At 39.4% G+C, this 72089-nt stretch overlaps 2 protein-coding genes and 2 long non-coding RNA genes across 13 annotated transcripts; 2 read left to right on the forward strand and 2 right to left on the reverse strand.

Annotated features, from left to right (window-relative positions):
- Positions 1–9383: 9383 nt before the first annotated feature.
- Positions 9384–15105, forward strand: LOC139630752 (uncharacterized). Its single transcript, XR_011693215.1, has 3 exons — positions 9384–12025; positions 12159–12406; positions 12507–15105. It is a non-coding gene; the product is annotated as an uncharacterized lncRNA (long non-coding RNA).
- A 3527-nt stretch (positions 15106–18632) lies between these two features.
- Positions 18633–27188, reverse strand: LOC139630579 (uncharacterized). The gene is made up of 3 exons (XR_011693181.1): positions 26771–27188; positions 25181–25282; positions 18633–24566 (listed from the first exon to the last, which is right to left on the reverse strand). It is a non-coding gene; the product is annotated as an uncharacterized lncRNA (long non-coding RNA).
- On the forward strand, positions 25445–43267 carry LOC139630577 (histone-lysine N-methyltransferase set-1-like). Of its 8 annotated transcripts, none has more exons than XM_071494159.1 (20): positions 25477–26369; positions 27376–27482; positions 28039–28166; positions 28455–28862; positions 28951–29036; positions 31052–31214; positions 31477–31669; positions 31975–32043; positions 32146–32184; positions 32358–32408; positions 32825–32893; positions 33008–33069; positions 33216–33266; positions 33537–33611; positions 33785–33859; positions 36927–37032; positions 37430–37494; positions 37577–39534; positions 39743–39823; positions 42566–43101. In XM_071494159.1, exons 2-6 carry the CDS (start codon positions 27443–27445, stop codon positions 31101–31103), a joined length of 714 nt encoding a protein of 237 aa, XP_071350260.1. In that variant the 5' UTR covers positions 25477–26369; positions 27376–27442; the 3' UTR covers positions 31104–31214; positions 31477–31669; positions 31975–32043; positions 32146–32184; positions 32358–32408; positions 32825–32893; positions 33008–33069; positions 33216–33266; positions 33537–33611; positions 33785–33859; positions 36927–37032; positions 37430–37494; positions 37577–39534; positions 39743–39823; positions 42566–43101. The 8 variants fall into 8 exon arrangements, 7 of the variants coding, with proteins under 7 accessions (XP_071350258.1, XP_071350259.1, XP_071350260.1 ...); XM_071494160.1 differs by lacking the exon at positions 25477–26369 and adding an exon at positions 27207–27257 and having other exon boundaries at positions 42566–43243; XM_071494157.1 differs by lacking the exon at positions 27376–27482 and having other exon boundaries at positions 25445–26369; positions 42566–43210.
- Positions 43268–44697: 1430 nt separating this feature from the next.
- LOC139630578 (uncharacterized) lies at positions 44698–48445 on the reverse strand. Of its 3 annotated transcripts, none has more exons than XM_071494166.1 (8): positions 48270–48445; positions 47374–47498; positions 46883–47248; positions 46444–46693; positions 46125–46348; positions 45871–45927; positions 45549–45658; positions 44698–45416 (listed from the first exon to the last, which is right to left on the reverse strand). In XM_071494166.1, exons 1-5 carry the CDS (start codon positions 48307–48309, stop codon positions 46215–46217), a joined length of 915 nt encoding a protein of 304 aa, XP_071350267.1. In that variant the 5' UTR covers positions 48310–48445; the 3' UTR covers positions 44698–45416; positions 45549–45658; positions 45871–45927; positions 46125–46214. The 3 variants fall into 3 exon arrangements, with proteins under 3 accessions (XP_071350267.1, XP_071350265.1, XP_071350266.1); XM_071494164.1 differs by having other exon boundaries at positions 45838–45927; XM_071494165.1 differs by having other exon boundaries at positions 45780–45927.
- Positions 48446–72089: the final 23644 nt, after the last annotated feature.

The raw sequence follows: 72089 nt of genomic DNA on the forward strand, positions 1-72089 counted from the left end.
TCTAGTCATGTTGAAGGAGTCAGTTTGGTCTTGCTGAACGATATTTGGTGACCTCTTCACGGTGCGAGACTCAATAATGCAGGAGACTGTAGAGCTCATGGACCAACCACTAAGACTGTGTGAAGGAGCAGCGTTGACAGATCGACACAAGGAGACTGTTTCATAAAACACCTCATGTCAGGATGCGAGTGCAACATTAGCAGCTCACAGATAACATAATTGGCGGTTTGGGCGGGGGGGGGGGGTTTACAGGGATTTCACCTGGCAGAGGCTGTGGAGTTGCTCACAACACCCTGATGTTTATCTGTGCACAGGTTCTAGGTAGTGATTTGGAGGCTTCTGATCTTCACACGCAGCAGCTGCTGCCTGCGCTGCTGCAGCTGCAGCGCTCCTAACAGCGACTGATAATGACAATGATGCACAAGGAGAAGAAGAAGAGGAGGAGGAGGGGGATAAGAAATCTGAGGGGAGGCAAAATAAAGGTGCTTCTGCTGTGACATCTAATTCACAAGTGAGTTGTTGTTATGCACTGGTGTGATTGAGAAGCGCCTTAGCTGCTGCCTGATTGTTTTTGCGAGGCTCATGTGCGGCAGTGAAAAGCCCTCTTCTCTGCAGCAGGGAGCGTAATGAGATATTGAGAGGAGATAGAGCACAGTATGTATGAGCCCCAGTCTTATTTCAGGCTCTGGTGAGGATGCTTGTCTGGATTCAGGAGCGGGGGTGGAAGACTGGGGGCATATGGGATGTTACAATCCTGTTGAAGATGTCAGTACCTACAAGGGCTGCGAACGGTGCCAAACGACGGCGCCCTGCTGCCAACTGGCACGACCGGCGCTGCATATTGAGTGTCTCTCCTGCAGCACCCACAAAGCATCGTGGGCCCCTCAGAGTCAGCGAGCCAGTGAATCATTTATGTTCTCGCTCCAACTTGCCAACGCTTGTATGACACACTTTTTGCGATGTACTGTAAGGAGATTTAGAGGTAAGACAAATATATCTGCGGAATGGAAATGTTGTAGCTCAGCTTTGTTTGCAGCAGTCATGAATTGCAGGTTGGTTCACATCAGCAGCCAAACAGCCGCCCTCTCCCTTTCCCGTCTCAGCCTCTGTCAGACTGATGTTTTCACAGTCTGATTGAGATGCAGGGGTTTTGTAAGCGAGAAAACAAACAAACAAAAAACGCCATCGTCCCACTCTCTCCACATTACCTCGCTACACCTCACCACACCACACCACGCCAACCAGCCAAGACAGGATGAAGTGAAGGAGGTGTCTGTTGGCTTAAAGATAGAAATTGCCTCTGCCCCTCTCATATATTTCATCAGCATTTGAACTCACCTCCATTCTTGGGAATTAATGGCAAGGATTTCTATGAATGTGAAAGCAGGCTGCTGTGCTGTTATGCACCTCTGCTGCTTCGTGCTGCCTTGGAAACAGGGAGGCAGTGAGCTACAGCAGATAGGCCTGTAACCAACAATCATTAACACACTGCTGCCGTCTTAGTGAGTTTAGTCAGTCTACACTCACTGTGTAATGCTTTGTGTTTTTACATTTACTGTTGCTTTAGTTTGATGTAATATCTCTCTAATATTCAGTCTCTCTAATATTTCAGTCTAAGATTCTGTTAAACAAACCAGTGGTTTATTGTATTAGACACTTCAGTCAGTTCTACTGTCAGTGGGTCCATGGGTTGGTTTTTACCCCTTTCCTCTGTATTTTCTTTGTACTGGTGTCATTTTCATTATGGAAAAACACTTGTTTACTTTTTTGCTGTTGAGTTGGCCAATCCCACTCTGGGGTCAGCAAACAGTTAGCTTAGCTTAGCATACCCAGCTGCCACTGTGACAAAGACGTTGGATTCTTACAACTCTAATGGAAAATTTTGGTTAGAAATGAAAATCACTTTGATGCCCCAACCTCTGGGGCTGAGAAATGAACTAAAAAGAAAAAACGCAGATCCTTAAATGGCCACTTGAGGCTGGCTCCAAAAGCATGTCAATCCCCAAAAACTCCCAAGTTACAATACCCAACTTCACAACAGAAATAAACATGTTTACAACCTGGTACAAAAACAGTTTCTAGAGCTAATTTCCTCCTTCATGACAACTGTGCAAGGGCTGAATTTTTATATGACTCACCTGTTCAAATTTTAATACTTAATACTTTGGGTTTTGCTCATGACTACAATTATGTTATTTAATGTCAAGGTGGTGTTGTTATTAGACATTTGGAAGATACTGGATTTTGGTTATCTAACAACATAGCTTAAACTCAACAAAATATCAGTGTCAGCTGTCGTCACTGACGTTGGCATTAGATATTGTCCTAACTTTGAATTTTGGTCACCTGCTGTCACAACGTACATTCAACCAAATATCAACATCTGACGACACTGGTGGCCAACTGTGTGCCTGCAGGGGGAAGACTGGAAGAGGACGGAAACAGCTAACCAACAATGAAGCATTTTAAAATAAAAAGGCTCCAACACCTCCAAAGCTCACTGATTAACAAGATATATCTCATTTGTTTTATTCCTTTACAAACAGAAACAGAAATCTCTGTGGAGGTTGCTAGGTAACCAGCACAGACTCCAGGCAGACACAGCATCAGGCCAAGAGATATTTCAAGCACGTAACTTGTAGTTTTTACATTTTAGCTTTTGTATAGCTCAAACAGTCACAATATAAAGTGTTACTTAGTGAGGCTTAGAGCTTTAGAAGCTGGTATGTGGAGTCAGGCAGTCTGTTTTTATGCTAAGGTAAATTAACCACCTCTTGGTTCAGACAGATGTCGATCTTCTCATCCAGCTCTTAGCAAGAGAGCAAATGAGCATATTCACCAAAATGTCAAACTATTCACACTTGGGCTGTTGAGGTTATAAACAGCCAGTGAAACACCAGGTGTCAGACACTGAAGCCTGAACCAGCCCTCTGCTGTGGTGGGCATGCATCACCTGTCCAGCCTTACAGTAATGAAATAATTTTAATATAGCATAATACAAATATAATAATAATAATAACAACAACAACAACAATAATAATAGCTTTATTTGTATATCACCTTTAAAAACAGGGTTTACAAAATGCCTTGACAGACAATTAAAAGGCAATGGTAGTCAAAAGCAACAGACACACACAAACACAGAAAAAACAAGTAAGGACGGAGATAGATAAAATAAAATAATAAAAAAATAAAAATGATTTAAAAAGAAATCAAACTATATAATATATAATAAAATGAATAAAATTATACTGAACTACATTATTATAGATTCATTGTAGAATTACAACAGGTAGATATTTAATTAGAATTAAATACTGATTAAATGTGTAATTCACACGTCACTCTCCATCAGTGTGTTTCATGAGTATTTGTTACTCTTCTTTGTTTGACCCTGCATTCAAATGTACCCAGGGGGATTATCCATACATGCATTATTTCACTGATTACTAGGGTCAGGTTAAGAGGGTCTGCTGGGATATATATATAGTCCCTTGAGTCATTCTGCTCCAGGGTCTCCTCCCACCAGCGGCTTTTGCCTGTAGTACCTTCAAAGGAAGCAGCCTCGGGCATATCCTCACCAGGCACCACGGGGGTGTCAGCTGGACACAGAAGTCCTTGTATATCTCTGAGCATCATTACCTTGTTCTGTCTCGTTCTTTCAAACAGTAGCCTGTGCTTGTGAACATTAAGTATGCCAATGTTGAAAGCAGGTCAAAGGTAAATCAAAAGCTTTGCTTAATGGCTTTTCTTGATCCATTAGGGCCTGGAACAAAGCCAGTATTAGTGGAGTCACTGCACCTAACAATTGCTTTTACCATTACATGTTAATAAGACTCTAATTGATACCCTTTAGCCAGCTGCTCCCCTCGTACCTGGATGGAACAGGTGCTTTAATATCAAGGCTTACAGAGGGGACAAGGAAAACTCTTGTCACATTTCAATACCTTAAATATACTTAATTTAAATGTCAGAAAAACCAACACAGCTCGAACATGAAGAGGACAGAGACTGAATGGTTTGCAGCAACAGCTCCTGTGATTCCGAAATTTATATTATCTGAGTGGCTGAAACTGTGTAATTTCTGACTGTGAGGCTAAAACACTAGTCTCCATCATGGAGGTTTTCAGGGAGGCTGCGCTGTTTGACCCTGGAGCAACCTGATTAAAGAAAAGACAATCCCTGAAAACGCATGTCTGCCCTCTGCTCTTGGCCCATTATTGTTGAGGAAACAAAGAGACGTAATGAATTTGTTTTGTGTTTATGTTTTTATCAACCTAAAAGCAGAAATTTGGCAAATTAATTTCTAGACATTGGGCTGTGTGTGTCTTTGTGTCTGTGTTTTGGTTTTTGGCGATTATTAAACAGATAAACGTATGCATACCAGGACAGAATACCTGGCAGATGTCCTTGAATGTGACTTTGTTGGCAGATCCAAGAAGGAGGCTGACAAATACAGGAGAAGCTCAATCAGTCAAATACCGTGTATCTGTTTCACTGCCAACCAGTGGAAATCCAGGCTCCTTCTCGCCTGCACAGCAGGAGAGCTAGAAACACGCTCTCTTGGGCTCGGTCTGCAGACAGAGCCAGATTGTCCAAGCACTCCCAGTAACAAAGCGAGCCAGAATAAACTGAATATTTTACAGGCAAAACTTTCTAAATAAAACCCCTTATAGATGAGCATCTTTGGAAACATATTTTAATAAAGTAATTAACTGTAACAATTTAATGAAGCTGCAGGACTCCCACAGGGTCAGACAAAAACAGATCCACAGAGTACAACTGAACCAGGAGAATAACGTTGTCCTGATAGTCATCAGTGTGTGTCTGTGTATGTGTGTTTGCACTGTTATAGTCTCCAACAGTGTGAACTGAGTATGTAATATTTCTATTGCCCTGCACTGTCCTATCATCAGCCAGCCATCCTGAACCATGTCACTGATGTCAGGTGAAAATCTTGGATCTGTGACTTATCAGGACCTAAAACTAGAATCAGTGGCTAGAAAATTGTGTTAGTCAATGTAAAAACTTTACATTGACTAACACAATTTACTCTTTAATCACATCACACAACAGATTCTCTGCAGATAGAGGCTGTGTCCCAATTCAGTGGCTGCGTTTAAGGGCTGATTGTGTTACAGCAGCACAACCAGGCTCCTTCAAATGCGACAGGAAAATGCATCCTTCTTGATCCTCCATGGCCCAACCTATCCCAAGATTCAAGATTCAAGATTTAACATTTTCCTGAGTACTTTAAAGACATGTCGTCCATGCTGTCTTAAAATCTGAGATCGAAAGTTCATTCATTTATGTTTCCATGGTAAATGGAAGTTTTTAAATGTGCACTTTTAAAGAAAGCCACATGTTTCACACAGTGTACACTTTAGGTCAAAATGCATTTCAATTCCATTAGACGAAGGGGCCAGCAGTCATCTAACCACTGTGAATTGAAACAAGACACCATGTTATGTTTCTCTATAAAAACAGAGAAAGCTGTGGGTCTTCAGTCATGATATTAAAGTCTACAGGTTTGACACCCAGCATTTTTTAAAAACTAAGATCACTTTTCCAGAGATATTGTAAAACATCTTGACCACCCTATAATAAAGAAGAGTAAACATTATATGAAGTTAAATAAAACAAAGGCAGAAAAAAACAGCCATGAGGAAAAGAGTGAGGAGCCTCTGCGTGTTTATGGTCCTACTCTGCCATCTTGTGGGTAAAGTATTAATTAAAAAAACAGAGTTTCTCCTAAACTCCAGGCCTACTTCTGAGCTGTAAACCATCCCTACTCCCAGCATAAATCAGTGGTGCAGCCTGGCTACTCCCTCAGTGCTGGAACCTGTTGTGACAGTGGCCCTGGTCCCAGGCAATTAGGCCATTGATTGAGTTGTCAGGGGTGGATGGGAGCAATGATATGATGTGATCAGTGGTGACACCCAGTGGTAATGTGTCGCTCCTGGTGCTTGCTGCTCCATCCAGATCATTTGGCCCATGCGTCCCCCTCCACTTAATCAGATATGACAAGCTCCCCGGGCCACCACTTACAAAACAATCACAGGCAACTGGCTGAGTTGCACCCGGGCCCAGCGTCCTGTTGAACGTTGGCCATTAAGAGGGATGATATAGATGTCTTTGCTCATTTGTGCTCTCCTCTTAATTGTAAACACATTACTCTCAAGACAGCCTTGGAAACGCAGCAGATGTCTAATTGGCGTGTTAATTATCATTATGTGCCACTTATGAGTCAGTTGACAGCACTCTGGCTCTAAACTGGAGCTGCTGTCAGTCAGATGGTGTGTGTGTTTTTTTTTTTTTAGCACCCTTTTTGTGGCCCCCCAAACTCACTGATTAGATCCAGGCCTCTTCATCAAACTGTAATATTAGACAGGCTGCAAATGTTTGAGCATCTCCAGAAAAAAATGACACTGTGAGAGAGTTGTCCATTAGAAAATATGATCCCTTAAGACTGTTTTGAGTTATTAGAGGTCATCTTTGAAGTGCCTGTGCAGGGCAGAATTTTGCCTGCAGACTGTGTCGAGCATCAGGAAGTGCAGGCTTCTGTCTGTGGGAGACTCCTGTCATGTCTTTCCTTTTCTCACCAGTAGAGGAAGTGCCATTTCACCTTCTGTCTGTCCGCTACTGCTGCTGGAAATACCACAGCTACAGCTGACCGCACATGAACAAGCTGAAGAATAGAAAATAAGCTTAGAGGGGTGCTGCAAAACATAATAGATTATCAGAAAATATGACGTTGGTATAATCTATTTATTGTAAATCTGTCCTACTTAATTTTGCATATTCTCTTACAATTTACAGATTTACACACTAAACAAAGGAGAAATCAACATTTTGTGTTTTAATTGGCCACCAGGACAGCTTAAAAGGGCTAATTGTAAGTTTTCTCTGCCACCGTGGTTTCTTGATGGGTGGCTGTTGCTTGACAACAGCTTCGGCCATCGTTGCATTTACAAGACAAGGGGTTATAATACACCATCTGAGCTGTGTTACGTCTTCAGGGCAGATTGGATGCTGCAGTGAGTCGCTATCAGAAAGTGACAGGCCGTGGCTAGCTAGGTTCAATCAGCATTCACACTAATGACTAATGACTTAGCATTAATGTAAACACAAAACCTGGGTAAACCTTCTCATTTCCTGCTGTAACTTCTCTCAGAGCACACAGACACAGGCCTGTCACCTGTCCAGCACGGTGATGTTACACAAGAAACTCTGTATCTACACTGTTCTGTAATGACGGAACTGTTCAAATCCACTCACTATCAACAATCAAGCTATATTTGACTTTTCCTTTAGCGTCACTACGCTAAATAACATGTAGCTCAAAGCACCTGCCTAATTATCCTCACAGAGCTGCTAGAATACTGGCTTGGTTGGTTCAATACCGCGTGCTTTCATTAACTCTTTTCAATACACTAAGAACACTCCGTTAACACCCCTCTGCTCTCCTAAAATAACCTTTTTAAGCCTTTCTTTTCGTAACTTAAATGTACTGAATGTTAAATGGGGGCTCTCAAAAGGCCATATGTCATGCAAGAGATTTAATACTGTAATATTTTCTTTTGCTTTAACAGGAAATAGTGGATCTAAGTTTAGTGCACAGTGCACTCTCCGGCCCCTCAGATGGGTATCTCCTCCTTTTAAAGGACTGATATTTATAGGAGAGCCATCTAAATAATTGATCTGGAAGTCAAAGAAGCTGGCCGCTGCGTCACCAGGGCACAAAGACAAGCCTGATAGCTGTGCCGCATGGAGTTACTGGAGCAGAAGTTTCTGACAAAGATGGAGGAGTGAGTGCAGCACTCGGCTCGGCTCTTCGCTGCTGAGCTGACAGCTATTTGGAGCTTGTGGTTTGCTCCTTTCTTTCTTCATTATTCTCCCGTGTGTGTGCTAAAGATCACAGTTGCCGTTCTGCAGTGTAATTTCATTTAACCACATTATTACAAGTATTTGAACTCTGGCACGTTGGTATAAATTTGCACACATTTGCACATATTAAATTGCTGTAGGAGGGGTTTCTCAATGAGTCATTTTACACTGGAGAAAATGCAAACATGCAGCTATGGAGAGGGTATAGTACTGTTTCTGTTTCTGAGTGAGCTGACTTCCTTTATGTTTTATCACCGCACAATACAACCATGTTACATCAGCGCAGCATGGGTGGCCCCTTTCATTTTGCTCTAATAAGACCCATTCATTGTTAATGAACATAAGCACCAAGGTCGTATAATTGGTGAACACAGGACCACGGTCGCGTGCAGCAAGAAAGTGAAAAGTCATAAAAATGTCACATGAATATTCAGACGGCTCCACACTGCCTGAGACGGACAACAACAGCTGTGCCCTTACATCTTCATCTTCATCGTTCCTCATCATCCTAATTATGGGGATATGTTAATTGGGCATCTGTTGCCTGGAGTCAAATTCATCATTTTCTCTGCCTCTCTCTCTCTCTCTCTCTCTCTCTCTCTCCCTCTGCTCGTCCCTGCTTTCTGCCTCTCTGACTGGCTGAGAAGGAAAATCGACTCTCTGTCCAAGCCTGCACCACCACAGGCACTAAAATGTGCACGCACACACACACACACACACACACACACACACACACACACACAGAAACTATAAGCAGCAGCCACATATGTGCTCATCTCATGCATGTTAACTCGTGAGATTGCCAAGATGCAGCAATGCAGCATATGGAGGTGGTGGCAGTCTATGTCAGTTCTAAGTGGTTGAAGGTGTCAGCTGGAGCTGTGAGGCAAGCTGTGAAACCAAGTCAATTAAGGAAACATGAAATTTTCAGCGAGTAAATATGCAATACACTGGCTGCTGTCATCGATGTGGCTATAATGTCACACGCTGCCATTTGCTGGTTGCTTTTATTCAAAGTGCCCCGCAGTTCTGTGAGAGTAGGAATTTTTAGCGTGGCAGCAAATCAAACATTTAATCCTGGCTGGTGGTGACGGTGCCAGGCAGCCAGCTACACTGTCTAGTAAAGGCTAGTGTAGTGGAGGTTGCTCAAGGATCAGTGTTGGAGGGTAACGTCAGATGAAATTTCACAGAGAAAGTGAGTGCTGGAGTGTCACTTTGTGATAAATATTTAAGAGGCTCTTCAGTTTCCTGTCCTTCCATCATGTCCTGGGCTGGGAGGATGGGCAGCCACAGTGAAGCCTCTTCATCTCCTTCCCCTAAACACCACTGTGACAGACAGGAAGCATTCAGACATAACCTCTGATCTCAGATATAAGTAACCTGTCTGGTAAATGAGGCATTCTCAATACAACATTATTGATCAGGGCCAGAAGACACTGAGGCCATGTCCTTGGTGTCAGTGGACTGAGGAGGAAATGGCAACAAATCATGGGTTTTATAAGGATAATTTCGATATTTTCTAAATCAGTGGCTCCCAAACTTTTTTGAACCGTGACACCCTTTCCCAGTTATTTTCTCCCATGGCACCTTTCCATGTGCCTCTGACTTCTCACGGGCTGCTGAGGGCTGATGTGTATCAATGTTGCTCAACACTGTCAATCTGTCCACAGTTTGCTCTGATAGTCACTATTTCTGACCACTGGAAAATGCAAGTGTGTTTCATTGCTGTGACAACCAAGAAAAGTGAGTCACAGTTGCCACACAAGTGTTTATTTTACTGCAATTTAATGTTGTGATTTCACTGTTTATAGTTTATTTCTTCCATGAATACATTTGAAACCATAATATAAAAATGTTGTTAGGGTGGATTGATTTAGAAAATCTCATGATTCGATACAATTTTTGATTCTCGGGCTCAGGATTCAATTAAAAATCAATTCTTGATTTAAAAACAAGCATGGGTCACTTAGTATATGACGCTATATATTTTATATGATGGTCTGAGGTGTTATTTAAGTACTGAAGCGCACTAATGACTTGCACGGATGCATGCATGGACACCATTGCGTTGTGGCTCATTTCGAGGGTTATGTAATCACTGTTTATATGGTTGAGAGTTTACATACATCAGGCAACAATGATCACATGAACAAATGTTAAATTGACTTCATGAACAGTTTGATCATGTTAAGAATATGATGCAGCAGTCAGACAAACATCCAGCAATATTAGATGATACCAGGAATGTAGTAGGTTGTACTGGCATGTTATTAAGCAGCAGAAGTGAATGAACACAAGTAGTTAGTGTTTTAAATGATTTCATTTACTTGTGTCAAGCAAATGAAGCTGCATTGGAAACACGCGTTCAGGGGAAAAGTTGCAGTGCAGGCAGAGGTCAAGCAAGCAAATAGGCTACACTGTGCAAACTTACACCACTCCCTTACTTTCTTCCCTGCTGTTCAGAGGGCCCAGTCTGTCCTGTGCTGGCACTACAGCATTGCATTTGACACACTGTCAATTGTAAACTCCTGTAAAAAATTGAGCAAATTGTGACCAGACATAAGACCTCAGCTGGGTGGGGTCGGGTAGGTTCCATTGTATTATTGCAGGATTTGTGTCTGTTTATCTATATGTCTAGTACCTATTACAAAATATCTGGATTAACTATCCCTGGCTGTGTTTAGATCGAGCACGACTGTCACTGAGTCCCCTTCACATCAAGGCTCTTTGGAAATTAATTTCTGCAAGTCGCTCTGCATCTCATGTTTTCCTGTTTGGTTATGTCTTGTCTTTGTACACTTTGTTTTATTTTAATACCACTCACTCTCCTTTTGTTTCAAACTCACTTCCTGCTCTTGTGTGCCCCTTTCCCACTGCTGTGATTGTCTGCCCCGCCCTAATGTGTTCCACCTGTGTCACACTATCTCCCCTCTCCTTGTCTATTTAGTTTATGTTCTCCCCTCCCCTGTTGCTGGCTTGTTTTTGTCCTCCGTGTCAAGCGTTCTAGCCTTTTTTTCTGGTGCAGTTGTCTGTTTGCGTATGGCCATAGTTCAGTATTTTGACCTCGCCTTAACCTACTTCCTTTTTGGATTTGTCTGCCTTGTTTTCACTGACTACCCACATACTAAAGTGTTGTAAGTAAAGACCTTGAGTTTAGTTGGGCTTTTTGGGTCCTTTTCGAATGGTTTCCATCCATGGCAATGTAAGATTTACAAAGGTTTTTTCACAGGTTTGTTTCTACAGGTCATCTAAATTCTCAGGAGCATGTAGGGAAATAAAATTTACAGAAAATATACATAAAAGTTCAATGAATAGGTGCTTTGTCACAGCAGTTTTTTTTTCAAATTCTGGACACACGTTCTAATACTAGGGCTGTCAGCATTAACACGTCAATCGCAATGAGATTAAGGACTGAGCATAACGCAGTATTTGTTTTGAAATTGTGTTAATCGCATTCCACCAAAGATTCTTTATTTTCTAGAGCACTATATTCTAGAATCTTTGGCTGCTATTATTTTGACCCTTTGATGCACCCTTACTTGTTATCAAGCTGCAACAGACACTTCCTACAAAGATGTTACATGGCGGAGCAAGATACTTCATGGCAAGTCATGTCTATGGGAGCAAAAGGGGACGGTTCCAGTCTGCATAAAGGGGCGTGTCAGGAGACCTAAAGTGTTTAAATCCAACACCTGAATCGTCGTTGGTGAAGATTAAAAGAGTTGGAAAATAAAAATATAACTTACCTAGAGCTTGTCTACGGACAAAAAATTATTATACATCTTCATAATTACACATCAGACATGCTAACATTAGCTTCTAGTTCAGACAGACTGCAAGCAAGAGCAAACAGTTCTGAAATGCTAAATAATAGAATTTTAATCACGTGGTAAAACATGCGATAAATCACAATTAACTATTGAAAGCCCTAGCCAATACATTTATTACAAATATGTATTAGAGAAGCTGTCTTGACCTTCTCAAGGTTAGTTGACCCCTTTGAGTCATTAAGCTCAAAATATTTATTAGAGTTCTGACTTGACGCCACCAGACACCAGACCATGAGGCTTGCTCACTAAGTCCCTTGTATGAGTTCCTGTTTTCACAGTGGTACCTCACATCCTCTGGGCATATCCAGGTATGAAATTCACCTTTAAGTAATTCTCTCCTCCAAGCAGGATGGCAAGTTCTTTTAAACCAATTTAAATAAGTACAGTTTTTCACTTGTGTGTGTTTTTTTTTTTTTTTTTTTTTTTTTTTTTGATTGATAGTGGCAACACTTTGAGTCCTCCATTCCCTCAGCCCCTGGAGGCTGGACAGGATTCATTTGGGGCTGTTTTACATGGGGGTTTGCCGGTAGCGGTCTGTGATGATACATCCTCCACTCAATTAGCCGTGCTGACGCCAACGCCTCCCTGAAGATACCTTGGAGGCAGACGAGATGAAGCAACACAGGATCCTGGGAAGCCAGAAGACTATTTTGAGTGATTCACAGCTTCAGCTCATCGCCCACACAAAGGTGCATTTGGGATGTGTGTGTAGATGGAAAGTGAGGGAAAAACAAGGCTTGCTTGTGTGACTGCTCTCTCTCTCTCTCTCTCTCTCTCTCTCTCTCGCAGGTGAGAGGGAGTCCTTGAGAAATGTTGACACATTGTTCTGTGAGCGTTCCTGCAACACAAAGGCTCTCAAATCCCTCTACTCTTGGAGACTTAATGTTCCTTTCTTTGTCAAGGTCAAGTTGATAAAGGCAGAGTATTGTTAATGTTGTATTAGATGCATATTTTAGCCGAATAAAACCTATAAATCAGAGCAATTCTGCAAATATGGTAGAATAAGACAGCATAGTTTTCATGTGTAGTCCTCAGGTATGAAGACAAAGAATCTGACCAGTTCAGGAAACATTTTATAACAGCACTGTTCGGACATTCCACGATATTGGGAAAGCTAGACCTTAACACCCAAATAGTCCTGGTTTATGGCATGGTAACTGCCAAGAGATGCATTTTGAAATTGTTGAAATCAGACTCACCCCCTCAATTTGAGACTTGGCTGAGAAAACTGATGTGTCCTACATGTAGAGAGGCTGAGATATATGACCTGTCTGGCAAACCACAGAAGTTCCTTAGTACATGGAACCTGGTGCTACAGCATTAAAGGACTAATATATCTATTCCCCCTGGACACTGTAAAGAATTTCACCGTAAAATAACAGTAAATTACTGGCAGCAGAGATGCCAGTAATTTACTGTTATTTTATGGTGCATGTACTGTAATTTATTTTAAAAGTATATTACTGTATATTGGATTACAGTATATGATGGTAAGACAACTGGCCATTACTGTAATTTTACAGTATATGTTACTGTTTATTTACAAATTGTAATACAGTCTAACTTTTGCATTTGAATCCCCCATAAAAAAAACGGAAAGCAAGAGAATACACATTTGATGAAATATTGCTGTGGTTTATTACATTTCCTCAGTACATGAAGAGAGTAACAGAACTGTATCACAGTCTGGTGTGAAAACAAGTCTTTTGCAGTAAATCTATACTGTATGACAGCGAAAGTGACAGGGAGAGAAACGCGGAGGGAAAAGATGGATGGCTGGTATCTTCAATTACCAATGACAAGTGCCTGTAAAACAAGCAAACAATTTAAAAAATGAGCACTGGTTGGTACAGAACAAACTTCTGAACTGTTGGAAAGTTCGATGACGTGCAGGATGAAGACCCTTAAAGGAAGCACTGGATGTACAACTGTGGGTCAACATGTTCCTGATTATGTTAAAATATCTGTGCAAGTTAGGGAGAGCTAATATCATTCAGTTTAGATAAACTGACACAAGAAAAAGTGTTTGCTCTGGTTTTAATGTTGCTCCTGGGAATAACACACAGACTCACCTCACGTCTCCATCTGCTGAGAGACTCTTCGGTAAGTCCAGGCCCCCACTTCTTCCATTTTGCGGTTGTACAGGAGTAGAAGTAAACGCTAGTTAGCTGCTTCTTCACCCTGCAGTGGGCGAGTAACTTTAACAAAAGTTAACTTTACTCACTGTTGGTGGCTTCAATTGAGTATCTAAGGACACTGTACCTTATTTACAGAACTGTAATGAAAGGGCTGAAAACAACACCTCGTTTGCTGTTAGCTAAAGATGCTGGAGCTACAGAGCTTTGTTTGCCTATTTCACATGATAAGAGTAACATTAACTTCTTGGTTGAAGTCAGTGTGGACTCTCTCCACTGGAACTGTGCCCTCTGAAGTCAAGCTCAGACACAAGCCAGATACATCTTGTCACTCAAAAATGAGTTGGATGGGAAGTTGGATTAATATAAAAAATGTTATCCTTGAAACAGACACATTAGTCTCCAATAATCAGTACAACGATGATGAAGTGACTGGAGTTACAAAGGGATGAGAGCGCACACTTCCAAGCTTGAAAAATACTGTTTTATTCTACTACATTACAGTTATGTACTATTACTGGTTAAACGACCGCAATGACTGTTAATTTACATGTGAGGGATGAATTCATATTTTACAATTACGATGAAAAACAGTATTATACTGCTGAAAATCCACCGTAAATTTGCAGCAGTTCATTAGAGTGCATGATCTCGTACCTTTCTCAATATTAGCTTTTCTCCTGAGAATGCAGCTCAAACTTTACTTAATTTATTCATTACCTTTTTTCTTTTGTTATCATACCTGAGATTGATTGATTTATTTGTTTTCCTTTCTGTAAGCACTGTATTTGTGTACATTACTTGAGTATGCTTTGTCTGTCTGTTTTTAATTATTTAAAACCACTGTTAATAAACAGTTGAAGAAAACATTTTATAAGATCAGCAACAGCTGTCAATATTTTGTACGACCTATCAAACTGTCGTCAGCAGTAAAATCCCAGGAAAATGACTGTAGTCAGCACTTGTCAAAAGGTTATCTCTGCAAAATCTCATGCAAAAACTCCTCCAGAATAAGCATTCAGTATCAGAGATGACTCAGCCAAGCAGCACGAGATCATGGGAACATTATACCCCTGTCTAAGGGAATAAGATGCACAACACAAAAATATGAGAAGACAACCAGCAGGAAACGCTTCCTTGGCCAGACCCATGCATCCAGCCAGTTAGGAGGGACCTAAAGGTGGAGCACAGGAGGCTGTTAAGGCAGCTGAACGTCTTGGTTTTCATTTCAGTGCCCATGTTAACGGGTTAAAGCGGACTCACTGCCTGCGTGAGAAGCGCGTCTCTCACACTGTGACTGCACTGCGTCATCTAGAGATTCACCATCTCACTTATTCTTCACACGTCTTGCAGCAAAAATAGACACAGAAAAGACCCGTGGATGTCATTTTGACATCATACCAGCAATATGACACAGAACTGACATCTTCCACAATAGTCTCTACGTCTAGGGTGAATATAAATATGTCATAGACATGAAAAAACATAAATGTATTTTTTAACCATTTTTGCAGCTGCATGTGGAGACGGAGGCATTTTAGAGGTATTTTCTGTCAAAAATAAATCTGAAATTAATTTAAAAAATGAAGAGGAATTCAGCATTAAAATATCCTACAAACTGTATGTAGACAGACAGAGCTGGCAGTAGCAGTGATGCAGCAGACACACACCTGGTGTGAACACACATTGCAGCAGATCAGCAATGGCAGCCGCAAGGCACATGCCTTGCATGTGTGTCTCCAGCGTAACAGGAACAGAGCACCCACTCTCACACCTAGTCACACACCACAGTCATACAGGGAAAGAAAAAACTGGGCACAGATCAACAATAAGGCTTTTTACCCCCCCCCCCCCCCCCCCCCCCCCCCCCCCCCCCACCCATAAAATAAAAAATTTCTTCATGGATTTCAATGGTGGTGGAAACAGTGTGTAACGCTGAGGATGCTAGTGTTTAATGGACAGGGTAGTTGTGACCTGATCAAAGAGTTCTGACTGAAAATTGGACCCTTGGTTGGTGTGAATGGATTTTGGCAAACCAGAAGTTGTTTACACATAAATGTCAAAATATAGTGATGTCCTGATTTTGTTTTGGGATTCGGGCTGACACAATCAAGGATTATGTTTTCGAAGGGTTCTCCTAACACAGGATTTGGCTGTAGAATGACCTGTTTAGTTTCCCACTCACCTGACAGCTGTGATAAAGATCTATGTCACATCAGCTTTCACACCGGGCCAGAAGAAGTAACACAGGATGCGATGGCATGTTTTTTGGTTTGTTTTTTTTTTTGTTTTATTCCAATGTGATCAGCAAAACTGTCATGTGCAAGTTTCAGAACTTGAGGACAGAATTTCTGAGGGACAATTATTAGTTGAAATTAATTGCAATTAGATTAACAGATGAGGGAGGGTACCAATTACACATTATTATTGCCATGCACACAGGGGCCCCTCCTGCTTGAGCTGGCTCAGTTTTTTCAAGACCTTCTTCAGGACACAGAGGTGACAGCATCGGGAGCAAAATCACAAGAATCAGCACTGGGGTTTTCAGTCACCTCAGGTCAGAAAACGCTTTCATACCAGATCACATCTGAGTATCAGGGCAACCCCCTGCACTGGTAAACGAGTGTCCACCCCAGTGTCCAAAAAACTCTCTGCATCGATGGTCTTAATACACTCATTTTCACACCCCATACAAGAGCTTCAAAAGCACAGAATGAGCTAAATGAAAGAGAAGCTCCACTATCATTGATCATTATCAGTACAGTCTCCTCCTTTCCTGTCAGAGAGAAAACAGGAAACAGTCCAAAGCACACGGTCTAAAGCACAGGGCGATACTTGAATGTTGGATTTCTCTTAATTTACAACAGAACAGAAAATGCCTCTAAAACGCCACTGCCTCATGCAGCTGCTAAAATGGTTGAAAAATATATGTTTATATTTTTTTTATATCTATGACATGTTCAGATTCAGCCTGGACATAGACATGATAGTAGAAAGTGTCTGTTTTGTGTAAAATTGCTGGTGGGATGTCAAAATGACTGTCAACAGGTCTTTTCTCTGTCTGTTTTTGCTGCAAGATGCACACGTCATGCATGAAAAATAGGCGCGACACCAAATCTCTAGATCACGCAACACAGCCGCGATGTGAGAGACGTGCATCTACAACAGTTGAAAAAACATTTAACTCAAAATTACATGTCAACCTAATTTTGGCACTTGAGAGTAAGTCAGTGGGACCAGCAGTTGTTGAAACATTTCAGTCTGGGACGTGGGGAATCTCTGACCCATATAGTCTCATTTTCCTCTCTCGCAGTGAAATGTCCAGCTATTACACTGGATGAGGGGAAGAGGGGGAAGTGCTGTGCAAGGTATTGTAGTCACTGCCTTCTGGCCATTTCTCTGTATGAACACTACTTCACAGTCCAGCAGATGGGAATCAGCCAAGAACAACAAAATCACACACTGAAGGCAAGAGCAGGAGGAGGGCGGTCCAATAAAAGAGACATTCTTAGACACAAGCTTACTGTATATAAAGAAACACAGCTCCAACAGTGTTTGACAGATGTGGTGACACTAGATCAATAAATAAATGAGGTATTAGACTGGAAAAATTCCACTTCCATCCTCTTGCTACTTACAAAGTTTGACATTTTCTTTCAGTTTGTTGCCTTTTGCCAGAACGACACACCTCTTTTGAGGTCTACAGAAAGTCAAGGATGACAGAAACCTCTTTCATCCTTTAAATCAGAAAAAAAAAAAAACATTTCACCACTGAAAGGTGAGCTGTCTACTCGACATATGGCTTTCATTTATTACATTTCCTTATTACATAGGCGCTGCCAGGTGACTATTTTAAATAAAAGAAATAAATCTGCTTTGCCGTGTCACAACGTTGCATCACATCCAAGACGTTTTTGTTTTTGTTTATTCGTCTTTTTTCTTCACAAAGAGATTCCTCTGAGACTGTAGTCTATTTTACAAGCGAGCGCCATCTATGAATAAATCACTAAAGAGACGACAAATTAACAATTCTCCAAACAACACAGAGAGAACAAAGAAGCTATGCAAAACACCAACACAGGCACAGTGAAGATGATGAGAATAACGCAGAAGACCTCAACAGAGGAAAGAATAATAGATAGGTGTAGACTATATAATAGAAAGGTGTATACTGTCATGCAACTCATCTGATCTGTGGACACTTTCAAACAGCACTGATCGTTTCAGCAGGTTTGTTTTGCAAACCAGAACACGCCCAAATTCTGATGTGGAAAACAAACTCTGGGCTCACAGAGACTCTTAGTCAGATCATCTTTTTTTTTTTTGTGATTATTTATTATTTATTTATTAATATATACAACAAACAACAAACTGCAAACAGGCAGTTGGAGCAGAGAGGCAAAACAACACAATGATAATATACATACATAGCCAAAATACATGCTAACAAAATTTGCTACGCTACACTGCACTATACTACTGTATATTATACTATACTATGTTATGCTATGCTACACTGCACTATACTACTGTATATTATACTATACTATGTTATGCTATGCTACACTACATTATACTACTGTATATTATACTATACTATGTTATGCTATGCTACACTGCACTATACTACTGTATATTATACTATACTATGTTATGCTATGCTACACTACATTATACTACTGTATATTATACTATACTATGTTATGCTATGCTACACTACATTATACTACTGTATATTATACTATACTATGTTATGCTATGCTACACTACACTATACTACTGTATATTATACTATACTATGTTACGCTATGCTACACTATACTACCGTATGTAGTGCTATACTAAGTTATACTATATTATGCTATGCTATGCTACACTACACTATAACATACTATGCTATGTTCCTTTGATTCACACTGTCTGTTGAGCTCGTCCCTCAGGAGAAAAGTCACAGCCGTTTGGGTTTTACTGTGGTGTTTCCTCATTCTATGTGTTGTTTATAGGCCACATGAAATCCCAGGATGCTTTACACCACTCTAAAAGAAGTCTCTTTCTTAGATAGTTCACTTCCTTCCTTCTTCAGAAATCAACAGTGATTATTAAATTAGCTGCAGTGTGGAGCCTAGCTCCGCTCTTGAAGTCATCATTATGCATTCCTTTGATTCACACTGACTCAGAGAGGAAAAGATCATCCCTGCTCTGTGCTCTTGCTCTCCCATGGCTTTGTAAAATCTCATTTTTGGCTGGAAATTGAAAACTCAAATTGCATGGAACCTGTAGTCTGCAGGCAACTCAGTAGGAAGCCTCCACCCCTTTAAAGTCAGCATATATAAAGGGCAAATAGGGGTTTTTAGAACAGCTTTCTTGACAGTTTTTTTTTTTTTCCCCCCGCATTTTGAAAATTTGTTTCTCTGTGTAACCTACTGTTTACATCATCCCTCTTTTGGAGCTTTAGAAGAATCTCTCTTTTTTTCTGGCTCTTCAGTGAAAGCCCATATTTTTTTTCCTGCCGTGTGCCTCATCCCCCAGAGCTCTCAGCTGTGTGCTCTATTTTTAGAGGAATTCTCTGGCAATTTCGCTGAACAATGTGCTACAGTCGCATCTTCGCCTTCATGTGATCTGGTGAGATGTTGACTACAGCCATTACATTTGCATTGTGTGTGTGTGTGTGTGTAGCCTATATTTTCAGACCTAAATGCCTCCCTCAGGTATTGATACATACAGTAACATTTTATTCACTATAAAGAAAACTGAATGTCTAGCACTTCCTGCCTGATAGAGCAATATTTTCTTCTACTTGCACTATATTTTTTAAGATTAATCTGAACAGAAACAGATCCCCTAGCTGCCTATAAATTGAATGAGTGTCCCATCCAAGGTTCACCATTAATGAACTGCATTCCTATATTAACAGCCAGGCTGGGTTAATTAAATGGAAGCCCTGTCAGGTCCAGGAAGTTAATGAAAAAAGTTCAATTAACTGCCTAATTAGAAGCAGAGCTTGCATGGCACACGTGAATTCACGTCTTGTCCCAATTTGCAAGATGCCAACAGAGACACAAAGAAGAGAACATGCATTGATCAAAATATAATGAAGAATAAATGTTGTTCTTATTTCAGCCACTTGTGTTTTTATTTTCCTCCTCAAGTGCTTTTGTTGGCCGAATGAGAGTCTGTATCTTTAGGTCACTGTGCTCTGCTGTCCTTGAAATGCTTGAAGAGCACCTTCCTCCTGCTGAACATCAATAAACGGGGTGGGGGGGTGGGGGGTTGGGCGGTGGGGGAGGGGGCAGAAGCTGCAGGTGGACTCTGTACTCAGAGGAGTCCTACATGAGAGGGAGGGGGTGTGATGAATGGGACGAGAGGCATTAAAGTGACATTGACAAAAAAGGCAGGAAGTCAGATTATCACCTGGAGAGAAGGAGGTGTGTTACAGGTGACAGCCTTGCCCTGTGTCACGATAGATGTAGAGATCTGGGAGGAGTAAACAGCACGCTGGGTCTTTAATCACAGAGCTTCCAGTGGGTAAGAGCTGAGAGCCGATAAGACTGAAGAGGAGTCAAGAATATGCCTGGGTTACCTCGAGTGTATAAATGACAATACAAGCGTGCAGTGTAGCAGAATGAACCTAGTGATATTTATTATTGATGGGCCTCACTAAGTAATAATTAATAATTTGATCCCACCAATAGGTATCTAGTCAAACATGATTTAGCTCATTCATCTGTGCCACAGAGCTCCAATGTTCCGAATCCAAAAACAATCAAAAACACATTACTGAGCAACACATACACATACACTGTAGTTTATTTTGAATAAATCCCACATACACAGTCCTGCTGTTGGAAATACTCACTGAAGCAGCAAATCTGCAGCTGATAAACGTCCCCAACAAATACACAATTTACTTCTGTTTTTGTAATATTTGCAAGAAACTACAATGCCCAGCTGTCTGAGGAAATTACTGAGCCATGAATGTGATAACTACTGTAATCCTCAATTTTATTAACTTTGTCATTAAACCTACAATAATAGATCTAGATATTCACTCTCCTTTTAACACTGTTTTCGTCTCCAATTATCTATTTTTATTTCTGTTAAGCACATTGGATTACCTATGTGATATAAACATACATTTGCCCTGCCTTGCCTCCACCAACTCAAAAGGACACATTCTGGCTGGCAGCTGAACAGTCCATTGTATTCACTGGCAAGTTGTTAATTTGGTCTGCTGTGTCCTGCTGGGCAGGGAGTATAAAGTAGGTTTATGGGAGCTTTCTTGTTGAAAATAGCTGCTGTGTCATGTGTTAGGATGACTGGATCCAAATTCAGGCAACACAACAGGCAGGAAGGTGCAATGCATATGCTTTAATAAAACGAAGAATGTCCAAACAAAACTCACTAGCAGACCGTCAGCAACAGAACACAAGAGCTCCAACTCAGAAAAAACAAACACAAAAATTCAGGGGACAGGCAACAAACAGAAAATCCAAATGCTGGAGACACGAGGGAAACAGGGCACAGCACAGAAAACTTCCAAGGGAGCAAAACAGTAGCAAAACTGACAAACTGCTCAAGACAGAGGGGAGGATAAGAGACTTAATACACAAGGGAAGCAAGGGTAATTAAACACAGGTAGGTGAAATACATTATGGCAGGGCAGACTATCACAAAGGTAGGAAAAAGGACAAAGACAGGAAGTAAAGACAGAAAGGGGAAATGATTTCAAAATAAAACAGGAAATAAAAGATGTGATGTGATCCATTGTTTACATAGAAATATTTATTATAGCTGCTTTAATGTGATAGACGTGACTTGATATGATGATTATTGCATCATAATTAGCATCTTAGAACAGAGAGGTCTGCAAAGACACTAACTTGGCTTCAAGTGTGTTGACATGAATTAAAATGTATTAAAACCTACTACAGGATACACTTGGTATTCGGTATGGCCCGAACCCTAACACACAGTGTGCACTGCAAAAACTCAAAATCTTGCCAAGTATATTTTTCGAATTTCTATCAGAGTCAAAATATCTCATCACACTTAATATAAGACAAAATCACCTAAAGAGCAAGATTTAAGTGAGATAACGGAGCTTGTTTTTAGACAGTGCATCTTGAATATCTTGTTAAGTGAAACTGTCTTGAAAACATCTTGTTTTGAGTCATATCTCAGATGAAACAAGCATTTTTGACATGTCATAAGGTTTTTAAGCTGCTGTGTTATTTGTAAAAGATGAATTGTCTTGTTTAAAGAAATAGACTTAACTTGAATTAAGACAACAAATCTGCTTTATTGAAAACTGCAGGTCAACATGCCCACCTCACAACAACTCACAATGCACAGCACAGTGTGGCTATTTTTCTTACATTTCCATCTAACCATGTCCATGTGATATGGAAAAAAAGACAGAGGCAAAAGCTGGAATTATGTTTCCTTCTCTGCTATGTTGCACTCTCAACATGCACCACATTATTCCAAAAGTAACAAGTAAAAATAAATGCTGTCATCAATTACAGTGTTTGTCAGTGCTTAAAAAAAACAAAACGCCCAAATACCCACACTCAATATAGACTCAAGAATGATGTTTGATGATGTCTGTGAGATCATACTTCAGTGGAATGTACTTGCTATTATTGAAGTTTACATAGTAGTATGGTGTATAATCAACAAGCTTTTCAGCATCCATGAAAATATTGGCTTGAGCGAGGTCGGGAACTTCTACCTCGTAAGCTAAATAATGATCATTCCACCCAACTGTAGAGAGAGGTTGGCATTCAAAACAATACACTGACGCATTTAAAATATAAATGTTTTTCACAAGTGCAAACTCTGGACTATCATTGATGACATTAGAAATAACCAAAGATTTTCCACATGTATACTTATTTCCATGTTGCATCATCCACTGTACTGAAACTGTATGTTCAACGTGCTCTATTCCTAAGAAGTCTTTAATCTTTCCTTCTACATAGTGAACATTTTTCACCTCAGAGGCTGGGCCCATGTCAACTTCACTTGAACAAATTGGATGTTTCTCATGCACATTCTGACTACATTCATAAAGTTGGTTGTGCTTCACAAGAGACTTACAGATATTTTTAAAACTACTTTTCAAAGCCCACTGCTTAAAAAAGCAATGCTTTGACTCAAAGCGCATACACATATGCCTCACTGTAGGACCAAGTGCCTTAATCTGAGAAGGAAGATGCAGCAAGTAATGCTGTTTAGGTATAATATTTGCATCTGGAAACAGTTGTTTGAAATGTTTTAAATGTTGCTCTATTAAAAGCTTCAGCCTTGAAAGAGTTGAGAGAGCAATAATAGGTGAAAACAGAATTCTGACTATCTCTAACAACTTAAGTAGCATTTGTGTGTAATCATTTTCTCCAATTTTGTCAATGAGAAATGGCAGGATCTTTAACAAAACCAGCATCTGCCCAGCTGACTGTTTCAATTTATTGTCATTTGATGAAAGTGTATTGACAGATATTGGGCAAGGCTTATCCCTTGCATCCACAGGAGAATAAGGGAAACACATAATTGCACTGTTGAATGCGTCTAAGTCCATATGCCCTGACAGCACAAGATGCTTTAAAACACATTTTATTTCATATGGGGCAACACCTTCAAGAATGACATGCATGATGTCCTGCGGGGTTTGATTGATTATATCAAAGTGAGGAAATTCTGTTAATTTGCTTCTCCTATTTATGCCATATGTCATTTTTAGATTGTCTTTCAGAAAGTCAGTATTTGCCTTTTCAATGTCATTACATTGCCTGTTATGACTTGCCATTGTCCTTTTAACAAACAAATCTTCATTAAATTGCTCCTGCATGTCTTCAAAGTTGCATTCGCAGTGCTTGCATTTACTATAGGCAAATCCCACCCCTATCTTAAATCCAGCCACATCATGCTGAGCTAGAGTGTCTCCACACACAGACATAAGTGCCCCATAAATTGTCCTCTCACCATTTGCAGCGACAACCTGGAAACCATCACACAGCTCAGTTAAGTCATGGTTAATCCTCTCAATTATCTCATCAATACCACAATGGGAAAGATCTTTTGATTTTATCATGGCAAGCAGACGAATGGCAGCAAGTTTTGATCTGTATTTAGGGTTGATGTTACCTAAGGTGTAATAAATCAATAACAATTTGTTTTTGTTTGCCCGAGATCCAAGAGGATTGCATAGCTCAATTTCATCTGTATATAAAACCAACTGCAATGCTTGGGGAAATTTCAAAAACAGTGGGTGCGACTTAAAAATGTCTCCATCAATGAAATCATGAAAAAATCCATCCTTGCATGTCTGTGGCCTCTCATCAATCATTGCTATTGTTCTTGGATGTGATAGCAGCTGCTCCAAACTTTTCACCAACGGTATATAATGAAAACAATGGTCTTTAATGGTAAGAACTCTAGAGTCTCCATGTTTGACATAACACACTGTGTGTTTTGCGACAACAATCTCTGGTTCAACTGGTTTTAACAGTTCTTTGATGGTCTTATCCTGCAAATGGGTGGAAGCAATTTCACAGAAAGGGTCAACAAACTGGTCAAATATCCCCATTGCATCACTCTTCAGTTGATCCAGGTCCCCAGAATGTCTCTCAATCATGTTGCTCATTTGCTGTTTTAGGTGCTCCAATAATGCGGCCTGATATTGCTGGACTCCACTCACCATTTGGTTAACAGCTCTCTGGGGAGTAGAAAACAAACAAACAAAAAAATACTACATTATAAAATTCATATAAAAATGCAGTCAACATGCAAACTCACAGACACTTTTTTAAAAAAGTAACCCTTTAATTACATATTGTTAGTAACATGCAATAATCAAAATAGGCAATTTCCAGTAAAACATGAAATATCATGAAATAATATTGCCTTCTGCAGCTTTAAGACCTTGTTTACACTTGGACTTAAAATGTGTTTTGAGCAATAGGATCACAAGTGGACAGTGCTAAATAAAAGTGTAAGTGTTGGGTGTATTACGTTGTCTCTATTCTCAGCTCATTCTCAACAAATATAGTGGATGGGCAGATTTTGTAAGCAAAGTACTGTATGTGTCCATTTGCATATATAGCGGGGAAGTGAGATCCGATCACAAGTGATCACTGAAGAAGCATGTGGAGACACATTCTAATATCAGGTGTTTCTCTGACTTTCCTTTAGCTGTCCATCTGTGATTGGATCAACCAAGATGCCAGGTCTGAACAGTGGCTAAGTCATTCTACAGTTTAAGCTTATTGCTTTTAAGCTTGCTACTAAAAATGAAATATAATCAATTGGAAAATCAATGGCATAAAATACCTGTGTCAGTCGGTGGGCTTCTCTGGCTTGAAGAAGAAATGCAGTTGCATGTTTAGAAAGGTCAACATTCATGCAACCCTCTCCATCTTCTTGAAATCCACTCTGAAAGAGATTAACAACAAACATATATACTAAAACAGGGAAAATATTGGCATTTGTAGGTAGCACCACTAGCCAATCTGACAACTAGCTGGGTAAGCTAGCTAGCTAGATTTCTTCCTATAAGTGTATTTTTAGGTGTATTTTTACTGATTGGTGTCTTTATTTTGAGTATGTAAAATAACAACAAAAACAACAACTAATAACAACAAAACAAAACAGTACTACAAAAAAACAATGACTTTGACAGCATCAGAAAAAATCTGTACTTCATGAGTGTTAAGATTGACACACATACTAAATTGTATCCATTTACTTGCTCTCTTGCCAATAAATTAACATTACTAAAGGCCTTCGAACTGAACTTGTATTCCAATAAGCTATAAGGAGACAACGTCCTGTCACACACTGTCATGAAGACATGTCTCACCTGCCAGTTATAACTTTGTGAATGATAAGCTAATAATACACATATTACAGCCTCAATGCTTGATTCAAACTGTTGAAGGATAACCTGTAATTTTTAATTTGTTGTTTAAATGACGAATATTAACGTTACTGATTTTTTTCAATGAAGTCTGGTAACTGCATGGCATAATTAAACTTAACAGATTAAACTAATAATCAAATGAGTGAATTAATTTACCAATTACTGCATATAAAAGTAAGCAGCTGTCAGAAAAGTGACTTTTGTGTTACTTCTAAATATTTGAATTAATTCTCTTATTAATGTGCAGTTACACTGCTATTATTTTAGTGTACCTAAATTTATTTTTCTTGAAATTACACATTTGAACACATCATGATGACATTTTATTTAACTTGCCTAATAGTCATTTTACTGAGCCCACCTTGAACACATCATATGTAAACCTTCTGTGAGCTAACTAGCTTTCACCCTGCTGATTTCAACACGTATTTCAACACTGGTTTACCATTTTTAACTAACGGGACTTGCTACTAAGTTTGAATGCATTTACCAGCGGATGGATGAGTAAAAAACTGTCTGACTGGGCTGCAGCAGGAGGCAGAGACACAAAGCTGCAGTCCAGTATATCTACTACACACTCCACTACACTTTTCAGCCAAGGTGAGTTTGTAACGACTGAGTCTCATTTGTTTGCAATCAAATGCAGGTTAATTGATGCTCGCTGTAATGTAATGTCTGGTGACATTAGATCATAAGTGGACAATCTGTGGGGCGGTAGGCTGCGTTTGTCAACATAAATGTAACCATTAACCAACTGTTAGCCGATTGAAATCTCAGTAGGTTAGTTGTATTTGCGCTACTGGTTCGATTACTCGTTACTGACAAATGTAGTATAATTACAGTAACGCATTACTTTCAACACTGCTATTACTTTATCTTAAAATAACCTGAGCCTGTCATTGACAAAAACAGGCATGTTAAGTGGACGTGCTTGGATCAGGCACAGTTGACCTAAATAAATGTTACGTTAAATTTCAGCTAGTGTAACGTTAACGACTTACCGCTGGAATAACGATGCTGGAGCCCTCCGCTTCAGCCGCAGGGCTTGCATAAGTTTGGTCGTTTACGGCTGTCCTTTCACCTGCTCCAGGTAAACCGTAGCGAGTCGGTCCTTCCTCCTCTGCCGCTTGAACGTGGAGTAGATGATGCGCGTGTGTCCGCTTCACGTGATAGTAGAAGGAGTTATACACCCTGTACTCACTTGGACAGCCGTCAATCCCGCACACGACTGCGACTGTGCATGTTGTTAATGTGACTCAAAAGTTGTTTCAGAGTCAGTGCCACAAATACGTAGCATATGAAGCAACGCCAGATCATGTTGGAGGCAAAGACGTCACAGGCACTAGGACGGTAAACTGGTCACAGGTCGGTAGAGCAAGACTGCCGTAAAAACTCGTTACTATGGTTACACCCGCCAGCTAGCTGCTGCAAATGAGAGTTATATGGGACCGACTTGGATTTGAACTAGGATTGACTGTTTAATTGCAGGTAAATTAAAGCGCTGTATCCAGTGCTCATAATTTGTAGTTCACATCGCACGCCTTTTGAATGTTATCGACGTTTTTAATGTGTTTTCAGTGTTTATTGTGAAACGTTATCGTTGCAGCCGAACAGATACAGCGAGGCGAGCTAACGTTAGCGGAGCTAACTAGCTAGCTAAGTCAGCTAAAAGCATGGAAGAATTGGATGATGTCTCAGTGTCGATTTTAAGGGGTAATGTATGCAAATATTATTCTTTATCATATATGAACGTACGAATTCAGAGGCCTAATTGAAACAAACAAACAAAAAAAAAGCTAATTGCTTCCTGGCACTGCTCCACATGTAACCCGCTAACGTTCCAGCAGCACTGCGGGCCTTGAACTCTTTCTCCCATTTGTCACATCACCCTCCTTCTGTCACCTGTTGTGTGAAGTGTTATGTGTTGTATATTATGTTGTGTTCAGACCAAAAGCAAAGTGAATTTTTGCCTCCCGTTACTTGCGCCATTTTGTTCCCACTAAATTCATAAACTGTGAAGACTAGTCAACTAATGGCGCCAAATGACAATTGTTGGTCACTAGGAAAATTCTTAGTTGGTGGCAGCTCTAGTTATACTAGTAACGTCTATATGACAACAGCAGCCAATGAGGTATCTACATTTCTATACTAAGCTGGTTTGCACTAGGTACCTAATTTGAATGAAGTGTCAACTTCAAATAGTCTCATGCAGTTTCATTTCTAGGGCACTGTTTCATCTTGCTATGTTTGTCTTCCAATGTTTTCATAGCTGCAAACATCACAGAGACAATGATGAGCACCCTGTCTCGTGAAGACTTGCGGGATCTTTTCCCAGGCCCAGAGAACTTTTTACGGAGAAAAGCGGTCTGGCGTGCCTGTCATGGTGCGTCGGAGGAGGTCAGTTTCTCAGTTCAGTGGCCTAAACTAACCACCTATTTAAGTTTGCAGCAGCACAATGAGCTAACAGCACAGTGTTTTTGGAACAGGCATGGTAGTCTACATGTGTGTTCAATTCAGTTTAGATTAATTGATAGGTGTTCAGTAAGTTGATGTAAGCGATTTCACCGCTAAAATGGAACATTGCTTATTTATACGTAGAGCTATCAATGCTACACTGCATTTTGTGTTGTCACAATAAACAAAAATGTTGCTTTTTGCATTAGGTCATTATCTTTTATTTCACAGGAATCTGGCCAAGAACACTCAAAATTATCGGGCAGTTCCTCCTTTAATGCGTCACCCATGCGACAGACATCCACTCCTGTGAATGCAAGTCCTGCAAAGTACACAACCCCTGAAAAGGTTGTGAAGTTATCCTTTCCAGAATACGTATTGCACACTGACACAGAACTTGAGCAAGTCCGACAACAGTACTTTCAGTTGTCGAAGAGAGGCGAACAGCGCAACTGCCAGATGTCAAAGGAGCTCAGCTGCCGGCTCATTCGAAACACCATGACCAGTATGATTGCAATCCTGAGGACAAAGGGGAATGAAGAATCACACAGATACCCATCAAAGCCAGAAATCACAGCAATGGCAAAGAGAATCGTACTGTACTACCCCATGCTGCAGGACCAAGGCCTCCATACATGGGTAAGTGAAATGCATCCAGTTGATGACTGTGTTTCATGTTGGACATTTTAAGTAGCGATTTGAAAAAATGATTAAATGTCTTGTGCAGGTCACTGTGTACACACAGCTATACAAAAGACTGCAAAATGTGAGATCCCCCCAAAAAAGAACTTCAGATGGCAGACATTCAAAGAGGTGAGCTGTAACTAATAATTATTTTTCATCAAAGATTCATCTGTTAATCATTTTCAAGATTAATTGATCAGTTGTGCGGTCAGTATAAAGTCCAAGGTGATGTCCCCAAAAGTCTTGTTTGGTCCACAACCTAAAGATATTAATTTCACTGTCATAGAAGACTAAATAAGCTAGAAAATATTCACATTTGAGAAGCTTAAATCATATTTGGACATTCAAAAAAAACTAAGAAAAATGACTCAAAATGATCAATCATGTCAGTGTCCTGGGTGATCAGTCTCTAGTGTTTCCTCACTTCCCGTCAGCTGCCATAACTTTACCTTTACTTTAACTTTTGGTGCAGACAAGTTAACAAACTACCCTCATCTTTTATTTCAGAGTATCAAATTAAAACACACAAAACTGATTTTGAAATCCTATTGCATTTTTCATTTTGTAAAAAGCCCATCTCATTGATGGACCAACAAGCTATTTTGATGCACAGATGAATTGTTGTTTATGTCAGCACTTTAGCTGACTATCATGAAGTAATGCAGTGGGGCATTAGAATTCTAATTTCCAACACACAGATGAATTGATCAGATACTGTACTGCGTAGGATGCCTGAAATCAGAATCAGAATCAGTTTTATTGCCAAGTATGTTTCACATACAAGGAATTTGTGCTGGTGATTGGTGCAATTGGAGGTTCTTGGAGGTTCTTGTAAAAAACAGGTTTACACAGTTTTAGTTTCTGTCTGTATGTGGGAATCAGGTGGACCATGACATGGTCAGAGTGGCCCAGTGCAGCCCGGGGGACGGCGGGATAAGCACCACTGATTGTGGTGTAACAGTGGTCCAGAGTGTTCCCCTCTCTGGTCGGGCAATTAACAAACTGTCTGTATTTGGGCAGTTCGTGGTTGAGGTTACCTTTGTTAAAGTCACCAAGGACAATAACTAAGGAGTCCGGGTTGGTCCGCTCCACACACAGTATCTGCTGTGGCCTGTGGTGGGATGTAAACACCGACCAGGATGATTGAAGTGAACTCACGGTGGGAGTAGAAGGGCCTGCAGTTTATGATGAAAGTCTCCAGGTCAGGAGAACAGTGCTGCAGGATCACTGTCACGTCTCTGCACCAGCCACTGTTAGCATAAAAACACATTCCTCCACCTTTCGTTTTGCCGGAAGCTCTGTGTCGCGATCCGCTCTGAAGAGTTGGAAGCCGGTTTAAGTCGGATTAAGTAGCTGATTATGCATGTTATTGCCAGATTAAGACTGAATTTTGCTAGTGTAAAAGGCGGCTAGTGAGTGACGGTGGTGAACTTGATGGTGGGTGGGGTGGGTGGGGGGCGACGACCGCTTTTGCTCTTTGGCTCTTGGCTGCCCTCATTTCTTAATCTGACGGGACCTTTGTAGGCTGTTATCTTTTCATGTTTGTGTATGTGGCGATTCTTACAAATGTAAATATACATCCTATGATAGTGCATGTGATAATGTCTCTCGCTAGTGACAACTACAGTGTGGTTGAGATAGTGAGAGAAGCAGCACATCAAAACTCAATGCTTCAAATAGATCATGTTCAGATATGTATGAAGTGACTGGCCTTAGACAGGGTTCAAATACAAGTTTCACTAGTTATAGCTGACAAGATGTTCTAAATATAGCAGCACTATCACTGATGCTATATCCACCTATGTTTTTCTCCCCTATCACAAATTAAAGTGGAGGCTTTAAGTCAGATGATCAGCCAGTAGTCTTACGATAGGATACTGAACTGTCTAAATAAAATGTATAGTGTAAAGTGACTGAAGACATTATCATCGGGCCTCTGCAGGAGATGGCAGCAACAAGGTCCCGGAGGACCAAGCTAAAATCTAAATTTTTGAAATAGTTGAAATATTTTTCATCCCTGTGTAAAGACAAGGATGGTTTTGATGTTAAGTACATTAATTCATACAAAGGTGAGTAACACAGGCCTATGTTAAAGCATTGTTTACATTTTGTCCCTTTTTCCTGAGTAATCATTCGTTGTTTAGGTCGAGGAGTGTTCAGCTGCCGGCACTTTCACAAGGGAGATTTCCTTGTTGAATACAGAGGACAAGTCATAACTAAGCAAGACTATGAAAGCAGACTCAGACTGTACCATGATGGACTTCAAGTTTTTATTTTTGAATTTTGTTTCAATGGAAAACAATTATGGTATGTATATTGCTATATTTAATATGTTGCTATGCTCAAGTTATAAGTCACCCATTAAATATAAACTCTGCTTTTTCTTATTCTATGGTTGTAGAAATAGAGGATAGATTAGGGATAGAGATAGGATAGAGACAGAATAAAGGAAATTAGTAATCCTTACAGAAACACGATTCCTTAATTGTACAGTGTAACTTGCATTAATTGCTTGTGTGTGTCAGTATATATTTTTACACTTTGTAACATTGTGTTCCTGCTGCTTCAGGATTGATGCTGCCAGAGAAGATGGCTCCCATGGGAGACTTGTCAATGATAATCATGTGAACCCAAACAGCAAAATAAAAACAATCGCAGTGGATGGAAAGCCCCATCTGTGCTTATTTGCAATAAAGGACATCAGTCCTGGGGAAGAGATCACGTACAGCTATGGAGATTGTGACTGGCCATGGAGAAGCAAGGTGTTTACAGATGGAACTTCATTTTCACAGTGAACAGGCACTTACAGCCTACTATTTTTAAACACAAATTTCGAGCTAGAAATTTTTTCCACTCTGTGCAAGCTATTCATGTTATGCCTAGTGACTGCTGCTAGGAAGATGATCTGTCACTGATTTGGGAAGTGAATATTGTACCTCAATAGTTCTAATATACTTACATTGAAGTGAATACACAGTTTACCATTTTTACAATTTCCGTATCAATAGTATGGAGATGTTAATGTATAAGTCATTATATTGAATCCCCTGTTGCACTGTTTACACAGAGGACTCCAGACAAAGAACAACAGCCCAATGGTTTGGTCAGCTGTGCAGCAGAGGATGCAACAGAGAAGGTAAATGTCTGTGAGGTGTGTCTCTAACCTCATTTAATTACCATTGAATTTTAGTATTAACATTTTTCTCCTTCTCTCTGTATGTGTAATTGCACACACAAGATTTCAACTGAAGCGGCTCCTCAAGATAACACTGAACAGGTAAGCTAATGAGTTGAAATGAAAATGCTGCTGAAATGTAGTAACCTTTTTATTTCTGTCTGAAGTTCAGTGAATGTTTCTGTTTAGCAGGAACAATGTCTATCATTTCTTCTATACATAATGCCCAAAATTAGATGTTCAGTGATCAGACATTTTCCTTTTTTCCCAACAAGATTTCAACTGAGACGTCTCCTCAACTGGGACTGAATGACGACATTCAACAGGTGATTAAATACCATTGAATTTTGGCAAGATGATGCTTAATGTCAAAAAACTGGTAAGATTTATTGATAGAGAGATTCTTCAATTCAGAAAAATGTAGATACACTGTCCTCACAAAACCTATACCTGAGTGCTAAATACACACTGAGGACTGTGTGTGTGTTGTGATCTATAGATACAATATACTAGATACAATCAGACTTATAGGATGGATGCATACTGCAGATAAGTACCATTTTATTTACATTTGCTCACATTTTTCCTAGACTGCAATACAGATCAGCTTTTGCTAAGCTATGTTCACTTATATAACCATTTTATTGTAATTTATTGTAATGAAAATAATAAAATACTGTCCAAACTACCCCCAAATAAGCATTGATTATTCCACATTAAATACTTGCTTCTTGTTTCACAGAGGACTCCAGACAAAGAACAGCAGCCAAATGGTTTGGTCAGCTGTGCAGCAGAGGATGCAACAGAGAAGGTAAATGTCTGTGAGGTTTGTCTCTAACCTGATTTAATTACCACTGGATTTTAGTATTAACATTTTTCTTCTTTTCTTTGTATGTGTATTTTTTGCGCACTCACAAAACTGAAGCGGCTCCTCAAGATACTAATGTGGCAATAACAGATGACTTCCTCAGTGACAACACTGAACAGGTAAGCAAATGAGTTGAACTGAAAATGCTGCTGAAATATAGTCACCTTTTTTCTGTGTGAAGTTGAATGAATGTTTCTGTTTAATAGGCTCAATGTCTATCATTTACCTTTTTAATGATCAAACCTCTTCCTTTTTCCCCCACAAGATTTCAACGGAGACGGATCCTCAAATGAGTCTGAATGACAACATTCAACAGGTGACTTAATTACAACAAGTTTGGTAATTTTTTTAAAGTCAAATCAGACTTATAGGATGATGCATACTGGAGATTTCCTCACATTTTTCCTATATGCAGTATATATATTTCCTATACTGCAGTACAGAACAGCTTTTGCTAAGCTATGTTCACAAATATAACCATTTTTAATGTAATAAATATAATAAAATGCTACCCAAATTAATTAGTAGTATTAACATTTTTCTTCTTCTCTTTGTATGTGTAATTCTTTATCCATGCGCACACAAGATTTCAACTGAGGTGGCTCCTCAAGATACTGATGTGGCAACAACAGATGACTTCCTCAATGACAACACTGAACAGGTAAGCTAATGAGTTGAAATGAAAATGCTGCTGAAATGTAGTAACCTTTTTATTTCTGTCTGAAGTTCAGTGAATGTTTCTGTTTAGCAGGAACAATGTCTATCATTTCCTCAATACATAATGCCCAAAATTAGATGTCAAGTGATCAGACATTTTCCTTTTTTCCCCACAAGATTTCAACTGAAGCGGCTCCTCAAGATACTGATGTGGCAACAACAGATGACTTCCTCAATGACAACACTGAACAGGTAAGTTATTAACACTCATTAAAGTTCTGGGATTATCTGGTAATGGTACTTTTAATATTAAATGTATAATAAAGTTACATTTAAAAAAATCCTAAATTATTATTTATTAAGAGTTTAACATTGAAAAAATGTTGACCCAAATATTGCTAAACCCTGAATGGTGCAAAGAAGTATGTGATGTCACATTAGATTCCAACCACTTTAAACAAGTTAGAAGAACAGAGATGCACAAAGATTGGACCATGGTTTGTGTGCTTTATGTCTCCATACTTACTGTTGGTGTCATATTGTGTATTGTGGTGGATGGGCATAGATTGAGTATTTCTATCTGATTGGACCATGGTTTGTGTGTTTTATGTCCCCATAATTACTGTTGATGTCATATTGTGTATTGTGGTGGATGGGCAGAGGTTGAGTATTTCTCTTGCTGTGCTCTGATTGGACCATGGTTTGTGTGTTTTATGTCTCCATACTTACTGTTGGTGTCGTATTGTGTATTGTGGTGGATGGGCAGAGGTTGAGTATTTCTCTCTGATTGGACCATGGTTTGTGTGTTTTATGTCCTAGGGCTGGGCGATATGGCTGAAATCTGTATCACGATATAAGTGTTTCATATTGGTCGATATCGATAATTATTGAAACATTGTATGACCTATTTAAAATAAGGACCAGGAGGGAAAAATACTAAATTTAAACATTTTTATTTTAAACTTAACCTTCTGTTCAATGTTACAATCACAATGAAAACTGTACTGTACAGGTGAGCGCAGCTAAGATGGTAAAACAAATTGGTGGTATTACCACTCTTGGTCGGGACCACGTTCTTGCATAATTTGCAGACAACATTTGTCTGACTACGATCAGATTTGTAAAATCCAAAAAACTCCCATACTGGTGAGCTGACCGTTCCGTTCTTATCCACAATTTCCTCCTCGCTCGTTGCAGCACTCATCTTTCGTTTCTTGACCACGCTGTTTCTGCGACCACGAGACAACAAGATTGCGCAATCAAACTGATACTGTTACATGATTGGCTATTAGCCTGTCACTCACGTAGTTGCTAGGCACCAGATAGAGGACGAGTGCCTTTGCTCATGCAACCAAGCTTGCTTCGCAACAAAGATTCAAGCGGAGCTAAACTTACGCCGGTTTCTTGAGGAAAAAAAAAAACATTCTATCAAAACGTTCTATCGAACGCATTTTCTATTGATATCGAGTACGTGTCTATTGAGATACATATCGTTATCGTTTTATCGCCCAGCCCTATTATGTCCCCATACTTACTGTTGATGTCATATTGTGTATTGTGGTGGATGGGCAGAGGTTGAGTATTTCTCTCTGATTGGACCATGGTTTGTGTGTTTTATGTCCCCGTACTTACTGTTGATGTCATATTGTGTATTGTGGTGGATGGGCAGAGGTTGAGTATTTCTCTTGCTGTGCTCTGATTGGACCATGGTTTGCGTGTTTTATGTCCCCATACTTACTGTTGGTGTCATATTGTGTATTGTGGTGGATGGGCAGAGGTTGAGTATTTCTCTTGCTGTGCTCTGATTGGACCATGGTTTGTGTGTTTTATGTCTTCATATTTACTGTTGGTGTCATATTGTGTATTGTGGTGGATGGGCAGAGATTGAGTATTTCTCTCTGATTGGACCATGGTTTGTGTGTTTTATGTCCCCGTACTTACTGTTGATGTCATATTGTGTATTGTGGTGGATGGGCAGAGGTTGAGTATTTCTCTTGTTGTGCTCTGACTGGACCATGGTTTGCGTGTTTTATGTCCCCATACTTACTGTTGGTGTCATATTGTGTATTGTGGTGGATGGGCAGAGGTTGAGTATTTCTCTTGCTGTGCTCTGATTGGACCATGTTTTTTGTGTTTTATGTCCCTGTACTCACTGTTGGTGTCATATTGTGTATTGTGGTGGATGGGCAGAGGTTGAGTATTTCTCTTGCTGTGCTCTGATTGGACCATAGTTTGCGTGTTTTATGTCCCCATACTTACTGTTGATGTCATATTGTGTATTGTGGTGGATGGGCAGAGATTGAGTATTTCTCTCTGATTGGACCATGGTTTGCGTGTTTTATGTCCCCATACTTACTGTTGGTGTCATATTGTGTATTGTGGGAGATGGACAGAGGTTCACTATTTATTTTTGCAACGTTCAGATTAGACCAAAGTCTGTGTGTTGTGTGTGGCAAGAAAAGTAAGTGAATCTTTCAGAATTATCATTTTGTAGGAATTTGTCTACAAATATGGTCTGAGTAAAGGTTATGAACAGTCACAATCTGGTTTAATAACACATATCCTTGTACAGTTCTTGTCAATACTAAATAAATTTTAAAATATTTAAAATGCAGGTTTGAAAATAGTTGGGGAAACCTTGTCCTACTGACATGAACAAAAGCTTAAAAAAAAAAGCTGGTGATATTAGCTTTAAGCACAATGTGTTTGTCTACATTTGTGACTTGGATGAAGATCAGATCACATTTTATGACAAGTCAATGCAGAAAACCAGGTCATTCCATAGTAGACAGACTTATTCTTGCCACTGTACCTATCCATAATTGCTGCTTGTATGGTGTCATACTATGTATTGGGTGGGATATGGAAGAGTGTGTAGTATGGAGGTATTCAATTTTCCAGATTTAGACCGGATCTCGGTTTGTCTGTGCACTGTGGGGACTGGACATTACTTTGTGCAGTTTTTGCATTTGTACCTAAATACTGATGTGCTTTACAGTGCATTACATGTAGTACATATAGTTGTTTTTCATGGAACTATAAAAAATAGTCAGTTCATATTTATTTATACCCTGTTGTTAGCCCTCTAGTTTATCTCTAGTTGCAGTTCATTTAACTTCAGGAGGGATAATATTGGAAGAAAGTTCTCATCCATATGATTACTCATCTAAAAACAACAAAATGATTGTAAAATGTTTGTATTTGTTTTTAAAATCAAATTACTTATGTGATTATTTTTCAGTCTGACACAAAAAGTTTAATGGTTCTTCACAAAAGTGTAATTTGATATTCATAATATACCTGCTATTTTTGTCAACAGAACTGCAAACATGACTTGGTCTCTACAGCAGTATCGAGCTTAGATAAATGTTCCATCGGTGGTGGACCCTTTTCTGCACTCAAGTGGATTTGTGTGAGATGTAAAGGTGAATATTTACTTTACGTTATTGCTTTTCTATTTCATTAAAGGTGAGAGTTTCAATTTGACTTTTTAAAATGTTTTTGTTCAACAGTATCCACTGTTGGACACTCCAATTCTCATACATCATAAAAAATAAACTAAACTTGATACATTCAAAGCAGCTTTTCACAAATATAATACATTTTGTAGAGGACAAGGACTGCCTTCTAGTGTTAATTACTTGCCTCTGAGAGTTGATTACTTCACATATTTACATAGAATTTTAAAGATTTCTTGTTTCTGTAAATAAAAAGTTTAAAATCTATAACTTTCCTTTTTTCAGAAAAGCATAATTTAATTGTTTCAAATACATGTAAAATGTGTAGAGCACCAACTTAATGTTCATGATGTACTCTATCTAGTTTGCTCCTGCTTCTGGCCCAAATCCTGTTATGATAAAAGTTTCAAGACCAGCACTGAATCATTGGTAAGTGTATCGGTGAAATTATCCTTAAATTATGTACCTTTTTTTAAAGTCAAAATGTAGTCTTTTTTTTTTTCTTTTTCAGAATTCTGAAGAACAAATTTCAAGTGAAGAGTTAGCGTCAGATGACGACTATGTACCTGATTCTTGTAGTCATTCGGACAGTTCAAGAGAAAGTGAGCCTATTTTAACAATTCAAAAAAGAAGACACTTCCAAGAAAATCTCAGTAGTGAAGAGTCACCAGCTAAAGATGCAATCAGCACAGTACCTCTTGACAGGTCTTATAGGAAAGGCAAACAAGTACATGTGTCAGAAGTTAACAAAGTTAAAATTGGCAATGCACAAGACACATCTGTTAAGGAGACCACAGATGCTGTGGAAGGTGCCTGCATTCAATCTTCTAACATATCTTCTTCGGTAATTAAGAAGAATTACTGCTACATTTGTGGAAAACCACAGTCAAAATTTACCCGCCACTTAAAAATACATGAAAAGGACAATTTCGATGTTGCTCAGGTTTTGGCATTGCCAAAAAACTCCAAAGAACGCAAAAAAATACTGGACAAACTACAGAACAAAGGGAACCACAAACACAATACAGAAGTTTTACGAAGTGGGACTGGATTGCTAAAACTCAGACGCAAACCAAAGAATAATTATGGACCAAAAGACTATGTGCATTGTATGTATTTAGCGACACGCTAAAAAATGTCTTTCAAGACCAGTGGAAGGCAATGCAGGGTCTGGAAGAACTAGGGTCTTGTCTTTGGCCTCAATGTCAGAATCAGCACTCTGTCAACTGATATCCCAGGGTGTTTTGAAGCTTTTGACTGCAATGAAAGATGATGACATCTCTGCTGCTGTGCGCAGTGACTTTTGCATTTTTCAGCTGGCCCAGTCCTTTTTCAATAAACATGGACAGGATCCCACCAAATAGGACTATATTCGACAGAAGCTCCGCGAGGTTGGAAGACTTCTGACACTGCGTAGAGATTTTTCAATACACACTCTTGAGGATGCTGTAAGACCTGCAAATTTTCATGTGGTCATCCAAGCTGTGAAGAATGTGTCAGGGTTTGATGAAGAAAATCACTGCTACCAAACTCTGAGCCTTGCTCTCAAGTTGGGTCACTCATTGCAAAAAATCTGTGACATCATACACTGCAGGGCTCTAATGGCAGAGGACAGTCAGCTCATCAAGTCAACTCAGACTTTCAAAAAACTGTATAGCACAAAGTGGTCTAAACTTGTTTCACACACAGCTTTGCTTACCTTGACGGAGGGGCACTTTAACAAGCCATCTACCCTCCCTTTCACAGAGGATGTGCAACGTCTTCACCAGCATCTTGAAAAGCCTGCAGCTGTAGCATCTGAGAATCTGAAAAAGGTGCCTTCACCACATGTCTATGGGGAACTCTGCAGAGCAACTCTGCTGAAAATAATGCCGTTGAACCGAAGACGTGGAGGAGAAGTTGCAAAAATGCAAGTAAAAGGCTTCCTTGAGAGGGATACAGCTGCCCTACATAAGGATGTTGCAGTTGGTCTCACAAAGTTTGAACAAAAACTTTGTGCACATTTCAGTCGGGTGGAAATTAGGGGTAAAAGGAGACGAAAAGTGGCTGTGCTCCTATCTTCGGACATGGTTGATGCCCTAACACAACTCATAAGTAGCAGAAAGGAGTGTGGAGTCCCAGATGACAACACATTCCTATTTGAAAGGCCCAACTGTTTGACTCCTTACAGAGGACAGGACTGTCTGAGGATTTATGCACATGAGTGTGGTGCACAAAACCCTGAACTCCTCAAGTCTACACAGTTACGCAAACATGTTGCAACCTTGTCACAGGTCCTGAATCTGAAAAACCACAAGTTGGACCAAGTTGCTGACTTTTTGGGGCACGATATTCGTGTTCACAGAGAGTATTACAGGCTCCCAGAGGCTACAACCCAGCTGGCCAAGATATCGAAGCTACTTCTTGCCATGGAGAAAGGGTCTCTTACAAACCTTCGTGGCAAAACACTTGAAGAAATTGAAATTGAAGGTATTGCTACTTAAATCTTTTGTAAATTGTATTTATTAGGTGAATGTGAAGGTTTTCACATAATCCTAACATACAGACAAGCAACTTAAGCGCTTACATAATTTTCAAATTTTTCAAATTTCAGTTTGATGATTTTGTCTCAGGTCTCTTACTATAATATTTGCAATGTTGAACTGATGAGATGCTCAAAAAATTTATTTTTCTTTAGATAATATAGAATTGAGCGATTCTGGACGAAGTGAAGACAGTGAGACTGAAGAACAATGTCTACAGACACAAACAGAAATGGGTAATGTACCTAAACATGCAAACATCAAATTATTTAGGTCCACATAAGAAGTTCAGCATATGATCTTTGGCAGTATAGCCTTAAACCTATATCGCTGTATAATTTGAAGCGCAGACGGTAACTGTGTCATGGTATACTTGTTTTCGTGAAGCCCTTGCAATTTGGATAAAAATTTTAAAGACATACAGACAGGTGACAGATTAAAGGAAATATCAACATAATGCAATGTCATTCTGTTTCTCCACTCATTTTTCAAATTATTCCTTTAATCTGTCACCGCCTGTAAACCTTGTTAGATGCTTATTCATTTTAATCACCTAAAGCTCTTATTCAGACTTCTCACTCTCTACTGCATTCAACTTCTTCTTGCATGGTCTATGAAGTCTTGTCTCCTGCTCTTCACAGAATACGAGTGTGTGTGACAAACAGGACAGAAGCAGATCAATTGTAAATCAAAATGTGTTAGAGAGAGTAGTGTTTTATTACTTGACTGTTTCAGTACAAACATTACCCACCAGTGTGGCAGATGGTGCTCTGAGTTTTACTCACCCAGCATATCCATGACATACAGTGCATCCGGAAAGTATTCACAGCGCTTCACTTTTTCCACATTTTGTTATGTTACAGCCTTATTCCAAAATGGATTAAATGCATTTCTTACCTCAAAATTCTACACACAATACCCCATAATGACGAAGTGAAAAAAGTTTGCTTGAAACTTTTGCAAATTTATTAAAAATAAACATAAATATAACATGCACATAAGTATTAACAGCCTTTGCTCAATACTTTGTTGAAGCACCTTTGGCAACAATTACAGCCTCAAGTCTTTTGAGTATGATCCTACAAGCTTGGCACACCAATTTTTTTCACACCCAGAGGAGCCCTGTTCTCTGTTCAGTTCAAGGATTCAATGAGTAAAGCTCTGTCTGATGCTAATTCATTAACATTGTGCTTTACTGTAGTATAAAGACAGTTCTGAAAGTGCAAGAATAAAAAAAAAAAATCTTAAAGTGACAGGAAGCAATCATTCTAAAATGAGATTTTCAGTTTTTTTGTTTTTTTTTTAATATTGTATAGTGTGTCTGTCTATTAGAGACATTGGAAAGATGAAATTAATTTTAGAAGTGAGCAATGATACTGTTATGTTTCTTTAAGATTTTTTTAGCTATCACCAGAGAGTAAAAAACATATTGTTAATATACAATTATAAGAACAAGCCCAGTGCAGTTACAGTTGTGTGAAAAAGTGTTTGCCCCCTTCCTGATTTCTTATTTTTTTGCATGTTTGTTACACTTAAATGTTTCAGATCAAACAAATTTAAATATTAGACAAAGATAACACAAGTAAACACAAAATGCAGTTTTTAAATGAAGGTTTTTATTATTAAGGGGGAAAAAAAATCCAAACCTACATGGCCCTGTGTGAAAAAGTGATTGCCCCCTAAACCTAATAACTGGTTGGGCCACCCTTAGCAGCAACAACTGCAATCAAGCGTTTGCGATAACTGGCAATGAGTCTTTTACATCGCTGTGGAGGAATTTTGGCCCACCCATCTTTGCAGAATTGTTGTAATTCAGCCACATTGGAGGGTTTTCGAGCGTGAACCGCCTTTTTAAGGTCATGCCACAGCATCTCAATCGGATTCAGGTCGGGACTTTGATTAGGCCACTCCAAAGTCTTCATTTTGTTTTTCTTAAGCCATTCAGAGGTGGACTTGCTGGTGTGTTTTGGATCATTGTCCTGCTGCAGAACCCAAGTGGGCTTCAGCTTGAGGTCACGAACAGATGGCCGGACATTCTCCTTCAGGATTTTTTGGTAGACAGCAGAATTCATGGTTCCATTTACCACAGCAAGTCTTCCAGGTCCTGAAGCAGCAAAACAGCCCCAGACCATCACACTACCACCACCATATTTTACTGTTGGTATGATGTTCCTTTTCTGAAATGCCGTGTTACTTTTACGCCAGATGTAATGGGACATACACCTTCCAAAAAGTTCAACTTTGGCTCGTCAGTCCACAGAGTATTTTCCCAAAAGTCTGGGGGATCATCAAGATGTTTTCTGGCAAAACTGAGACGAGCCTTTATGTTCTTTTTGCTCAGCAGTGGTTTTCGTCTTGGAAGTCTGCCATGCAGGCCATTTTTGCCCAGTCTCTTTCTTATGGTGGAGTCATGAACACTGACCTTAATTGAGGCAAGTGAGGCCTGCAGTTCTTTGGATGTTGTTCTGGGGTCTTTTGTGACCTCTTGGATGAGTCGTCGCTGCGCTCTTGGGGTAATTTTGGTCGGCCGGCCACTCCTGGGAAGGTTCACCACTGTTCCAGTCACTTTTTCACACAGGGATTTGGATTTTTTTTCCCCCTCAATAACAAAAACCTTCATTTAAAAACTGCATTTTGTGTTTACTTGTGTTATCTTTGTCTTTGTTTGATGATCTGAAACATTTAAGTGTGACAAACATGCAAAAACATAAGAAATCAGGAAGGGGGCAAACACTTTTTCACACAACTGTATATAACCCATTTTAAATATAGGGAAGGCCGCGTATTGGTATCAAATCAACACATTAAGTCTAGTGGGTTGATTTGTGACATCAGAATCAGTATCAGGAGAAAATGATTAGTATGTGAATCTTTTGACATTTCTTTAAAGCAGCAAATTTAGAATTAACAGAACAAAGAAAGTAAAGACAACTGAGTGTTAACCCCAGTGTTTGGGAATCTGTTTTGCTCTTTTGTAGTGTTTCTTGAAAATGCTGATGAAAGGGAGGATCTTAGGAGGAAACCAAAACAGCAGTGGTCTCCAACAGGTCGCAGCAGTCATGAGACATTTCAGAGACCACATCAACAAGGGGAAACTGGCCACTATGATTGAATGCAAACAGTGCAAGACTGCTGAGCATCCTTCTCTGGCTAGTCGCTCTTTCCAAAACATAAGAGACTTCGTCAGGAATCGTGGCTTAATGGTCAAAAAAACTAAAGACAGTCACTGAATACTGAGTTTTGTTTATATTGTTATGTTTATGTGACGGTCTTTTCGAAACGTTATGTTCTTTTTATATGTTTATATATCTTCATATGGGCAATTTATGATAGGCTTGCAACCTGTTCTCAACCTGTTGTCTGGTGTTGCAACTGATATGATATACACACAATGTGTAATTTAATGTTATCAGGAGAAGTGACTTTCACTATGTTGTCAAAACGTGATATTAATTAAAACCTTTCTCCTTGTTCACTGACTCTGGATGCTGTGGTATGTCCTGATATCTATTAATGGATCATTTAGATACACAGGTAGTGAGTCCTTTAATGCGTGGTATAAAAGTGTGGTTTCACATTTGCATCACTATACAAAAATACTATAAATACAGTATCTTTTAAATTGCACAATGCACAGTGCTAATGTACTATGCATTGTGTAAAACAATTTGTCCTCATATAATAGGTGTGTCCTTTAAATACACAATGCATTCACTTTTGTGTTTGTGTTTATCCATGTTCTATTTATTCATGTTTGACCTTTTAATACACAAAAGTGACATTTTTGTGTGTTGTATAGACACTGTCCTTACAAATCGTGTTAGTCCTTCTAATACTATTCTGTGTCATGGGCGTGGCTTAGGTATCTAATTATCTGTTGTCCTCATAATTATGTATATTGTCAGGTTTTTATACTTTTAGTTGTGTTTTGTGTAAACAAACTCTGAAGTGAAATCTGTGTTGTGGGGCTAAAAACAGATTTTTTTATATCTACCACATGTCTGTGGTGAGAGTGGAAAGGGGTGTCCCTCGAATACACCAACAGACTGGTTTGGGGAGTAGTGTCCCTGTAGTACACAAAAACCCGTATGTGTGTGTGTGTGCGTGTGTGTAGAAATAATCAAACAAGGAACAAATAAGCACAACAAATAATTTAATTGAAATTATTAAATATACTAATAACTTATGAGAATTAATAGTCAATAGTAATGAACAAATATTATAAATAAAAAAGTAAATAATAAATAGTTATAATAATATATATAGAATATTTTTTACAGGTTGGTGCAAAAGGGCCATACTGTCAGGTAAATCCTCATGTTCCCCTGTTGTGCCTCTATTCTGAGGGCGGTGACCTGAGGAAGGACGTCCGTTTGTCAAGGCCAACAATGGAGAACATATTCATCTCCTGGGGGACACTGACCATGGATGGGGGAAGGCATTTGAGGTCCTTGTGTTTGTGTGCTGGTTGGCTTGTGGCACTTTGACATTCCCCAAACCACATGTCTTGACATGGTACATCGGGCCAGCACTAGCATCCAAGGTATTTTCAGGAGACTCATCCGCTTCCTCAACAGAGATGAGCTGGAGAAAATTGGGGCTGGGTTCAAGCAGCTGTCTGGTTCCCCAGCCTTTAGCCAGCTGGCAGGGAGCATAGATGGGTTATGATTTTACCACCTGGACGGTTTGCAGCGGACTACTTTAATCGGAAACTCTTCCACTCAATCCAGTTCCACGCCATCTGTGACCACAAGGGTCGCTCTCTGAGTCTCACCGTGGGCTTTCCTGGCTGTGCACTGCAAAAACAGCCCTTCTAGAAAGAAGTCAAATATTCTCATATTCAATCAAATTATCTTGTATCAAGCAAAAAAATCTGCCAATGGGGTAAGCTTTTTTTGCTTGACAAGAATTCTTAAAATAAGACCAAATTTCTTAGCTCTAAAATACTAAAATGAGACTTTAAACTAGACAGAAAATCTTAAATTAATCCAAGTTCTTCTAAAACAAGCAATGAAAAAACACTAATTTAAGATTATATTACTCAAAATTAGAATTTAAGTCTCTTCACTAAATTAAATTTAAGAAATGACAACTTAATCTGGGATTGATAATGAGCATAAAAGTAGTAAAATAAGACATAATTTCTTAAAGCAGCATAACAAATATAAGTGATGTTGTCTTAAATCAAGATACCAAAACTCATTCATTTAATTTTTTTTTTATTAACTTTGCAATACAATTGCTCAATTCAACATCCAAAAAAGGAGGACTTACATGTTCCAGATCCATCATAAACAAACAGACTGAAAAGCCAGTTTTGATTTGAACCTCACTATCAAAATAATAATACATCAGTTACTGTAGCAGCATACCATAGCAACTATGTTGCAGCTGCTTTGCAACATAATATCCCACAGGATACCAACAATCAACAATGTGTCTAACTGTGAACATTTTTTTAAACAGAACATCAACTTTCTTTGAAATTCTTACATCAGGCAGAGTGACAAACAAAGGGACTCACTCAATGAATGACTTCCACTGACCAAGTGCTTTTTTGTAGTGGGGGGTCAAATCCTGCTCATGAATTGAATCTTGAAGTACCTCTGTCTGCAGTACTGACAGTAGTGTAGAAATGCACTTTGGGTAGGTCATGTGCAGGACATAGTAATATGCCATGAGGTAGAGAAGTCCCTCATTAAGTCTGTCCATGGCGAAGGTGGTCACTGGTGCGTTTCCAATGGCGATCATGCAGTTGTCCTCAGAAACAAGCAGGATCGGAGAAGACAGGGGTCGCTGCCGCATGAAACCATCAGGATCGTCAGAAGTCTAGATGACACGAATCAATGAAGAGGATTATGATAAAAGTTTATCTAAAAGTTACTAAACCTAATATAAAATGTATGCCTGAAAAACTAGAACATATATTATGAAATGTTTCAGTAAGTCTGTAAATCTCACCGCAAGGATATGGAAAAGAGCCTCGCTGCTTGAACCCAGTTTCTTTGGTGGCATAGTGCTGGATGGAAAGAGCAGTGGCAGGGCCCTGAAGACAGCTGTGATATGCTCCACTGGTTTAATGAAAAAAGCACAAAACAAGGTGGTACCATAAATAACTGTAACATAACATTACATAAATAATTACAAGACATTTTTATATAAAATTAACAAGTCAATGTATTGTGACTTCACCTCCATTCAAAGTTTTAGGAGGCTTCATGGCCTTCTTCATCACTCCATAAAACTGGACCTTGGAATAGAAGGTTTTCCATCTGTTCTGCACCTCTGATATGTACTGGGAGTTGGTTGGTTGGAGGATTCGCTGCAGCTCATCCATCACCTGAAAAATAGTAAAATTCAGATAAAGAAAGAAAAATGACTGAAAAAAAGGTTCTTGTCATACATTCTGATGACTAATGTTCTTCAAAAAAAATCTATAATGTGTAAGATATATAAACATTATGTTAATTATGTCATGCTAAACTGAGTCCTTGGAAGAGCTGAAAATGTGAACTAAGTGGGACCAACATTACTTACGTGATCCAGTTCTCTGAAACAAGGGTAAGCCTCTAGAATCTTTGTCGCTCTGTCTTGCTCCTTTAAAACATCAGAGGTGATGAAGCGTCTTCAAGACTCAAATTCCAGGTTCAGCAAATGAGTCACCGCAGCTTTGTTTGGCTTTTTTGACTTGTACATTTCTTGGAGGGTCTTGTAGTGTCTTGCTTGGATTTTCTGGCTGTCCATGACATCAACTGAACAAGCTGAAGACATTACAGGGACGTTATGGTGGAAAGGGGACATGAGATTTCCAAACTAACAAGTAAAACTAACAAATTATATTTAAAACAATACATACATTCTTCATCACTGCTGTCCAGGTTCTGTGCTGGGGTGCTGGTTCTAGGTGACAGATCTACTGGGATGTCTATGGGACTAAAAGATGACCGTTCCAGAATAATGGTGGATGCACTGGAATCTCCATCATAGTCAGTAGTTGAAACGTCTGAACTGACTTCTTGTCGTGGTTTCTTTGAAGGAGGACCTTTGGCCTTCCTTGGACTTCTGACATTTGAGAGTCTCTTCCTGAGCTTTTTGGCAACATGCTCCTGCAATGCATACATACATAGCATACATTCAAAAAACATGATAGGGGCTCAAGCTTTCTTATACTGTAATTATAGCTTTCGGCAATGTCTAGCTCCATTTGAACTTTCTGTCTGATTTAGCACTGTATGAATAGAAATGATCTAAATCTCAGTATTAACATAATGCAAAAGTGACAAAAATCTACTCACCCACTCACTGTTTGATGACCTGTCTTTTATCATTGGATAGTACTCCACCAATCGCTTTGCCATGGCATTCACCTCATGTCTGGTGGGGTATCTAGAGTCCTCTGTGGCTCTTGCGATGGAGATCATATTAGTCATAGTGTTTCTTATGAGTCGGCAGAAGAGCTCCTTGGATAAGGTCACATTGTGCTCAGTCCCCAGCCGTTTCTGCTCAAAGTAGGAGCGTCGCACCTGTTCAAGCTCACTGTCAGTGAAGACTATGTATTCTGGGTTGGACATAGTCACAAATTTAGAAGTATTGGCCTCCTCTTTTGAAAGGTCACTGCCTCCAGTGGGGGGTGATTGCTGACTTTCAGGAGCAGTATCCACCTTAAACACATTTACACAAACATTTATTGAGTAACTTTGTCATAGTATGTTCCTACTTGTTATATGATAATGGAAAAGTGTTGTACTGTTAAACAGCAGCTTATACTGTGAAAAGCATACCTTACCTTTTCATCTTTATTTACAACAAGCCATATAGCCCGGCGCCTCAAACAATTTTCAGGACCAGGAAAGAGGTCTTTGATGTCGTCTCGGGAAAGTGTGAGGAATAAGTCTTCTCCAATATTAGCAGCTGGAATATAGAAAAGTGACAGTCAGGGCCAAGAAACAGAGGTTATCATTGGATTTCTTCATATTTCAGAATCAGAATCAGAATCAGTTTTATTGCCAAGTATGTTTCACATACAAGGAATTTGTTCTGGTGATTGGTGCAGTTGGAGGTTCTTGTAAACAACAGGTTTACACAGTTTTAGTTTCTGCCTGTATGTGGGAATCAGGTGGACCATGACATGGTCAGAGTGAGTCGTTATTTGAACATAGTAGGTAAGGATATTTTGCCAACACCCATTGTACAATAAGTACTGTTTGGACATTTTACTAATTCTTGCTACTTTTACTTCAAGAGCAGTGAGTGAATTTGACAGCATTTATAAATGAGAAATACTGAAACCATGCAAGCTACAGAGTGAGACTAAAGCATTGCTAGATAATAGCATTGCATTCACATTTCATGTCAGTTTTGTAAAGATTGGTAGATTGGGGGGGCTGCCAAGGTGGCCTACAATGAACGCCTCTGGCTCCTGCCTTGGCATGTGCAAACTACCAGGTGTTGTTGTATTTTCAGCATTTACCCTTGATATTAAAAAAAATACTGGTCCCAAAGCTTAATTTGGCTAAACCTATTTCTAGATGGGAATCATAATACAACACCAGCCTGTTTTTTTTATGTAGTTTAGCGGTTAAACTTTAGCCCATTAGCCAAATCCACAACTCGTTAAGCTAGGTTAACTAACTACATTAAGTATAACACCAGCATAACATAAAAGTAACTCTTGTAGCATACCTCTGAGTGTGGCAATTGCAACCTCGTCCAGTTTGTCCATATTTTGATTTTAATATCCACAATCAACGTTTTAGAATAATGAGTTTAGAGGCAGGTGACCTCCGGAGGAGCTGTGCATTTCAAATTGCAACGGACTCCAAGCGGGGAGAGAGAGAAAAAAAGCGCGGCAGGGTGGATTGTACCATCTTCCAAGAGGGAGCGGGGGTGGACGCTCAGGCTAAATACATATATTTTACATTTATACAAACTATATTTATCTAAATAAGTTCATATGACTTTGTAATTATTAAAATCGAGTCACATGTATGGGATAATTGATAAATGGCAAGTCGTTTCTGCCGTTATAAGACACGGAATTATGGTACGTACCTTTATCACGTGATGTATCACCAGGTTATCTTCGGTTCAGCGGCAAAGGCGGGCGGACTCGGTAGCTAGCTAATGCAGGCTAAAAACGCAAAATGATTTGGCGCTGTGTTATTTGCTTTGTGTTTGTGGCTCTCACTCTCAAGTCTTTATTGAGTCATATTAATACTGCTCACAGTCGCAGTCCAGATTTTCGCGTTGTTTGTGGAATTGATGGATGCACCAAAGAGTATCGAGTCCACAACTCACTGTGGTATCACATTTGAAGAAACCACCACGGACACCTGGAAAGTGGCAGCAGCAACTCGCGGAGAGAGGGGACAACAGCGACCTCAAGCCGGGCAGCCTCACCGGCAGTGGACCGAAATGTGTGGGCATACAGGCCAGCTGATGCGACGGTGGAAAACAGAGAGCATCCAACGGACGAAGCAGTGGTGGAAAACAGGGTGCAAGATGTAATGACTGTTGTGTCATGTCCTGCTGTAGACTCTTCTGCATGTCAGTCAGAGGTAGGTTTGTTGTTTCCTTCAGTACACATCTACAACCACCTAAGTCCTATCATCATCCTTATGTCTCACCATTCCAAAATAAATCTCAGTGGATTGTCATAAAATGCTATTTTTTATGACAGCATATCAGTGTTTGTGGCAACAATGTGTTTTATTATACGTTTAATTTTCTTTTTTTTTAAAGGAACACTGTAACACTCTGAGCAGACAAGCTACTGCTATTATGTTGACTGCAAGAGAAAAATCTTTCACAGGTTTGTCTACATACAACATTATTACATTTATTACATCTGTGGCTCTGTTGATTATCTTTATTTCAAGTCCAAGCTTGGAAATTAGGTCAAAAGTGGTAATGTTGAGTGCTCTTGTTGTGAACTGTACTATGCATAGGCCAACCTCTCACTCACTGAATATTGCACATCTGGGCTGGTGCTGTGATATTTCTAATGAAAAAAAAAATCAAGTCAGTTTACAGTTACCTTATTAGTCTCTCTTAGCTACATCTTAACTTATATCTATTCATGAGATTTGATATTTAATAATGCCTTGCTCTCTGCTATCTAGTTAGTTTAACTTCATATTTTGAATTTACTTGTCTTATAAATTAATTGAAAAGCATCATTGTGTTGATGTTACTCTTATTAATATTCGTATTCTTTATAAAAGAGATTGCATGCTAATAATTTCAAAACTAGACTGTTTGGATTTAATTTTCTCTTCTTTCTTGCCTGTTTTTCAGAGAGGTGTGAATGATGTCTTGGCAGCAATGCAGCAATACCAAGCTCTGTTGGTGACTAATCTGAGGAGTCAACTACAAACTGTATTCCAGCAACATCAAGGAAGTGAACTTGAAAAGGAAGCGATGGCAGTATTTGACCGGATTGAGGATCCATTTTCCTCTGTTGCAACAACATACAGGCAGGACAATGTGATAAGGGAAAATTTCAATTTTGTGGAGTCGGAGGAGGTTTCTGTTGAGTATATGGCCTGCTTGCGGAAAAAGGGGACAAAAAGGGTCCTCTCCACAGTAACCAAATGTTTTCATTATATACCTCTGATTAAAAGTTTAGAACAGTTATTGTCCCATCCAAAAGTTTTAGAAATGATAGATCAGCCGCAAAAATACAGAAGTGGTTATCTGTATGACATCATAGATGGAGAGCTCATGAAATCACACCCGTTATTTTCAGCCCAGCCCTCTGCTTTACAGATAATCATTTACTCTGATGAAATTGAAATCTGCAACCCACTTGGTTCTCATGCTTCCAAGAATAAGTTGCTCATGTTTTACTATACATTAGGAAACATTAATCCAAAGTATAGATCAAAACTCGCTGCAATCCGTCTACTTGCTATTGCAAAGAAGACGGAGTTGTCTGAATGTGGAGTGGATGGAATTTTGGGCAGGTTGTATAAGGACTTGGAAATGCTATATGATGGTGTTAATATTCAAACTGCAAATGGTGAACGTAAAATATTTGGAGCATTAGTTTCGATATGTGGAGACACCTTAGCACAACATGAGCTTTGTGGATTTAAAGAGGGTGTTGGTTTCGCCTATAGTAAGTGCCGGCAATGTGAATGTTTGTTTGAGGACATGCAAATGTATTTTGACGAAGACAACTTTGAGCTAAGGACACTAGAAAGACATGTTCGACAGTGTAATGACATTGAGAGGGCAAATACTGAGTGTCTTAGAAACAGTTTAAAGACTACATTTGGCATTAACAGAAGGAGCAAGCTGGTAAAATTTCCAGCCTTTAACTTGATCGAACAAACACCTCAGGATATGATGCATATAATTCTTGAAGGCATTGCTCCATTAGAAATAAAGTGTGTTAAAACAGTTAGTTCTTTTAGGTCAACTAGACTTGGATGTCGTCAATAGTGCATTAACTGGATTTCCCTACTCTCCACTTGATGTCAGAGACAAACCAAGCCCTATAGCTTACTGCACATTAGCTTCAAGTGATAGTAAATTGAAGCAATCCTCAGGCCAAATGATTGTTCTTCTAAAAATATTGCCATTTCTTATTGATACAGCTAAAGATACTGAATACTACAAAATAATTCTTGAACTCAGAAATTGTTAAAATTTTGTTTGCTCCTGTCATTGGTCTACAGACAATTAACAAGTTGAAAAGACTAATTGAACAGCATTTAAAACATATGAAAAGTGTCTTCCCTGATAACAACATTACCCCAAAACAACATTATCTGATTCATGCTCCATCGCAGATAAAACTCCTGGGACCAATGGTCCGTCACATGTGCATGATATTTGAATCAAAACATTGTTTTTTCAAACAGTGGGCCTCAAAACTAAATTTTCGAAATGTTTGCAAGTCTTTAATAAGGCATAATCAAATGTATGAATGTTGTCAAAATGCAAGTCATTCTGAACACCCAATTTTTTTTAACGAGTGTGCATTGGGACCAACTTCAGAAATACGCAACATGTCGTATTTGAAAGAAAAAACCAGGGCTTTCCTTGGGAATGATGACATAAACAATGCAGTGTCTGTTAAATGGATTAACCTAAATGGTAATAAATACATACGGGAAAAGACATTACTTGTAACTGCTGTTAATTCCAATGATTTACCTGAGTTTGGACTTGTGAGCAATATCTATGTAATTAACTCATCGTTATATTGTTTTGAGTTGCAGCAGCATACTACTGTTCGCTATGATAGAAATTACATGGCATACACAATAGAGATTCCAAACATGGCACAAGCAACTGACCTCATAACATCTGATAATCTGGTAGATTTCACTCCATATTACAGTTATACTCATAAGGATGTGACATATGTCCCTACAAAATATTATCTGGGAGATGTGCTTGGGCTACACAGAGCCTCGTCTGATAGACTGTAAAAGGCACACTTGATGTGTTTGCCTCTCATAGACAAACTGTGCTTCTTGACCACTGTTTTTGTTGTTTCATGATTCTTTCTTCTTCAAATGAACAATCAATTAGCAGTCAAATGCTGATGCTGCATAAGCATGCTCTTTGCTACATGGTGATGCAGGATGCAATTGAGTCAAGGGTCATTTCATTTTGGCTGTTTTTGGTCATTTTGTTTTGTTTGTGGGCCATGCAGTTTTCATCCAGCATGGTTATTTGTATTATGTTGTAGGTTGTGTGTTGTATAGACCAGTCTGCTGTCATCTTTATATGTTCGATATGAAGCAGCAGGTTCTGTCCTGCAATGAAAATAATAATAATAATAATAAAAAACCTTTAATTGTCCTTGTTTCATGGCATTCTTAAATTGAGATGTTGTGCAATTGGTCTTACTCTTAAAATAAGGCAAATAATCTTGTTGCCCCACTGGGTTTTATTGTAAAACATTTTTATACTCTGTTTCTGGTTCATTCTAGCTCAAAATTAGCTGGAATATCTTATCAAGAAAAAGTAAGGCATACTTTCTTAAAATGAGATATTTTTTCTAATGCAAAACATGCTTGACAAGATTAATATTCTTTTTGGACAAAAAATAAGACTTATTTTCTTGATACAAGGCTTTTTTTACTTTCTTGAAATTCCTTTTTTGCAGTGTGTGCACGATGCAAGGGTCCTCAGGTGCAGCATCTTTTCAAGTTATTTGTTTTTTTTCGTTTTAAGTTTTAACCAGGGAGTTATCTGATTTTCCTCATTTCAATGTTATCCAACCCTGGTGAATACATGTACATAGTTTAGATTTACTTATTTCCAGGCAATATTTTCCACGTTCCTGCACAAAACTGTACAGCTGTATCATTAAGACATATCAAATTTATCCTTATATCACTTCTTCATATCTTCTACTGTCAATTTGCCACTTACGTTTCTTGTATTCTCATGTACTTGCCTGTTTTTGTCCTTGTACTGTTAATAGTTCTGCATCATACAAATTCAACCTACTTGGCAATAAACCTGTTTCTGATTCTGATTGCACTGGTCATCTTCTTCATTTTTGTGAACCTCATGCTTGCCATATATATTTACATGGTATTATTATTCATATTCATATGTTATTACCCAGCCCTGACTTTGCCTGATTATTTTGAGGAAAGTAAACATCCTCATCACTAACATATTTGTTTAGTGCTAAACGTCCAGAATGTAGTGCTTTCAGTACTTACTCACCTTGTATTTTTGCTTCAGGTTCTCCCATTTTTACTCGGCCCACCCAGCCTCCACCTTTCCCTCCAGCCCATTCTCCTTGATGAACATCCTATACAAGCATAACATTGGTCAATTTGGTATAAACCTTTGATTGGATAAGCTTTTCCAAACAGTCAAACATTATGGTCATTGCAGTGATCCGTTAACAACTTATGGAGCAGGACATCAGCAAAATAAAAACAATTATAATCTCAGGAGAGTGGAACAGTGAGTCTCCCTTAAATATACACTGGTTAAATATGTAACAGCAGAATGTAAAAGGTGCTATGCACATGAAAATGACAACACTTTAAAGTCAATTTTCTTACTCAAAGCCTTTCATGGCAGCATTTCTCCTCCCAGTTAACCGCTCCTCATTTTCTGCCCTCCATTCAATGAGGCTCCCAGTGTCTTTGTCAGTCCCTTGAAGAAACGAACAACGTACGGCGTTACTAATCACGTCCACATTAACACAGCAGTAGGAACCATGGATGTATTATAAGAGGGGAGTTAGAGACACGATGATGAGGACGTCCAGGACGGTTCTTCCCCTCAGGGACAGGAGGGAGAAGGGGAGCAGGCTGCAGCACCTCAGGCTACCGCTGCTGACCCAGAGGACGTTGCATCCAGGCCGGAGTCAGTTATAGTTTTAACCCGCTGACACAGTGAAGGTCATGAAATAATCTATAAAATAATAACGCAGTTGTTGTGAGCAGATGACAGGCTGGTGAACTGCAGTCAGGATGAGACACTGCTGGCACACACATCACAGAAACTATCACATAGAAGCTAAATTTTTAGCTGCAATACCACAAGTGGCCACTGGAAAAGATTGGCTGAGCTGCGGCGCCGCATCCAGGTCTTATAAAACATCCATGGTAGGAACTCATGGATTTATTATAAGACCCTGACACTGCAGTGAGTTGTGGAAAAAATGTATTGACTTAGGATTTCATGAGAGAAACTGACATTTTTTGAATGGGAGTCTATTGGAGCCAGAGTTTTTTGGAGCCAACCCCGAGCAGTTCTCAGTGGTATTGCACTTTAAGGCACTGAACCATTGACTTCAGTTTTCATACCTGGTACATACGTTCATTTTCATATACAGTCTATGGTCCAAACCATGTCTGTAAGTCCAAAAGAAAGAGTCCTCTCAGGGCAGACCATGTACCTGACGCGGCAGAAAATGAAACTAATTTTAGGCCAAACCTTGTGCTTTTAAAACCACACTCATAGAAAGGATGAGTCAAAAAAATGACACAAAAAACTGTTGTTACATCTGTAACACATTTTGTGTGAATTTCAACACGAGATGTGTAAAAAAATGAAAAAGGCGTGACACACTTCAGTTTAACAATTTGTGTATTAGTTTCAGTGTCTAACAACAGCCTGACCTAAAACAAATAACTCAGTAATTATGTGTTGGCTGTGTTTTACTTTACTTGTTTTATATTGACTATTAACTATTAACTACATAAACTGAATGAAAACTGAATGAATCATAATCATAATCATCATAATCTTCAAATAAAATATGTAATATATATATAATATAAAATAAAATATTAAAAATATTGAAATAATGTTTAATTTGAGGCAATGTGAATGTACAATAGAAAATGAAATAACTTTAACAACAACTAAACACAGTTGATTAAAAAATCTGTAGAAATTGAATCTAATCCTGCCGAGCAACAAGATGTAGCAACAGCGGCCGGAAGAGGTGGCCCTTTCTTCGCGCCACAGAGAGGAAGGAGACGGGAGAAGAAGATGGAGGCTGCATCGCCTGGATTTCTGTCAGACACTTCAGTAGGTTTCCTTTTTTGTTTATCTTAATCTGGTGAAAAGAAGTCAATGTTTTAAAACGTGTGAAATATAGAGTTAGAATAAAGGTATAGTTCTGACGATTTCTGAGTTTGGACAAGGTTTATGGTAATGCTAACTTTAACAACGATGTACATTAGCTAGCTAACGTACCGCTAGCATTAACACCGGTATAGCTGGCCTTGGCGACAGATTTGAGATTAAGGATTATATTTCTTGGCAGCCCTTTTATTAAAATATCACTCCAGTGTAATTATATATAGTTCGGTGTTTATTCAAAGTGTTGTTTTGAATAACTTTTAGTTGTTGGCTGGATTCTCCATTCTCAGGCCACTTTCTAATTCAAATATTGCAGGGTGAACTTCCAGATGGTTTTTAGAAATATGTTATTATGTCGGTGTAGGTTAACTTCTGGCTGTTGTTCCATATTTGCCTCTAACTCTCTTGACCTAATCATTACCTTGGGTAAGCCCAGTAACCTTTATTCCCGCTGTGTCTAAACGCTACCTGAGAGCCACACCCTGAGGGCAACGCAGTTTAGCTCTCATGTCCAGTAGTTTTGTTTTGGCCTTAAATGTAACTAAAATCACAACTCAGAGCATGAACCTGGAGACTTATCACCAAACTGTAAAGTGTCAAGGTACATTCTTTATGTAAATAGTCCACCAACTAAATCGTATTTCCAGGAAAATAGCTGAGAAAAGCCAAATTTGGCCCGCAGTGTAATTATATTTGGCCCAGGAGACAATACCAAATGACTACTAGAGCTGGCCTGCCGGTATTATACAGCGCATGCAATGTTCCCTCTAATTTTTCATGTGTCTGGGCATACACACAAGCTCCCTGAGCACACTGAGGACCATTGTGAGCAACACCAGATGTGCACGCTGTGGCCACACACCAGTATCACACTTGATCAACACCTGGGATCATAGCAAGTTACATGGCTTATTAAAAGAATCAAATTACAGCAGCACTTTACATTCATTTACTTTTAATATAAGTGATTTGGCCCACTTAAAATGAAATGCACTGTTGTTAGCTAGCTAACTTGCACGGCGCCTGGGACAACGGACTTGTCTCTATACTTGTCCTACTCGATCTTCATTTGACACCATCGATCATAAGATTCTATTGCAGAGACTAGAGCGTATGGTCGGCATTAAAGGAACCACACTAAGCTGGTTTAAGTCATATTTGTCAGATAGACTCCAGTTTGTTCATGTTAATAATGACTCTTCTATCAACACTAAAGTCAGTTCCACAAGGTTCTGTGCTAGGACCAATACTTTTCACTTTATATATATGCTTCCTCTAAGAAACATTATTAGGAGGCACCAGATAAATTTCCATTGTTACGCAGATGACACCTAGCTGTACTTATCCATGAAGCCAGGTGAGACTAACCAGGTAGCCAAGCTTCAGGTCTGTCTTAAGGACATAAAAACCTGGATGACCAGTAATCTCTTACTAAATTCAGACAAACTGAAGTTATTGTAATTGGCCCAAAACACCTCAGAGATACACTGTGTGATAATATACTGACTCTGGATGACATTACCTTGGCCTCCAGTGCTACAGTCAGAAACCTTGGTGTCATTTTTGACCAGGACTTGTCCTTTACCTCACATATAAAGCAAGTCTCTAGGACAGCCTTCTTCCACCTGCGCAATATTGCAAAAAAAAATTCTGTGTCTAAAGGATGCTGAAAAGCTAGTTCATGCATTTGTTACAATAATACTGACAGATAACAGTGGTTAATAGTAATGATGAGTAGTGGTGGATCTGGATCCTGCTGCTCCAGAGGCAGAGATACCTGCAGAATGAGGACAGAGAGAGGGAGAGAGAGGAGAAGCACAAACTACGGGAGAAAAAAAAATACAAAGTGGACCTGCCCAGCAGCATGTCATCGTTGCAAGAAGTGACAAGACTGCTGTCCCACTTGGAAATGAAGGGATGACCTGTGCAATTGACAGGCTCTTCAAGATGTACTGGGTTTGCAACCTTGCGTACCCTATCCAACTGCAGTCTGTTTTCTCTTTCCTGGAGCATATTTATGAGATGCCCATTTCCGCTCATTTGAGCTTTGATTATGGCCACATGAACGAGAAGAACAAGCCATCTGCAGTTCTGAATCTTAGAACAGATGAAAATGCTGTAAAACAGCTAGCCAAATGTTGCGTCTCCTCCTTCTTTTACCACTCATGCTAGGGGACCTAGTTAGAAGGCAGAGTCCACATTGGAAACTGTTCCTTCTTCTGACAGAAATATTTCATGTAATATTTGCACCTGTGGTTACAAATGGGCTGGCTGTGTTTTTAAAGCAGTTGATAATCCATCATAACATGTTTAAGACACTCGACCCAGACAGGCCACTTATCCCCAAGCACCATTTATGATTCACTATGGCAAAATGTTTGTAATGTTTGGACCACTCGTGAAGTTATGGTGCATGAGGTTTGAAAGTAAACACTGTCCTCTGAAAGTTCGAGCTCATGTAGTCTGTAACTTTAAAAACATATCTGAAACACTGGCATACAAGAACCAAATACAGAGTATGAATAGCTGGAAACTTGGAAAGCCACTTGTGAGAGAAGAATCAGTCCCTAATGTTTTTCCTGTTGTTGTAGGATCTTTAGAACTCAGTGAGCTACTCCTTGAAAAGCTGCATACAAAAAATAAAGATCTTGGCATTTTAAGCACTAACCATGTTGCACACACTGTTAGTGTGTTTGGTCAGACCTACAGAACAGGGAGTGTAGTCCCTCTTAACTATGATACAAGAGGTGAACGTCTGTTTGGTGAAATAGTTCACATCCTTCCAGAATGCAGGAAGGAAGAGGTATCAATGTTTGTCCGGATTTTGTCAGATGAATGTTTTGATGATCATTAATGCGCTTATGTGGTGGACAAAACTGCTCGACTTGAAATGGTTAGCACAAATGACCTTGCAGATGTCAGACCATTAAGCTTGCTGTCATGCTTCCAGGGAGCCAGAGTTTATTTAAATCCCAGGTACAAAATTGTGTAGGTCACTCTGGACTACATCTTTTATAATCTGGTGCAGCTGTTGCTTATGGAATGTGATAGTTGTTTCTCATGTTAATGACCATATGCAAATGAGAATGAACACATTTCAAACAGAATGTTTGTTTATAACCTGTTTGAAGAAATTGTAGAATGAATGGGAAGATGCGTTATATAAATGACTACATCCACTAAGACTTTTATATTATATCAAGAAATGCTTAACCTCGTGAGTGTGTCCAGAAATGTTCAGAATGGTGATGTTATGATAATAACTATATGCACGTGAGGAATTTCAGAATGATTTAATGTTGATGACCATCTGCATTTCAAATTTTATTGATGAAATCGTTTATGTTAATTGCCTTAATTGTTAAGACAAATTGTACAATAAATGTTAACTGTTTTTCTGCATATTTTTGTCCGCATATTTTAATTCAAATCCTTTCAAATAAAATGAGCATACAGACACATTATTGTGTAAAAAAAAAAATAAAGATGACACATTTTGTTATATTTGACAAAGTCACTGTGTTTGAAAATCCTACACAAATCTTGTGTAAAAACCCTGAACACAGTAGATGTGTTAAAATTAACACAAAATGTGTTGTCCTTATATAGACACATAAGTGTGTTGGGAATTGACGCAACTTGTGTTGCTATTAACACATCTGTTTTAAGAGAGCTCCAGAGAGCTGAGGGAATCTGCAGTTTGGGGATCCTTCTTTGTGGGTTTGTGTGGACGCCTTTCACATACAAATAGTCATGTGATCCATTGTTTACATAGAAATATTTATTATAGCTTCTTTAAAGTGATAAACGTGACTGCTATTCTCTTGATATGATGATTATTGCATCATAATTAGCATCTAAGAACAGAGAGGTCTGCAAAGACACTAACTTGACTTCAAGTGTGTTGACATGAATTAAAATGTATTAAAACCTACTACAGGATACACTTGGTGTAGTGCAGCAGTGACTGTGAGGTTTTTTGGATGAGTAGTTGTTTAGGCCCGAACCCTAACACACAGTGTGAAAACAGACATGAACACAGATCAAAGGCACAAGCAATGATGTCACATAAACCGTGACATCACAAAAGGACCACAGATTAAAGGCACAAGCGATGATGTCACATAAACCGTGACATCACAAAGGAACAAAGGTAGATTCAAAGCCAACAGCATCATCTCAGAATGTTCCTCTGTCAGTTTAGATAGAGCTCATCAGCCTACAGACACATTTAGAGCGAACACAGCACTGTGAGTAGTGGTTTGAGAATCTTCTCAGTAACACGGTTACAGCAAACAGCTTAGACCTAAACGTCTAAACACTGTTTTTAAAGAAAAAGAATAATTTCTTTAAACATTCATTCATTCATTCATTCATTTAGTCCATCACGATGGATGTAAAAAACATGGACCAAACGACTGTCGCAAAGATAAATGAGATGAATGAAATTACATTGGCAGCCCTGAGAGAGCAGCCGAGGCTAGAACGGCAAGAACACATGATTAGGTATCTCAAGGACAAACTACACTCCATGATGACATCTGCAGCAGATGTTAAACTTCCTAGCCAATTTGTATTTTGCCACTCTGTTGAGCAAGAAAACAAGTTACTCAGGAAGAAACTATACGAACTGAGTAAGCAGCTCCACACAACAATGGAATTCACTAAAACCTGGAAGGAAGACCACAAATATTTCTTGGACCAGGTGAAGCAACTGCAGCTGGTGACTAAAGAGAGAGACATCATGAATAAACAGCTGCCACACTACAAAGAAAAATGCTCAGAGTTGAGAAAGATGAACAAGGACCTGGAAGCGAGACTGAGTATGCAGGCAGAAAAGCAACAGCAGAAAATCCATGTCCTGGAGATGGAGGTGGAGAAACTTCAGAAGGAGAAAAGCCTTCTGGAAAACAAAGCATCCACTGTAAAAAACAATACAGAAGAACTTGAGAAAGCGTTGGCTGCAGAAAAGAAAAAATGTTGCGACCTCAAGGAACAACTGGAACAGACAATCCAAGAGAAACAGGCCTGTCTTTTACAAGAGAGAGTTGTACATATTAACCTTGATGGCAGCTGTGGAAAACTTGCAGATCTGAGCACCAAGCTGAATGTCAAGACCAGACAGCTGAGGAGTAAAGCTCGCACAATAGCTGAGAAGGAGAAGCAGTGTGAGGAGCTGAAGCAACATATGTCACAGCTGGTGCCTGTACAGATCTCAGACGAGGTCCCGAAGTGCAAGTGGACTATCAGAGACCAGTGTAAAAAAATCAAGGCATTAACGGCTGAAGTCAACATGTACCAACAAAATGCTGAGGAGTACAAGAGTGAGAAAAAGAAATTGGTCGAGAAGATGGAGACCAACAAAAGGTTGTACCTGAAAGAGAAAATGAAGAACATGGATTTGTGGGAGAAGAGGAGATTCAAGTGTCCAACTGAGGACAAATCAGCTGACAAACAGCTCCAAGTCTCCTCCAATGTGCTACAAAAGCAGCCAAGCAGTCAAGATGAACAGGACCAGACCAAGGTGGAAATCCCCAAATCAAATGTCTGCCTCCCACCCATCTCCAGAAAACTCCAGCTAGAGCCTGAAACTAAATCTGTTAGGAACAAGGCTCCCATCTTCACCAAAAAGGGTGTGTTTAAGCCTGATGAGTACGCAGACCTGACTCTCGTAGCCGCAAAGATGCAGCGTAATGCTAGGGGCAAATCAAGTTTTACTCCTCTACCACCCATCTCCTGTAAAATCATGGCAGAGTCTCAGGCCAAATCTGCTCAGACCAAGGCTCCCACCCTCACCAAAAAGGTTGTGTCTAAGCCTGAAAAGAACGCTGACCTGACTCCCACAGTCACAAAGATGCAGCGTAACATTCAGGGCAAATCAAGTTATACTCCTCTACCACCCATCTCTGGTAAAATCAGGGAGGAGTCTCAGGCCAAATCTGTGCACACCAAGGCTCCCACCAAAAAGTTTGTGGGCAAGAACTCTAAAGACAGATCATCTGAAGACGAGTCTCCCTCAACCCTCCGTTGTGTCGTGAAGTACAAGTCAAGTGTGACTCCTCTACCACCCATCACCAGGAGAATCAAGGAGTCCAAAGTGACAAAGAGAGGTCAGACCAAGACTTTCATGACCGAATCAGAAAGTGGCTAATAAGACTCGTAGTAGGTGGTGTTTAGGGGGGTGGGGGGCGGTTGGGTGGGGTGGGGTTGGCAGGTGGGGGGTCGGGGGGTGGTTGTGGGTGGGTTCTCCGTGGGTTTTCTCCAGGTGCTTTGGTTTCCTCCCACAAAAAACAAAAAAACTAACAAATAAATCAGAATAACATTTGGGGGGGGGGGGGGGTTCTCCGTGGGTTTTCTCCAGGTGCTCTGGTTTCCTCCCACAAAGAAAACTAACAAATAAATCTGAATATAATGAAATAAACAACAAATATATTTTACATTTTCGTACTGTGTCTGTTACGTTATCTAATCCTACTCATTCATCACAGCTTTCCAAAAATGACACACACTAAAGCAGAGAGCTTCAACATTACAATCAGAGGTATTTATATTAAAGTTTACCAAACAAAAAAAAAACAAAACTGTTCACGTAGGAGATTTCCAAACACTTCTTTCATGTACTAAGCAAAGTGACAAAGTGAAAGCTTTGGTTTGAAATGTTGAAGTGTTCAAGTGTCACGTCACCTTAGCAGTATGTGTGTTGCTTGTGTGTTATGTGTGATGTCTTGACGTCTGTCAGAAAAGATTTAGTGCTGTTCTGATTCATTCAATTTTAAGCCAAAAAGCATGAAATGCAATTCATCCTTTGAGTGCAGATACAAAAATATAAATAACTTTCATAACTTCCCTTTCATAAAACTTCTTCTGTCTGTGTTCATATTCTGCGCTTCCACAGAATACGGAGGAGAGCCTCTGTTTTTGGTTGGTATTGGTTTGTGAATTGCCGCTTTGAGGCCTTGAGTTCAGCTTACTGGACGTGGCCAACTCAGTTTTTTGGAGCCAGAAGAAACTATATTTGGATGAGAGAGTGGAGCTGGGCAGGAGCGAGGGGTGGATCTGACCTGTGCACTTGAAGACACTCAGCATCCCCACCTACACCAGCTACCTGACCGCAACAGGCTCTGGGCTGGGCCGTGCAAAGCTGCTGCTAATACAGTTAGCGTCCTTATAGCTAACTGTTAAAGTAATTTTAGAAGTTACATACATGTTCACAGCTGGCAAATGTCATATATGTGAGGAGAAACATGTCATTTAGCTTAATTTACTGTGTGTAAGCTAACATGTGTAAGCTAACGTGTAAGCTAACATGTAAGCTAACGTGTGTAAGCTAACGTGTAAGCTAACATGTAAGCTAACGTGTGTAAGCTAACGTGTGTAAGCTAATGTTGAACTGTAAAACACGAGCTAACATTGTGTGTTTTGGTTCTGCAGAACATCAACAGACTTCAGAGCAGCTTCTCCTTCAAACTGTGAGTCTGCTTCATGTAAACTGTGTCACACACGAAGACTGATGATCAGTAACAGCTCCTGGACTTTTTCCACCTTACCTTCATTGACTATGGATGGTCTGCAGTCTCTTTCAACTATGCATTACAGTCTGATGTACTGTGTTCGCTTTAATTGTAAAGGTAACTTTGGGCTTTACTCATAAAGACTACAGCACAAAGCACTATAAGCTAGGAAGTATTATCTTATGTTGTTGTTTCTCATGTCAGACATTTCCACTGTAATTTATTAGTGAAAATATGTTACACTGGAGATTCAGCCACCTTTTTATTGAACACACTTGTCTTGTTACGGTGGAGTTCACCTTCACCTTGGTCAACACCTGTCATTTGTTTTTAGTTTGTTACAGTTGATTGTAAATTGTGAACATTCAATTTGTTTAATTTTCCCATTTTGTAAATTGTTATTAAACTGTTTCAATGTGAAATAAAGTTGTTAATGAAGCCCTTGCTTTAAGCTTGTTGATGGTTTCTATGGAGTAATATATGAATTGATATGAATTTAATCAACACCCACAGTATTATAATCTAACAAGAACACATTGCTGTAGGTTTTTCCAGAATTTGTCATTACAAGACTAGTTCTATGTTAGCTTTAATCAACAACATAACATAAATGCTACTGCCCTACAATATTGACCATTGAGGACCTTGAGATAGACATCAGAGTTTGTGGTTTCCTTATGTGTCCTGGAAACTTATCAGTTTTATTTTTAACACTAGTTCAAAGTGTCCTGTGAGGCAGATGGAAAATTTGTAAAAACATGCTCAATCAAATACAATCAAATCACAGCAGGTTTATTTATTTAACACTTTTCAATAACAATAACTGAACTGTGAATAAAACTGATGCACATGAACTGCTTCCAAGAAGGCATGCCGTATAAATCTGCTTCTCAATGAGAGAAAGTAAACGTAATAACTTTATCTGATGAGTTGTAGTTTTCTGTCACATGCAGCATCAATATCTTAAAATTGCCTAAAAGACAATTTCAACGTTATATTTTTTTTTTAATGATTTTTTTAAAATGTTGATTCCAATGTGACTTTAGGCTCTAAAGCTTCAAACTGAATATTGTTGCCGTTTTAAATCCGTGGTTTAAAGCCCCGGGCCGGTCCTGTATTAGTCTGTTAAACATCAGTCCGCCAGCAGAGCACTCGTGAACGCGAGCGCCAGATCGAGAACGTTTTTCGCTCGTTCTCATCGCTCAAAGGCATGATGGGAGAGACACTACTGCGCAGTCTCTGAGGGCCGCATAACGCGGAAGTAACCCGGAAGCCAGAAACTTTTTCGGCGTATGCGCCAGGCGAGCAACTTGTATTGAACTGAATGGGCGCCATTTTTAGATCCGTCATCCAGTTCTTATACATCCATGGTTCAGAACCGTCTCCTTACGCACTGCCTACTACATACTCATTGTGTATATACTGTATATTACCTACTAAATTACCAAATTAGTATGCCATTACCAATTTGTGTTCACACTTAAGTATACAGCCAGTATCCCAGGCTGAACGCTGTTACTTATTCTTATACTAATAACACTGTTAATAGATCACTTTTTAAAGTTTGAGCATTTTTTTCAGGTGAGAATAAAACCATTTAGACTTACTTACTCTCGTGTGTGTGTGTGTGTGTGTGTGTAGAAATCAAACAAGGAACAAATAAGCACAACAAATAATTTCATTGAAATTATTAAATATACAAATAACTTATGAGAATAAATAGTCAATAGTAATGAACAAATATTATAAATAAAAAAGTAAATAATAAATAGTTATAATAATATATATAGAATATTTTTTACAGGTTGGTGCAAAAGGGCCATACTGTCAGGTAAATCCTCATGTTCCCCTGTTGTGCCTCTATTCTGAGGGCGGTGACCTGAGGAAGGACGTCCGTTTGTCAAGGCCAACAATGGAGAACATATTCATCTCCTGGGGGACACTGACCATGGATGGGGGAAGGCATTTGAGGTCCTTGTGTTTGTGTGCTGGTTGGCTTGTGGCACTTTGACATTCCCCAAACCACATGTCTTGACATGGTACATCGGGCCAGCACTAGCATCCAAGGTATTTTCAGGAGACTCATCTGCTTCCTCAACAGAGATGAGCTGGAGAAAATTGGGGCTGGGTTCAAGCAGCTGTCTGGTTCCCCAGCCTTTAGCCAGCTGGCAGGGAGCATAGATGGGTTATGATTTTACCACCTGGACTGTTTGCAGCGGACTACTTTAATCGGAAACTCTTCCACTCAATCCAGTTCCACGCCATCTGTGACCACAAGGGTCGCTCTCTGAGTCTCACCGTGGGCTTTCCTGGCTGTGTGCACGATGCAAGGGTCCTCAGGTGCAGCATCTTTTCAAGTTATTTGTTTTTTTTCGTTTTAAGTTTTAACCAGGGAGTTATCTGATTTTCCTCATTTCAATGTTATCCAACCCTGGTGAATACATGTACATAGTTGTTTAGATTTACATATTTCCAGGCAATATTTTCCACGTTCCTGCACAAAACTGTACAGCTGTATCATTAAGACATATCAAATTTATCCTTATATCACTTCTTCATATCTTCTACTGTCAATTTGCCACTTACGTTTCTTGTATTCTCATGTACTTGCCTGTTTTTGTCCTTGTACTGTTAATAGTTCTGCATCATACAAATTCAACCTACTTGGCAATAAACCTGTTTCTGATTCTGATTGCACTGGTCATCTTCTTCATTTTTGTGAACCTCATGCTTGCCATATATATTTACATGGTATTATTATTCATATTCATATGTTATTACCCAGCCCTGACTTTGCCTGATTATTTTGAGGAAAGTAAACATCCTCATCACTAACATATTTGTTTAGTGCTAAACGTCCAGAATGTAGTGCTTTCAGTACTTACTCACCTTGTATTTTTGCTTCAGGTTCTCCCATTTTTACACAAGTATAACATTGGTCAATTTGGTATAAACTTTTGATTGGATAGGCTTTTATAAAAAAAAAAAAAAAAAAAAAAAATGTGACATTATGGTCATTGCAGTGATCCATTAACAACTTATGTAGCAGGACATCAGCAAAATAAAAACAATTATCATCTCAGGAGAGTGGAACAGTGAGTCTCCCTTAAATATACACTGGTTAAATATGTAACAGCAGAATGTAAAAGGTGCTATGCACATGAAAATGACAACACTTTAAAGTCAATTTTCTTACTCAAAGCCTTTCATGGCAGCATTTCTCCTCCCAGTTAACCGCTCCTCATTTTCTGCCCTCCATTCAATGAGGCTCCCAGTGTCTTTGTCAGTCCCTTGAAGAAACAAACAACGTACGGCGTTACTAATCACGTCCACATTAACACAGCAGTAGGAACCATGGATGTATTATAAGAGGGTAGTTAGAGAGACGATGATGAGGACGTCCAGGACGGTTCTTCCCCTCAGGGACAGGAGGGAGAAGGGGAGCAGGCTGCAGCACCTCAGGCTACCGCTGCTGACCCAGAGGACGTTGCATCCAGGCCGGAGTCAGTTATAGTTTTAACCCGCTGACACAGTGAAGGTCATGAAATAATCTATAAAATAATAACGCAGTTGTTGTGAGCAGATGACAGGCTGGTGAACTGCAGTCAGGATGAGACACTGCTGGCACACACATCACAGAAACTATCACATAGAAGCTAAATTTTTAGCTGCAATACCACAAGTGGCCACTGGAAAAGATTGGCTGAGCTGCGGCGCCGCATCCAGGTCTTATAAAACATCCATGGTAGGAACTCATGGATTTATTATAAGACCCTGACACTGCAGTGAGTTGTGGAAAAAATGTATTGACTTAGGATTTCATGAGAGAAACTGACATTTTTTGAATGGGAGTCTATTGGAGCCAGAGTTTTTTGGAGCCAACCCCGAGCAGTTCTCAGTGGTATTGCACTTTAAGGCACTGAACCATTGACTTCAGTTTTCATACCTGGTACATACGTTCATTTTCATATACAGTCTATGGTCCAAACCATGTCTGTAAGTCCAAAAGAAAGAGTCCTCTCAGGGCAGACCATGTACCTGACGCGGCAGAAAATGAAACTAATTTTAGGCCAAACCTTGTGCTTTTAAAACCACACTCATAGAAAGGATGAGTCAAAAAAATGACACAAAAAACTGTTGTTACATCTGTAACACATTTTGTGTGAATTTCAACACGACGTGTAAAAAAATGAAAAAGGCGTGACACACTTCAGTTTAACAATTTGTGTATTAGTTTCAGTGTCTAACAACAGCCTGACCTAAAACAAATAAGTCAGTAATTATGCGTTGGCTGTGTTTTACTTGTTTTATATTGACTATTAACTATTAACTACATAAACTGAATGAAAACTGAATGAATCATAATCATAATCATCATAATTTTCACCAAATAAAATATGTAATATTAAAATATATATATATATAATTTAAAATAGAATATTAAAAATATTGAAATCATGTTTAATTTGAGTCAATGTGAATGTACAATAGAAAATGAAATAACTTTAACAACAACTAAACACAGTTGATTAAAAAATCTGTAGAAATTGAATCTAATCCTGCCGAGCAACAAGATGTAGCAACAGCGGCCGGAAGAGGTGGCCCTTTCTTCGCGCCACAGAGAGGAAGGAGACGGGAGAAGAAGATGGAGGCTGCATCGCCTGGATTTCTGTCAGACACTTCAGTAGGTTTCCTTTTTTGTTTATCTTAATCTGGTGAAAAGAAGTCAATGTCTTAAAACGTGTGAAATATAGAGTTAGAATAAAGGTATAGTTCTGACGATTTCTGAGTTTGGACAAGGTTTATGGTAATGCTAACTTTAACAACGATGTACATTAGCTAGCTAACGTACCGCTAGCATTAACACCGGTATAGCTGGCCTTGGCGACAGATTTGAGATTAAGGATTATATTTCTTGGCAGCCCTTTTATTAAAATATCACTCCAGTGTAATTATATATAGTTCGGTGTTTATTCAAAGTGTTGTTTTGAATAACTTTTAGTTGTTGGCTGGATTCTCCATTCTCAGGCCACTTTCTAATTCAAATATTGCAGGGTGAACTGCAGGGTTTTTAGAAATATGTTATTATGTCGGTGTAGGGTTAATTTCTGGCTGTTGTTCTATATTTGCCTCTAACTCTCTTGACCTAATCATTACCTTGGGTAAGCCCAGTAACCTTTATTCCCACTGTGTCTAAACGCTACCTGAGAGCCACACCCTGAGGGCAACGCAGTTTAGCTCTCATGTCCAGTAGTTTCGTTTTGGCCTTAAATGTAACTAAAATCACAACTCAGAGCATGAACCTGGAGACTTATCACCAAACTGTAAAGTGTCAAGGTACATTCTTTATGTAAATAGTCCACCAAGTAAATCGTATTTCCAGGAAAATAGCTGAGAAAAGTTCTGTTTTATGCAGGGCTGTCTTATACCAAACTTCCATTGTGAATTTGATTATTTTAAGTTGCTGCGTTTGCACTGCGGGGTTTGGGAAACCTGTAACTAGTGGCGCTACTACGGTTTTAGTAGGCTTGGAGAAGCCATTTGCCCATTGTGTTTTCATTTTGCAGACTGGCATGCTTGTTAGCTGTGTGTTAACAAACGTGAATCCGCGCTGGAAACATAAACTCTACAGGAGCCTTGACAGTCGCTTGTAGCACATCCATGACCATTAGTGGCACCTGTGTTGTAGCTGAGCTGGCTTCAGAGGCTCTCTGGTGAGTGTGTGTCTGCATGAGTGTCCATATGTATCTAATGTCCTTAGCTCTGAATATCTTGTAAAGTTATGAATATAGCACAGTTAGTTATCGGCGGCCCTTGTGTTGTGTTGTGAAAAATGAATAATGATAGACTACAGTTAGTATGATGTCGCCACTCTGCCTTATCTTATCAAACTAACGTTATTAAATGTATTGATTAGCCCCAAGAGAGGAGCCTGAGCATTGTCTAAACAGTTATGGCTTGATTAATCCCGAACCGATCCATCTGTTGTGGAAACGAGGGACAGCTGGACATATTTACGATAGGTGGACGTTAGCATAGAGCTAGCTAGTGAAGCTAAGTCCGGCTGAACAGCTCTGGCTTCATTAGCCCCGCTAATGAAAATGCCAAAATGGCCGCCGCCGTGTGAATATGATGAAATAGATCATAAGACCTTGATGTTTATTGTAACTTCAACAGTATGTAATTCCTTTCACACAGAGCTCCACTTACAGACCAGTCTCCAGACCCTCCGGTGGAACAGTAGCTGCGGCCTTTTATTGATTGTTTTTTTTGTTTGTTTTTTTGGCGGACTACAAATGAACTTTAAAGGTGCACGCTGCCACTTACTGTACCTGAGTGTGTAACATAATTACCCTATAATGAACTTGTTATAGTCTGTATCTTAAACTTGTTCTATTTGAATATTTAAATACTTACTTGAACCTGTAATTTGTTTATCCCCTGTCTTTCCAAATCTACCACTTCATCTTTTTCTTTCCACCCTGACCTTTCTGCAATTTATTAGCACATGTTCAACCAGATTGTTTGCAGTAAGAAGTCTCAAGATTATCTGACACTTTATCTCTCATGGTGTATAGCATTAAGTGGCACAGTGACATTCAGTAATGATATTCTACTATTTGTGATGTGATAGTGCTGTGGCTGGCCTCTGTGTGGGAGAGGTGGCAAATTAGCAGGTTTTTAAATTAATTAAACTCTAACCTATCTCACACTGCAGACCCACAGCAACTACAGCTGTCACAGTTTTAGAGGTATACAATGGTGAAATGGGTATTTGGTGAAGTGGTTATGTGTTATTTCACCATGGTGAACAATGACTGAAACCAGTTTCTTTTTTTCTGTTTCTCAGCTAATGGAGGCCACTAAGAAGAAAATCCTTGCAGCAGGTCTGCAAAGAAAATGTATGAATTCCAAAATGCTGCAGAATTAATTGATACAAGCACATCTCAAGTAGGGCTGCACGATTAATTGTAATAAAATCCCAATCTCGATTCACACCACTGTGCGATCTCATTTCTAAATGACAATGGCTTTTCTGCATTTTATTACATCAGCTGTATCAAAACAAGCACCCCTACTTTACCCCAGAGAATCTCAAGCACTCCATAATCCTGCATTGTCTTTGCTTTCTCGCTCAACCAATGACTGGCGGCTTTACACCACGTGATGCAGTGTCGCAGAAAGCTGACAGTAGAGGAGTAGGCCAAATGAGAGAGGCAGCGGCGAATGAGTATAAGTAGATAAGCAGAGAAATGTTTGTGGTAAGGAGAAATTAATACGAAAAAAAAAAACGAAATTAATCCAGAGGAAAACTCAGGTGATAGTGGTGGAAACCAGTTAACTGACCCCACCGTGCTCATACCGAAAAAGGTTCTCATTCAGTGGTGTATTTTGGATTCAGGCAAGACGATGAAAGTCTGTCTCAAGTACAGTGCAAGCAGTGTTTTGCCATAATAGCAGCACCGCAGGTTAACACCACAAATTTATACAATCACCTTAAACGTCACCACAAAGCGCAATATGATGAAGCTGTAAAGAGAAAACAAATGAAAAACAAATGAAAATGCCTGTCTCCCGACAGTTCAGGGTCTTCTAAAAAGATTGCTGTTTTTGTTACCCTAATTGAAGACTGATTGAAAGTGCTGATTGAGACAGCACCAATGCCTGAATGTGGGTCTGGAAGGCTTCTACCAGGAAAACTTTGTCTGGTTGATGAAAAGGCTCTACACCCCCAAGCTTATTCCAGCCATTCAACACTTCCTATCTGTTAGTGATGTGTCAGTCACCGAGCCGGCTCTTTTAAGTGAACGATGGGAGCCGGTTCACGTCCGTCCGCGAGCCGTTTTTTTGTTTGTTTTTTTTTACTTTTCGCTTTCGGAAAAGTTACAGTTAGATGATGGTGGTTAGTTCATAGAGACACCTAAAACTGTTGGATGCTGCTGTTTTGCACATTGTATTATATTTCTTTTTATTATGTTGTTTATTTATTAATATTTTTACTCTATACCAAAAACATTTTGGTTTTATTTTAACAAAGCACATTTACTTGATTGCTGTATTTCTATTTCTATTTTTTTCAGTACTTGTTTTGTTAGGTGTGTGTGTGTTTAAATAAAAAAAATTAAAATGTCAATAGCTGTCCTATTTCAATTTCTATGCTTAGGTTTTTATAGGCATTTTCTATCTGCTTTGTGTAGCAGAGTGGTTCCTCAAGCAAGTTAGAGAGTTACAAGGGATTTTACAACTGTAAATGCAATTGGTTACAGCAATTTATTAAAATGTAAGTGATATATGTGTTCAAATACAAATCACAAGTCAAAACAGTGCTAAATTTGGCTGAATTCTAAAAGGTATAAGTGGTAAAATGGAGAGCCGTTTGGGAGCCGAAAGAGCCAGCTCTTCTTGGTGAGCTGAGCCAAATGATCCGGCTCACTAAAAAGAGACGAAATTCCCATCACTACTATCAGTGCAAAACATCAAGGCGGATCAAGTGAGGATCCGAAATACGGTGAAGAGTCTTTTACACAAGCTGAAATCAACAAGCTTCATCTACAACGCACTCGATGAGGTGATGGATCGAGAGGACGGAGACAGCAGGACCAAAAAAGAACAACACTGTGTGACCTGTGGTTGGAGCGTTAAACGGCAGGAAAATGTGGAATTTCTGTAGAAAAATCGGGACTCAGATCATGAACCACATCAATAACTGCATCGTCATCTCTCAGTTGATAGAGCTTTTGAGAATGGCTGTTGAGAACAGAGTTTCAAGGCATAAAAACAACACTTTTATCCAAAATGCAGACGTTGAGAGACTGGAGAACTTGATGGAAAAAGTCCGGATCTGTTCTACTCTTATACCCTGTACACCTTGGGAGGTATCGGTGCATCAGGTTGTGTCCGGGGTTGAATCTACTTTGTCAGAGAGTTTTGAAAAAATTTTAAAAGAACTAACGAGTGACATCGTTAGACCCTGGCACATACTCGTTTTTTACACCATGTTTGTCGATGTTACCAGCAAACTTTTGCAAAACAACAACCCTGTCAACGTTACGGATGAACTCAAAAAACTGCACGCTGATATTCTCTGTTAGCACAAACTCTATTCAGAATCAGAATCAGAATCAGAATCAGTTTTATTGCCAAGTATGCTTTCACATACAAGGAATTTTTTCTGGTGATTGGTGCAATTGATCAGCAACAGTGGGGCTCTCTAGCCTTGTTGATGAGGCTAATAGCAGATGGGAAGAAGCTATTTTTGTGGCGAGAGGTTTTGGTCCTGAAGGACCGCAGCCTCCTGCCAGAGGGGAGTGTCTCAAAGAGTTTGTGTCCAGGGTGGGAGGAGTCGGCTACAATCTTCCCTGCACGCCTCAGAGTCCTTGAGGCGTACAGGTCCTGGAGGGACGGAAGATTGCAG

Source organism: Trachinotus anak, unplaced genomic scaffold (genome assembly GCF_046630095.1).
Source record: "Trachinotus anak isolate AG129_WGS33_773 ecotype Australia unplaced genomic scaffold, CSIRO_AGI_Tana_v1 ptg000013l, whole genome shotgun sequence".
Taxonomy (NCBI): domain Eukaryota; kingdom Metazoa; phylum Chordata; class Actinopteri; order Carangiformes; family Carangidae; genus Trachinotus; species Trachinotus anak.

What these genes read in the sequence shown, in the direction of transcription:
- LOC139630577 (XM_071494156.1), top strand. Translation starts at nt 33,240, where the DNA reads ATGAGTCTGAATGACAACATTCAACAG. An exon ending in TCAATGACAACACTGAACAG is followed by an intron (nt 33,612 to 33,784) that starts GTAAGCTAATGA and finishes TTTCCCCACAAG; the next exon opens with ATTTCAACTGAAGCGGCTCC. An exon ending in GATTTGTGTGAGATGTAAAG is followed by an intron (nt 37,033 to 37,429) that starts GTGAATATTTAC and finishes TACTCTATCTAG; the next exon opens with TTTGCTCCTGCTTCTGGCCC.
- LOC139630578 (XM_071494166.1), bottom strand. Translation starts at nt 48,309, where the DNA reads ATGGACAAACTGGACGAGGTTGCAATTGCCACACTCAGAG. An exon ending in TGCAATTGCCACACTCAGAG is followed by an intron (nt 47,499 to 48,269) that starts GTATGCTACAAG and finishes TCTATATTCCAG; the next exon opens with CTGCTAATATTGGAGAAGAC. An exon ending in GGACAGCAGTGATGAAGAAT is followed by an intron (nt 46,349 to 46,443) that starts GTATGTATTGTT and finishes TAATGTCTTCAG; the next exon opens with CTTGTTCAGTTGATGTCATG.